This window comes from Drosophila navojoa, chromosome 3, assembly GCF_054131105.1.
Source record: "Drosophila navojoa isolate 15081-1374.11 chromosome 3, UAZ_NAV_1.0, whole genome shotgun sequence".
NCBI classification, from domain to species: Eukaryota; Metazoa; Arthropoda; class Insecta; order Diptera; family Drosophilidae; genus Drosophila; species Drosophila navojoa.
In genome coordinates this window covers 3920564-3992652 of record NC_142891.1, presented here as the reverse complement: position 1 = coordinate 3992652, position 72089 = coordinate 3920564, and the positions used below count along the sequence as shown (strand labels likewise).

Sequence of the window (72089 nt, the reverse complement as noted above, 5' to 3'; positions counted from 1 at the left end):
TTCTTTCAGCTCGCATCCTGTTCGTCACAGCGGAGTTGATGCATGTTGCTGCGGCTGCTGCGGCGGCTGCTGCTGACGATGACTGCATTTAGATTACAGAATTATTTAAAATATTTTATTAAACGCTGCAGCCAGCTGTGCCTGCGCCTAGCGGGGTATTAATTATATAAATTATTCAAGCTTAATGAATCAACACAAAATCTTCGTAATGCGCACAGCTATGCCTACACACTAAAGCGCCATCTGGCGTTTGGTATAGTCAACCTTTATGTACCATGGGGTTGGAAATGTTCTAAAAAAACAGCTATACCCTATTCCATTTTTTGGAATGCTTATGCAAAGTTCTTTCCATGGGCAGTGAAAGGGTTGCAACGGAGCTGTTTTTTAGAAGGGTTGTTAAAGGGGTAAAATGATTTTTACTGCAGCACTTCAGTGTGATACTGAGCCTTCAACTGAAGAGTGCTGCGAGGCAGGGAAATAAAATAGAAAATAAAACTAACAAATATTAATGAATATTTTGTTGAAATGCCAAGGGGTACAAAAAGACTGGAGATCAAACCAAAACTACAGTGCGACAAGTACATCTAAACAATAGATCAGGAAGAAAACAGAAGAAAATTCTAAATACTACTTCTACTAAAATATCACGAGGAGTATGATCAATATATTTATAACATTCGTATTAATTTTCATTATTTTCCTTTCATATAGGAACGAACTAAGAAGAGAATAGAAAAGATGATGTATAGCTTTGGAAAGCATCCTATTGAAGACACACGGCAGTATCGGGTATAAGAATGTTTTTTTTTTTTAAACTTTGCTTAAACAAGATTTCATTTGATGCAGATGAGGATTGAACCCAAAAATCTGTTTGAAGAGATGGAAAATGTCACAGAAGCGAAAATATACAGCCGATATGAACTCTAAGTCGTAAAGTATACTTTTACTAAATCTAATAAATATCATAATATTATATACATTTTTATTTTCGAAAAATAATCGATATTTTAATTTTCTATATTTAAATAGCGATTTTTCATTATATTTAATAAATATTCTGTACGTATTTTCTTATTTTTAATCAAATTATTATTAATTATACAATATTAAATATATATTTTATATTTTTAATTAGAAATCCTTTACTTATGCACAGCCACGAGTAGCAAAATAAAATCCTTATTTAATCTCCGCCCAATTCCAATCGAAAACGCTAATCAGATTTCCAATTAGAGTTGATAAGCTCGCTTTGTTTGAACACGCGCTCAAGTGAACTATTCAAATATTATGTTAACGACTTTGGTCGATCGAAAAACAAACTTTGGCCACGCTTCGGTCCGAAAGTATTTCAGCTGATTTGAAAGCTTTAGCTTATGCCTATATAGAAATCTGACTATTTTTTGTTTTTGGCATATCATTTCCGTTCGTCCAAAGTCGAAGTCGACCAACAACTGAAGGCAAACTGACAAATTAGACAAATAGAAAACATGTCAAAGAACTGAGCTGCATGCTCAATTAAGCCGCTTGACAGCCACACAACAGCCACAAAGCAACAGCAGCAGCAGCAGCAACAGCCGCAGACCACAGCTAAGATCAGTTGTAAGACTGGAGATCGAAGTGAATGATGCACTAAGTAATACCCTGTTTACGTGTTGAGTAATGATGATTCATATTATTGCAGTGTAGGCTTCTTATTTGTGTAGAGCTAATTATGTTAGTTAAATTTGATGCACTACAGCATACCCTGTATATATGTACATACGTATATTACGTACGTAGACTTAACCATGTATAGGAATTATGTAAGATTAAATAATTTCAATTAGAGAAAAATATTTTGAGAAAGTTCAATAATATGTGACTAAGTAATAAACTATGAAATACCCTGTATAAATATATATCTCAGAAATTCCTTAAAATGTGTTGCATTAATAAGATCTTACCAAGTTAGAATAGAAGATCAATAATAGAATTTCGTTCGAACTCCAAACAAACTCAAAGAATTTTAATAGATTTTTTTTCGAGCTTAGCATCTAGAATGCATTTCTTAGTATTTGTAGTAAGGTAATGCTTTATATATCATGTTCAAAAAGTGTAAATACCCTGTAAACTATCCTATACAGTACACATATGATAAGAATTACACATACTACATTCCAATGTGCGTGCATTTATATTATTTTTGCTATTTCTAGCAATTCATTTTATAGCCAAAACACTCCATCACTAACCTATGTAATCTATAGGGTATATGTTGTAGCTTAGCCACAAGACAAAATCACAACAATGCCGCGTCATGTTTTCCGACTGCGTAAGACCAGAGGTTCGTGCCCCAGGCACGACGCTAATTAGAATAAAGCCGACGCGCTGTACCCTGCACATAGTTAAGTTGGCGAGCTACGAAAACTGTTTGCTCATGGCTTAAACGCAATTAACAATTAACAGCCGACGGGCCTCGCCACAGTCAGACAGTAGCTGAAAAAAAAACATTTAAATTCGTTTAATTTCACAGCTCGCGCGATATTGATCGCTGGACAACAATGGAAATGGTCGAGTCATGGGATCGATCGAGTCGATCGGTCGATCGGTTGAACGTTCGCCTGTTGTGAAAGGTGCGTTACAGTTGCCCCCAATAGAATTCAAACACTGCAGACAGTTGTCTGTCTGTCGCCCAGTCTCTCAGCCTCCCTCCTTCTCTCTCTGTCTGTCTGTCTGTCTGCCCCTCTGTCCCGGTAATCAAAATCCTTTTATAGCATTTACATAGCAGCACATACAAACTAAGCAATGCCTCTGCCCATTGGTCAGCTGGCTAGCACTTTTTTCTCTCTAGTTGTTACTTGCTGTGCGTGTGTGTGTGTGTGTGTTTAGTCATTGAGACTAGCTCGGGTCCAGTTGACAGCCAACAAACACTGATCGTGGGAAAATGATCGATTTCATTGCTCTGCGATTTGGGAGCATTGAAGAGCATTGCGAGCTGCCGTTGGCTGCAGTTGGGATCTGATTGGAACGGTGCGTCTCGTATTGGATCGTATCGCAGCGGCTCTACATGACATCGAACAAGCCAACGAACAGCAGCAATAGACTAAAACGTGTTCATAAAGCAATTTTCGACTTTTTTTCTCTATTTGTTTTATAACATAAATTGTCTTTATTATTTAGTTTTTTTTTTTTTTATTTTTTTGCAATTTATTTTTCAGGTTTTTTATTTTTTTTTTTAATTTTTTGCACGTCGTCTCTGACAGATTGTTTGCAATTTGAGGCCATTTTTGAATATTGCTGCGTTTAGAGGTGTTTTATCGGCCATGAATGCATAATGACTAGTTTATTGAGATTTTATGTGGCCATTAGTATTAAGAGAGTGGAATAATTTAAGAGAGCGAAATAATATTTGGAATGTCAAATGATAAATGAAGTACATTTTTATGATTTGTTATATATTAATTATACATTATATGTATAAATATATATTTAACATTTAACACTTTTGAAAATTTTAGATAACTCAAGTATTTGATATTCACACTTCATTTTTACAGAAATTTAAAGGCCAAGTTTTAGAAATTACACACAGCGAAAAAGATGAAATATTTGCTATCACAATATATCACAATATATTCATAAATATTTATATGATTTTTTAAGAAAGATATTTTTTTCTATTCCTTTATTTAATTCTAAATTTATTTTTGTTCCTAGAATTGCAAGATTAAATTCCTTTCTTAATAAAAATTTTAATTGTTAGAATCTATTACTTAAGAATTTGTTTATGTATTTATAAATATTGCTTAAAATTTTACATACATATATTTTTGCTTTGCACCACACAAAGCCTTATAAAGCCTATTCGACTTTGCCTTGAATTGGAATTTTTTTCAATATTAATAAAATAGTTAATTGCCTTCGCTGCGTTTACATTTTGTAAACTGTTTTAATTTATTTTTTTATTGTTTTAATTAGGTTTTTTATGCAGTTTTATTTGAACCCGCTATCAACTCACTGTAATTCACACAGTTTGCAGTTTTGGTTAGAGCAATCAATTATGATATTCAATATCTGTTTTGCGATTTTATTTTGTTTTTTTTTTTTGTAGTCATCTAACTAGTGCCAAAAACGGATTAAATGGATTAACGTGCGACGCCTTGCAGGAGCACAAAGAGAGGCAGTAGAAAAACGAAAGACTCTGGCAAAAAACTTGAATTGACGTAGCGAGCAACGTTGTCGCCTTGTGTGCAGAAAAATTATTATGCAGCTGCAATTACTCGCCAATTGGAGGGGGAATAAAAACAGTGGAGAAGAAAAACTTGCCGCCCGGCCAGCATCCAAAAGGCGATAATCCCACCAGCAGATCTTTCTATCCCCCTGCATCTCCCGCCCCCTGGCGTGGCCTCTCGTCTGCTGCATGGTCCTGCATGGTTCTCTTTGACTCGATGTGGCTATGACCATATGCAGCTGACAACTAGCTGATTATTTTTATTATAATTGTGAGCAAATGCTGCTTCCCTATTCCTGTCTCTTGACCATACTCTTTGCCGTCATTTAAAATTATTGAAAAACATATTTTTATTGTATTATTTAATTGGTTTCGTTTAACATTGATTATACAGTTGTTCTTCTTTATATTTCCACGGGACGATCCTTTGAAAAGTGTTATATATACATACATATATGTGTGTATTTATATTATTTCCTTACAAGAAATATTAATTTTTAAAAAATATACATATATTTCTAAAAAAATACGTATATTTATAAAGTATATAAATGTACATTAATTATCTACATATATATTTATTTTTAATAATATTATATTATTTTTTTAAATATTTAATTTTTATATTTTTTATAATTTTTTAATTTCATTTTATAATATTTTATTTTTATTAAGGTTTTCACATACTCTTGATTATTTAATTATAGGTGTACATATATTATATGCGTACATATATAAATATTTATATTATTTCAATTAGTCTTAAGATATTTTAAAAAATATTTTTTTTATTAATTTTTTTAAATAATTTTTTTAACTTTTTTTTTTATTTTTACGATTTGTAAATTTTTTTTGTATATGTTAGGTTATACTTGATTGTTTTTGTATTATATATATTTATTTTTATCTGTTCCCATTTTATTTATTAAATTTTTTGTAGTTATTATGAATTTAAAAAAAAATTTTTTTTTTTAGCTTTATATCGTTTATTTTTAAAATTTTTATTTATATGTATATATTCTTGATATCATAGCTCTCCAGCGCTCTATCACCTACATCTGCATCATTTACTTCATTCTCTTAACCCTTCTTGCAATAGATCTGCTTCCATGCATCCTACTTAATTAATATTAAGTATTATTTTACTGCATTATATAGCATATAATTTGATTGCATCTTTTGCAGTGGACGGAAAATTGTTGTCACTTAATTGTCAGTCGAACTGAACATTGTGCTAATGACGACGACACCTTCGTTATGGCAACTGCGTTGCCCCTCCCTCCAGTCAATCTCTGGCTCCACTCATCCCTCTTCACTCTGCTCTCTCAGGTTGCTCTCCCTCTGTAACGTAACTCAAGCATCCCACTAATGTTGCCTTATATGTGCAAGTGGTGCGACTGCCGCAGCAACCACCAGCACAGCGAACCGCCTTTGATTTGTCGCAAACTTGGCGCTTGTTGTACAACATTTTTGCTGGCCGGGCAATGCCGCGGAATCAGCATTGTTTTGTTTTTCTTTTCAATTTTTTTTTCCTTTTTTTTACAAATTTGTGCTTGGCTATTTCTAAGCTCATTTGGCATTCAAAACCTTTTTGCCGACAAAATGCATAGATTTAAATTCTATTTCAGAGTCTCATGTATCAATCGAGAAATTTTCAGAGTTGCTTATACAAATCTCTATGAAGTTGGTTAGAAAGAGGAATTGGTGGCTTATTCTCGGTATTTATTGGAAGATTGTATGACAGAATTGTATAGGGTATAATCTAAAAGAAGATATGGGAAGCATTTGATCTGGAGGTAGCTTATATTATGAATTTTATTTAACGATATATTTAAATAAGAAGAGAATTTTGTTTGCTTAATATATATATTAATTTCTTATTATAAATAGAGTTCATATTATTTTTAATAATTTTGTTTAATATTGTAAAATATTATAGCATTATCAAAACTTCCTAAATTGGCATTTGATATGATGGTAGCTTAGCTAATAAATTTTATTCAACTATATTTTTAAATAAGAAAAGATCATTTTTTTTTTATATAATAATTTGTTTTTATATAAATATAGCTAATATGATTTTTAATAATTTTTTTTAATATAAATAGAGTTCATATTATTTTTAATCATTTTTTTTTTTATAATATTATAAAAATATTTCAGCTTCAAAACTCCTAAAATTGATATACATGTCTATCTAAAACCTGTAGTGTTCTATAAATAAGTATGTAGCCTAGAGACCTATCAGATTATCACATATGTACATATATAGATATTTCTCTCTCATGGCTCAATCATTTGTTTAACTAATTTTCCAGCTTTCATTTAACTGCTCAAAATGATCATTAAATTTGTATTTCCTAATTTCAATTGAGGTTCCTTGCCCTTTGACTAGCTGTTAGATAAGATTTGACATAATTGTTAAGCCATTTACAGTTCATTAAGTCAAATCATCACCTTGAAGTAATTACAAACTCTAAGATTTATAATTCACTTCAACGGCAATTGACTTAGTTGCGACTGCTTGAAATGCTTTAGCAATTAAATACATCAAGTGCACCACAATTACAATTACTGATAGAGAGTGCATCTATAATTTTCTCAACTCCATCTGATATGACAAAAAGCCGCTGGCGCCAGGCAGCCAAACAAATGAGAAAGACCGAAAAAAAAAACTTCTGAAAATAATTAGTTATTGAGATGGATACGCGGATAAGGCATGGAAGCTGTTTAAATGCTCGCAGATCGTTTAAGTAATTTGGCCGAGGGAACTATGTGGGGAAATCCAAGTGATATCTCAGCAATCCAATCGCAACTTTTCTCGTTTCATTTCCCTCAGCCAGTTGGGCAATAGCTGAAATGCAATTGGAAAAACGTTGAATCGTTCGAATCGTTCGGATTTTATGTTTGGCTAGTTGGGGCGGAGTTATGTTAATCAAGTCGAGTATTTCATTTCTTTTCGTTATTTTTTCGCTGTTTTTTGTTTTTGGCATGCTTAACGCGTATTCGCTGGTTTACACGACAAATCACATAGCAGCTGCAACTTGTTTTTATATGAAATTTCTGTGAATTGTTTTTGCCACTGGAAGGGGGGAGGTAGCTTGATTAACGACTACATGACTGTAAATGTTTGCTTAAAAAACAATTAAACTGGAGAATGCAGCGTTGCGAAATTAAATTGAAATACTCATAATAATCATAATGCATAAACATAATCGTAATAATCAAGTCTAGAGTTTTGCCAAGGCGCACGCCAACGCCTCATTTGTAATGCTCCACCAACAGCAGCCGCAACTACTTATCTCTCGCTCTCTCTCGCTCTCCCTCTCTCTCTTTTTGTTTGCAGGCAGCTCGATAAGTGCCGAGACAAAGGCTAATTACATGGCCTCGGTTTTGTTTTCTTTTTGTTTATTTGATACCCTTTGCAGCAGTTATGCCAGCTAGCTATGTCATGATATAGGCTAAGGAGTTACAGTTGAGATTAGATCTAACTAGGCGACAAATATAGGTATTTTTATATGTTTATAGATGCAATAGAATAGGATTGAAAGAGTGATTTATTGATTGATTGTACCCAATGGTGTTCTTCAATCAGTCAATCATTTGTCCTAAAAATATATTTAAGTCATATTCACTCAAACAAAATTTTACCCAAGTTGATAATTAATTGATAATTTTAATATATTTCCATCTCATTTTTAACACTTCTCTTCTATTCCTTTCCAGTCCACCATTACAGGGTATTAGGCGTTCGTCAATGCCATTTTGGTGCGTCTTGCATTGCGACAATTAAAATTATTTAGCTTACTTTTCAGCCGTATGTCTGGGCCTTTGCATAATCGCGCAATTTGACAAGCGTCGCCTTCGGGCCGTGCGCTCATTAAACGTGGCGGGTAATTGGTAACAGGTAACAGGTAACTAACAACAGGTAACAGCTAACTAGTAGCTTGTCCCGCTTCGCACAGCCTTTAATATGCGTTCATTTGAATTTCAATTCGAATTCAATTAAAATGCAAAATTCAGTCGGGCTTAGGCGCAGCAGCTCTTAACATGGCTTAGCCTCAGCATGGCCTAAAGTGCGTACAAGATTAATGCAGTCTGGCAACTCTGCCAAATGGCACTCCCTTATTGCGTGTGGCAAGTGTGAAAAGTGCAAAATTTGCTATCTGAGCGAAAAGCAATGGGAATGTTGCTGATATGAATAAACAGGTGTTTAAAGGAGTTGTTTCATTATTAATCATGAGAGTTGATAGAGCTGATAGGGCGGACATAAGTCTGATTGTTCTGTATCTGTAGAATGATATATAGAGACAGATAAAGACTTGTATATAGAGTTGGGTTAATATGTAGATGGAAAGTTAAAGATATTTTCATAATTTTGATTATAAAAGAATAGATAGGCGATTAGATAGAATTATTGAAGAGACAATTAACTAACTAGTTAATGTGGATGGCTGGATATTTGGCCGATCAATTTATGATTACTTGAAATATGTGATGAATTTACGAAGTCCATATATAAAGGACTGAATAAATATATATGTATAAATATTTGGAATATATAGGAGAAAAAATATATATATAAATATCTACTGAATAAATATATATAGAGATTTATTTAAATATTATATTATACTTAAGAATATTAATGATTGAGATTTAATATAGAATAAAATATAAAGAAAATTTAATATAGATAGAAATAAATTAAATATAAATCAAATATTTCATAGTTAGAAAGATAGATAAATTTATAAATATATATGTATTAGTTTATTTATGCATACTGATAGATAGATAGAGAGATAGATAGATAGATAAATTTATAAATATACATATGTGTAATAGTTTGTTTATATATACTGAATTGATGTATTGATCAGAACCTAAATCCATTAATAAATTGGGGCTAGTTACGAATTTACTTTCGAAAAAAGGTAAATACAAATATATATAAAATATAATTTGTGGATTACTTTTGTGGTTTGCTACACTCGGATATCTCTACCTCTGTCTCTCTCTCTCCCTCTCTCTATCTCTCTCGAATAAGTAAGTATTATCAGTGCAGATAAAATCTTGAGAAATAATCTTAATTTAAGCATCTTCTAATGCCAGGTTTGTTCACACATCAGATAGTTGGCTGACCGTTAAAGTCGAGAGCTTTTCTCTGTATTACTTTTTTGTTTTCTAATGGCTTTTGAATGTAAGTTTCCATTTGGGACTCGCAAGCAATAAAACTGCAGTGCGTATTGCTAATTAATAAACATGAATGAAGAGCTGCGTAATTCGAAATGAAATGAAATGAAATGCTTGGGATGAGCCGTGGCATGTAAATGGCCATCAACAAATCAGGCAGTTTATGTTAAACAAATCTTAGCTGCGGCATTAGCCATAAAGTAGATTTCTATATATGTATGTGTAACTGCAACAGAAATGTATCTGTGTCTTTGTGGTTGTCTTGTTCGCTTGGCTCTCTCTCTTTCTCTCTGTCTATCTCCCTCGTTCTGTCTCTTTTAAGCTTCTCTCTGCTGCTAACGTTCATGCTGCACTGGGCCTTGGCCAACCAGAACGGCCGCCTATGAAGAATTCTGCCATAAATCATGGCCATAAACCAAGAGCTAAGCCCACGACAAGCTAGCGGTACTCGATTCGAGACGCGTCGAGTCTTGTCTCGCGTCTTTCCACTTGCGGAAGCATTTTCCCCCTCTAGGCCAACGCACAGAGCCCAGAGCCACTGCGAGCACTTTGATTGATAATGATGTGTCAATAATGTGTTTGCAATTTTATGCTAGACGAGCGCCAACGAGTGTTGAAATGAAATGCTGAAAGGCCAAAGCTACTGCAAGCATTAGCCAGGGGCATCGCAGCAATGCAGGCAAATGAAAAATGATGTCAGTCCTAGCTATGACGTGGGGTTCCAACGATTCTTAACTTTTATAATGCATTATACTCTAGCAAAGAAAACTATAATTTATATAAAGTTCTCTGTTCCTCTACCTCACCCTCTCTCGTTCCCTCTTCACTTCACTTACAGCATAGCTATGCAAATATGTGAAAACAAATCGAAGCGAATAACTGAAATTTAACTTAATTATTAAAGAATCTCCAGCTGATCCGCTGCGAGCTGAGCCAAATGGAATGCGCCAGCGCAGAGGACGGCAGAGAAATGAAAAAAATGCTGACAACGAAGTCGCCAGCATTTGAATGGCCAAGTTTAAAATGTCTGGAATTTATTTGTATCTTTCTTATTTTATTTGTTTTTTTTTTTAGTTTTTTTCGGTAGCCGCATTCAAATTGAACTGGCGAACGTTGCGTCGTCGTCGGTGGCACAAAGTAAAAGAGCAAAACACAAAAAATACCGCAAAATGCAAACGACAGGCTAATAAGACCAATTGGACAGCTCGGTATGCAGCCGATCGCTGCATATGGTAAACAATTGTTGGCCACATTATTATTATGCACGCAGCGCGCGCTCCTGCTGCTGCTGCTGCTGCTGCTGCTGCTGCTGCTGCTACTTCAGCTGGTTGACAGCTTCCTTAAGCCTCCAAGCAGCCGAGTCAAAAGTTGAGGCATTCAGTTTATTGAGTTTATTTAATTGCTGGCGGAATTGTGTCAGCGGATAAAATCAAAGCGCCAAATCCAGCAGCAGATCGTGCGTACAGATACAGATACAGGCAGCCAGGCAGCCAGGCAGCCAAGTGGCCGAGCAGTCAAAGATACAAAGGCATTGTTTTGTGTGTGTGCCAAACAGAATCGACTGCTGATGTGGACAGCTATGCGAAGCTGAATTATTTGCTTGATTAATTGTTGATTAATTTGTGTGCAGCTGAAAGATACAAGATACAAGTGGATCAACAGCTTAAGAATGGCATTCGGCATTTGGCCAACAGTTGTTGAGCTTTAGATCAAGGTAGAAACCGAGCAAGGGCATTACCCAGCTGAGGGCTTGGCATGACTATAAATGCTATAAGATGAGTGCTTAATAATTTATTAGTAAGGCTAACGATGAATAATGTTTCTCATATATCAAAAAAGGTTTGAAGCTAATGTTCAGATAAAGTTGTAAAAATGTAGAAATTCATATAAATTTAGAATTTATATAATGCTAGACAATTGCTTTTTCCGATTATTATTTTTCTTCTGCTTTAAAAAAAAAGTTGAAAATAAAAGAATCATGAAATTCGGAAATTATAATAAATAAAATTTATTAAGCACACATAAAATTAAAAAAATAAAAAAAATGATAAAAACATCAATATAATATTAAATATAATATTAATGTAATAAAATATTTTATTTAGCTTATGTATTTATTTTATTACTTATCATTTATAATCATATAGATTTTATTAAAAAAAAAAATTAAATTTACACTTTGATAGTTTAATTTATATAAATTAACTGATAAGAATCTTAGTAAGGTTTATTCATACTAGAAGTAAATGGGAATCTTATTAGTTAAACTCTGCCCCTAGGCAAAAACCAGTTTACAGTTAACACAAATCCAATTGGATACCACATCCAAAATAATCACACGCTGTGACAGTTAACGTTTTTTGTCTGTGCAGGCGTAGATAAATACGAATCTATCTACAAGTAGCCGCACGTACGTAGAGGCCACCACAGAAGACAATAAGCGTACGTGGGCTAGAAGAGTGCCGCAGCATGCTAAGCGGCTGCTCCACCTCCAATTGGATTAAAGCAAACACACACACACACGCACACTCTGGCACACATGCGCACACACAAGCAACGCTAATCATAAATTTAAATAAAGCGAAACAAAAGCTGCGCGAGACCACGAGAGCAAGCGAGACATGCCTATAGCTGATTTGAATAATGCACTAGTGTATGTGAGAGAAGCTTGCGTAGTTGAAGAGCGCGGGCGGCGGCTAGCTGCCATCTCGCTCGCACGCGAACGAGCAACGCACACTTGTACAACTTTTGTGGAACCTAAGAGAGCGCGCTCGATCGTGTATGGCGTGCGCTAGTGTGAGTGAGCATGGTTTTTGGCGAAGAGAGCGCGAATGCTCTCGTTGTACGGGCGCTCTCTCTGCCTGGCGAACAGGTTGCAATTGCTCGCGTGTTGCATGCTCCAGCGACTGGCAATGTGTGTGTGTGTGTGTATATGCGTGTACGTGTGCAGATATAGATGCAGATACAGATACAGATACACATTCGCACTGCCGCTGCTGTTGTTGCTATTGTAGTTGTTGCTGTTCATGTTGTTGTTGCTGTGTCGCCCGCTGCATTTGCCGCCGTTTGTTTATTTGCTTTTGTATCGCGAAACTTGTTGCCGCACTTCGCCTCGCCTTTTGGCCCACACACTGGCCACAATCGAGCTGCGCTTTTTGATCTGCGCATCTTGAAGATACATTTTCGTTTCAGTTGGCTTTTCAGTGTTTGCAACTCAAGTGCGCGCGCGCGTTACGTTACGTTATATTTTTGTTTTAGCAACTTGACTCGCCAGCCCCGCCCCTCACACCGCCCGGCCCCTACACACAAGTCGCGTGTTTCTGTTGTTGTGTGCGTTGAGGTAGCTTCAGCTTCGCCCTGTTTCAGTTTCAATTTCAGTTTCAGTTTTGCGCTGCGCTGTGTTTGGCTTTGCACTTTTTGCCCATCAGCGACGGCTTTTGCGCGCCTTCGTGAACGCGTTTCAAATTCGACCCGATATATTTCGTTTCGATATTAATATACAAATATATGCATATATATGTATTTTAACTGTTTATGTGCTCAATATTTGAAGTACTTGAAGAATAACCAAATTTGCTAAAGTGAAAATATATGTTTTGTGCGTTTGTCTGTGAATGTAATATGATAAAGTTAATTTAATGCGCAGGATTTGAGAGCTTAAGGTAATTTCGAGTTGATTGAGCCGCTTTTAATAATATGTTAACATGATAATAATATAATAATACTGTTGGAAATTCTCATCTCTACCTGAAGCTCTAAAGCTCATAAGCTCATATTTGTTGTTAATTTGACTTAAGAGATAATGGAAGAATTTTCTTTAAACCAAGTATATAATAAAACTGAAATTGCCTGAAGGCCTTTGTCGCTCTAGCTTAAAACTTGTTATTAAGATTTAATTCTTTGTAATTGTAAATATATAAAATACAAAAATAAATAAAACGGAAAAACTAATTTTATAAATTAATTAATAATAATAAAAATAATACCTTTTCAAAAAATAATTTATATGAAACATTAATTAATAATAATAAAATAAAACCTTTTAAAAAAATAATAAAAATTAAACATTATCAATAACAATATTTAGATAAATAAATATATATTTTTAAAATATATATAATATTATAAAAAAATCTAAGATTTTACATTTTACATTATAATACAAAGATAGAAAATAAACAATAAATTCCAGTTCAGCTTAAAGTTGTTAATCTTCTTTAATTAATATATTATACTTGTTATATCTGTAATCTGATATATATTGAATATAATGAGATATCATATTTAACAAATCTCTAAGCACTTCAGCAAACTCGACTACATCTACACATAGAAGACGCCCGTAATATATCAATATTATAATCTGAAATGCTTGACTCATGCCCCCCAAATATCTAAATGTAATCAAATATAATAACAAAATCAAATCAATTGATACTTGAATCTGAGTTAAACATGTGTAGCTCGCCCTGATAAGCAATGTTTATGGCCGGCATATCGCATCGCAGCATCGCCAGCATAAACAAATTTTGAATGGAATTTAGCAAGAAATTTGCAATTGGTATTTATTACAGGGTATGCGTTACAGAGTGAAACATTAAAATGTCCATATGCCAAGTGCCAAATTGTTTATCAGGCCAATCTTGAACATAACTATCGAGTTGGTTTCAGATGCCAAACACTTGTCACTGTGGCCGGGGGAACAGAACCGAACAGAGTAGAACAGGGCATGCAATAAGTCTTATGTAAACAGGCAAAGTTTACACTAGTTGACGCAAATGTTGAAGTGGCTTTCGCAATGTGGCACCAATAAGCAAGCAGCACAGTGCACCACTGATAAATAATATTGAAATTGAAGTAAATACAATAAACAAAACTCACTCAAAAAAAAAAAAGAAGAAGGAAGAACGAAGAAGAAAAAATCGATCGATTTACACTTTAAATATTGTCGTCTGTAAATGTAAATATGGCATAAATATCTACATGCATACATATATATATATCAGTATATACATATATGTATATACTGATATATATTTGCTGATAAGCTCGCTTCGATTTGTTTTTATTAGCATAACACTTGTGCGGCTCGACACAGAAGATACAGATACGTTGAATGAGTGCAAGCCATAAGATACACGTATCTGTATCTATAGATTGTGGTAGCTGTATCTATGGACAGTTGTAGCCTGTTTGCGGTGACATTTCCTTACCTTATTCAAATGCCGTTAACCGCATTGCATATATAGATGCATACATATACACATTTGCTAGCTGCTCTGAGAGAGCGAGAGAGAGAGAGAGAGAGGTAGATATTGTGTTGCAGATACCACGTCCATTTGCTGTAACGATCGAGTGATTGATTATTTTACTGCGCTCGCTGTTTGTTTGCACAATAATAAATATTTGTCGCAGTCGCAACGCTTCTTTTTCTTTGCCTGCTGCTTAGCCTAATTAGATAAAAATGGTACCGCGTTTTATATGTATGCCACACGTTGCACGCACACATCTCATTCCCGTTCGCCCCCTCTCTTCGCCTTCCTATCTCTGCTTGCTTTCTTTCCTGCCCATTTACCATATTCGACATGAACTGATTAGCAACTGGCGACAAGAGAGCCAAACACAGCGACAAGTTGAGACTTATTGGAATATTTATGTATCTGTAGCTGATACAGCTAGAGCTGTAGCTGTAGCTGTAGCTGTAGCTCTTGCTGTAGCTGCTAGCTGTATCTATAGCTCGTTGCTGACAATTGCGTCGAAGCTGTTTAAAGAAAATGAGTTCAATTTGTTTGCCACGAGCTGATAAGACCAACACCGAGCTGTAGGTGTACCAGATAATACCTTACCTTACCGTACCCTACCATATAGAAAAAAAAAATCCCCAATCGAGTTAACACAAACACTTTGCATATCATCGCTGACGTTAAAAAAAAACCCAAAGAACCAACAAAAGAAAAACCAATTGACACTTGAAAAACAAAATAATCAATTGAAAGGCGACGCACAGCAATCAAATTGAGATAGGCAATGACGGCTTGGCTATGCCCTGCAAATATTCAAATTACTTTAGAGTGAGAATTTCGATTTATATCTCGTTATTTTCATAGATGTTTTATTTACAATTTATTAGATAGGCTTAAATTTTACTAAATGGAGCAAAAAGCTTCCCTTTGAATGGGCTTAAGGTGCTATAAAAATAAATATACGCAAAATTATAGCTAAATTTCAGAATAGCTCATATTCAAATTGATAATAAATATCAAAACAAAAAAAAAAAAAAAAATTATTGCATTATATACGTTCTGATAAGAATTAAAATATAATTGCTTAAAAAATTTAATAATATAAATTAAATATCATGCAAATTTTTAAAAATTTTTTTAAATTTAATGCCAAACAGAATTTTTTTTTTAATATTCTATTTTTTCAAGTCCCTATGAATTAGGATAAAACAGTAAAAATTGTAAACAAAATTAAAAAGGTATAAGTTTATTCCCAGAAAAAAATTTTTTTTTTAGATGCATATTGCAAAATAAAAAATTGTATGGCCAAAACATGCGATATTCTTCTAATTATACACAAAAAAAATGACTGTAACGATAAGCGCTTAAAAAAATATGAAAAATTCAAATTTTGATTGCGTATTATTATTAATATAAAATTATTAATATTATATTTCCTGCATTTGTTTCTAATACACATGTACGTGCAGTTTTACTAAATAGATAAAGTTAAATTCCTGTCGACATTTCGATACCGCGATACCATGATATTTATAAATATTTCGTTTAGGTAAATTTTAGTTGATTTGCCAACTGTTAACAGACATTGATATACATACATAGACTCGTCGCGACGTTCAATGCACAATCTTATCGCTCAGTGCACATTCAAAGTGTGTCTATTCCTTGTAATTTGAATAGGTTTTATTTATACAAATTTTTTTGACTTGTCAGCAGGCAATTTCGTCATCCATATTTATATGTACATAATGACAAATGCAGGCACACACACACGCATAGATTTACCGCTCAAGATAAAGCAAAATTTTAATGCTCGTGTCGGGTAATACACGCGTCTAATCAATTTTTGTATCATTTGCGCGGTCGGAAGCAACAAAACCTTTTCTTCTGCTCTAAGTCACGTCTCGCTCTCTTTTCTTATTGATTAGAATTTATTAAATTCACCTGATTTCTTGTTGTTCACAAAATCGATTTCTTGGAATTCTCAATAGGCGAGGTTGGTAAAAACTGATATACATATATAGGCACATGAGCTGATGCTGATATTGGCCTGATCAAAGTGCGAATGTCGTTGGACTCACATTGATTATTGACTATTACTAGAGCGCGCCAACTCGAAATTTGTTGAAGTTCATATGTATTGTGTGGGTTTTTTGGGCAAGGTTAGGATCAGGAAAAAGATGTTTACTGAAAATACGGATTACATATATGTATGTATATATACATACATGTATAATATTGAGTTGTTGTAATCGAACATTTTAGATCTTTTACGAAATAAAATCTCTGGTCAAAGAACGACGGCGTAAGGTATATAAAATTAGAGTATAAATCGAGGAGGTGGCCCAAAAAAAGTTTTAAGAGATAGAAGATATATGTATATATGTACTTACTACTTAACTTCGTTTTAGACTGAGTTGCTTAAAATGTATTAGAACCTGTAAACAAAAAAGAGTTTTTTTTTAACAAAATTAAAATTAAAACAAATAGATGAAAACATAAATATATGAAAAAAATATATATATATGTATTTATATATTTATATATTTAGAATAAACTCTTTATTTTAAAAAATGATCTCATGAATCAATAAACGCTTGAAAACCATTCATACTATGTTATCTGTAAAAAGTAAAAAATTCATAATATATATTTTCAAATTTATTAGAAAAACTACAACATAATATATTAGATTTCAAAGTCCAATTGAAAGCCCTTAGCCAAATTTTGTTTAAATATTGGCCAATAAGAACACCATAGAATTTCATAAGCAAGTTGAACTTTGCATTACTTATTTTGTATTTCGTGTGGTTTCCCTTTTTAGTGTCTATTCATTAAGACTCACGAGTATGGCTTACACCATGTTTATGTATATGTGCGAATATATGATAAGTGGCTGTGTGTACCACGTGATTATCATTTATTGCTTAAGGTGTTTTCTAAGAACGGCGAGTACCATAAATTTTTTTTTAGTTATAACAATTAGAAAACTGTCACAAATTGCCAATGGGCGAAGGAAAGAAAATAAACACACAATGAGTGCCATTCATTAGTCAATTAGCTGTACAGTCAAATCTGAACAGACTTGTGAGACCGTTTGAGTGGGTCTGTGTTATCATGAGACCAGGGCGCGATATCGCATGGAAATGAGTCAATCAATAATTATTATTGTGATGATGTTGTCGATGTCGCGGTTGATGTTGAGTCTGATGATAAAGATTATGATTGTAAAACGCAATGCAGGTGTTAGAAGAAACGAGTTGAAAGTTAAGGCAGCGACCAAAACAAATTATATAAATGAATGAAAATACAAGGAGAAAGAGATTGGGTGCGAGAGAAAGAAAGATAGTTCTACCATAGTTGAATGAAACATAATTCAATTGAATGAATTGAGGAAGAAAAGTATAAAGATTAAAAACATCTTTATCTTATTTGTTCTTTTGTTCTTAGTCCATATAAACGGATGTGCGTATAAAATAAAAATACACAATTTATAGGTATAGGTATAATTAAATAGAATTGAGTATTGAAATAAATGCATGTATAAAAGCTTTGCCGGCATTAATTTGAATAATGATTTATGCATATCGACAAATTGTTAATGAGACAATTTTAATATTTTTGCATTTGCTCAGGCAATCGTGAATTTGTCAATTAAGTAGCTCTTAAGCTGTGCGCACTGTAAATGGGTTAATTTGTCTTAGTGCATAAGTCACAATTGCTTCATGCCTCATTGTGTGGATGTTAAGTCGCCTTAAGCCAGCAAACTTAACGAATGAGGCGCCCAAAATATTGTAAGGGGGCGCTGTCCCATTATTCATAGCCCGAGCGAGATTTTCGTTATTGTGACATAAATCGATTGGGCGCTAGCGCTGTCAATGTCGCGAAAATTTCTTGTTTGACTATGCATTAAAAATAATTAATATTGAATATATGTGGAATTTTAAGCTAAAATTCAATTAGCATTTTAAGTCGCAATGCTAAAAATATAGAAATATCAAGAGGTTTATAGCATGCACGTATTTCTATTTATTGTCAATGGCGATAAAGTCTACCAACTAAATAGATTACCCTGGCCAAAAATAACAAGTAAAATTATATGAATATGTATGTATGTATATATATATATGTATACATATATCATATATATTTACTTGCCCTGAACTCTTTAAGACCCTCTCGATATTTGTTGAAGGCTGTCGTCATGCTGCTCAGTCTCGCTCCACTCGTTTCATTGCTCTTTACACTTTACCATTTGTATACCTGTCCATGCATCTTATCAATATTTACATACAACTATGGACACACGTGTTTGTACCTCTATGTCTGTGTGCGTGTGCGCCATACAATTTACGCTATAAATTTATGGTAAATTCTCAAGGCAAATGCAAGTCATAGATACAGTAGCCAACAGCTAAGGTGCGCCAATTATCATTAGTAATTGGTAATTGGCTTGGCTTCGTTTTAAAGACCATATTATACCTATAATCAAAATGGGCTCAATTCCTAAATTGCTGTGGCTTTCAAATATTTCAAATATCCATTTAAAATGAAGCAGCTTTACATAAATGAATAATCATAGGCTGTCAATGCAATCGCTTCATAATATTATTGAAAACTCACTTCAGTAAATACGTTCAAATTATTTTGGTTTTTCCTATAAATTTATGTATATACACTCATTACTCATTATTCATTACTCATTACTCATTACTCATTACTCATTACTCATTACTCATTACTCATTACTCATTACTCATTACTCATTACTCATTACTCATTACTCATTACTCATTACTCATTACTCATTACTCATTACTCATTACTCATTACTCATTACTCATTACTCATTACTCATTACTCATTACTCATTACTCATTACTCATTACTCATTACTTACTCATTACTCATTACTCATTACTCATTACTCATTACTCATTACTCATTACTCATTACTCATTACTCATTACTCATTACTCATTAATCATTACTCGTGCAAGAAGTCTGCCTGATAACGATTATTAGATCGTTTTTATATAATTGTTGATTACGGCTTATCTCCTTTATTAAAGAGGTTCTGTTTTGGTATTTTGGTGACTCTAAATTGTCCAAGAATATGTAATGCTTTTAGAAAATAACGTTGTACCCTTTCCTAATCAGGTTATCTCGAGATATTTTGCGTTAGACTGACAACAATCGACTTTTAGAGAACATGTAACATTAACTCGCTTCTTATGAAAGTATCGCATATAAATATCATTGTTATTTTAATGTGAATTTGGAAAACTAAAGAAACTCTGGCTAATTCAATCAAGCATAATGTTATTAACATACTGTAAAGTTGCTTGACTTTCAGATCTTTCATCAACTGTGTTTATGGAACGTCCCCTTACTTTTTCCTTTATAAAACGCTTTCATTCATAAACAGAATTCTATTGCAAGAGCTGAATCATGCTTCACATAAGTGCGACTACATTTTGTTAGCTTAACTTCATTAATATAATTTCTTTAAATATTTCCACTGATTAAACTGTAAACTCTATCAACAGTTCGTTCCCATTTCGCGTGGCCCGAAAAAAATTTAATAATACTCTTAGAGTTGGATCCAAACTAGTTAAATCAAGAAAGAGAATCTAAAATAGAAATGGGCCAAGTCATGTTCAGCACAAGGTAAAAAGAGGGCTATCTGTAGAGCTCTTCCTTCCTGCTAAAGTGTTGCCCGTTTGCAGTTCGAATCGTGGAACATGACTTGGGGCACAGAGTTTTACGCTTATTTAAATGGTATTAACAATTATGCGCGTTAATGTCGATACAAGAATGGAAATTTGTTGCCATCTGGGCTGGGGCAAGGCGTATTTATTGTGTGATTATTATTTATTTTTATATGATTACACTCTCCACCCCTTGCTGTCTCTCTCTCTCTCTCTTTCTTTCGGCTACTGTTTGACGGGTTTTTGTTCGTGTTTTGTAGCTTAAATGGTCAAAAACATCAGGTAGATGACTTGTAATTATAATGCCGGTCGCTCTATGTGCCGTGTCGCGGCGTCGAGTCGAGCCATTTAATGCCACGACCATTGTATGTAGCTGCCATATCAATTGAGACACTGCAAGAAATTTATGAGCAGGTTAGAGGAAATGTAAGATTGAATGGGAATTTTTAATAAAGCTAAAGCTAAACACTCCATTTTTGGTCAAACTTAAGAATTTTTTGGCACAGTGTGGCCATATCATGCGACTTTTTTTAGCGAGGGTGGCATATTGGTGGGGTAGAGTGAAAAAGAGGCGAATATAGAGAGATAGAGAGACAAAGAGAGAAAGAGGATAAGAGGATAAGGGAGATATATATATACATAGAAAGAGAGAGACGATATATGAAAGCTCTATAAATATAATGAAGTATATTTATAAAGCTAAGATAGGGCTATACCATATTTAAACTATATTAAATCATATTTCAGCAGCTTTATCAATACTTTCTCTCAGTGTATTTCCTCCTCAATTCTTCGCTTGCTATTGTTATTGTTCAGTGCTCGGTACATTTTTTTTTGACTCTTCTAGCGATTATGTATATTCAGTTCAATTGCCTTGCTTCGCGGCTACCTTCAAATCGCGCTGTCGACAGCCTCTGCCTATAGACCAGCCCATCCCAATGCTTCCTCTTCCCAACAGTGAGGAAGAGAGAGAGAGGTGGAGAAATGCGATGAGTGCGCATTTTCTGATTATAATTCGGCGCAAAGTCATGTAGCTCATCTGCTTCTTCTTCTTCGTCTGGTGAAAATATGAAATGAGTCGCGAGCTGCGACTTATGCTTAGACCGAAAATACGCCGAAATTGAACTAATTAAAATGACAAAAACTTTGCCGAGATGATTAACTGGAAAATGCTTGACCAAAGCACCAAAGCCGCGGCTGGTTCACATGTCCATCAAAACTTGGTGTGTTACAATGAGTTTGCATGAAATTTTTGACATTACGATTATTTGTAATTTATTTTGGAATAACTCATAGGTATGTCGAACGGGTATATTGACAAAATTTTTGAACTATACAATAAAAAGTTAAATTAATGTGATAAAATAATGAATGAGTATTACAAATATTTCCATAAAGCTATAATTTAGACCATAAATAAAAAACAATTAGGTATATTCAATAGGGTAAAGTCTAGTTCTAATCTGCAGATAGGGTATATTTTGGTCAATCAGTTCCGCCCTCAACCATTTCATGTTTACTTCTCGCTTCAGAACCCGAAATTCGCTTAAGCTGCAAATGAGCTTAAGAAAACTTGAAAGTATTTGAATTTTGTAAATGCCTCGCTCGAGTCGAGGCTAAGACTATCCACAAACTATGACAAACCAAACAAAAAAATGAAGCCTAATTAAATTTTTGTTTGACTAATTGCAGACGCTGACGAACTTTTGAATTCAAACCCTTAAGGCCTTAAGACCGAGTAAAACGTGCTGGTATCTATGTATATGTTGTCCATGCTGCTGCTGTCACAGTTAGCTGTAAACATTGATTATGCCATTGTTGCTAGCAAACTACTATCAACAGCAACAGCAACTTCGCCAGCAACAGCAGCAACATCGACAGCAGACAGTTGCTAGGGCTGCCAGCATTAACGGCATGTTACTAGAATACAAAAACGCTTGCAACACAAATCAAAGCAGCAGCAGCAGCAGCAGCGGCAGCGGCAGCAGCGATCACAATAGCAGCGGCAGCAGCAGCAGCATTCGACAGCTGGCCAAAGCGGAAGCACTAACAATGTCAACGCCAACAACAACAACCAAATATAAATTGAACAGCGATGCGAGCGATAGCATTGCAGCAGCCACGCTGCTTTACCACCATCACCATCATCATCATCATCAGCAGCAGCAACAGCAACAGCAGCAGCAGCAGCATCATCAGCATCAGCAGCAATTGCTGCTGCAGCAACAGCTGTTGAAGCAACATGTTGCCAACAGCTCACCGCTGCAGCATCTGAGCAATTTGTTTGGCCAGCATTTGCCTACGCACAGTCTGCAGCATTTGATAACCGCCGAGTATTGGCAGCAGCGTTGCCCCACAGCGACCAACACAGCAGCAGCAGCAATTAAAAGCGAGCCAACAACTCAATCGCCAACACCAACACCAACTGCAACAGCAACAGTAACTGGCAATGCAGATGCTGCATCGGTGTTCGACTTCACGCGGCAGCAACACGTCAATTTTGCCGCCTCATTAGCCGCATTACAACAAAGTGATGCTGTGCCCGAGGCGACAGCAACAGCAACAGCGCGCACAGCGACTGCTGCAGCAGCGGCAACATCGCTGCCTGCATCGGCAGCAACATCACCGGCGCCAGCAACAAGCGAAGCAAATGACGAAGATCTCGCCGACGACAACAACATGCAAAATGCAGGCGGTAAGTTTTGAAGTTGATTTACAACATGCAGACATACATAGTTATATGTAAATATGTATCTGCATATTCACTTATAAAGTTATTTTATGATATGACGTTTTGATATGCTTGCAAATGGCTACATTAAAATTTATTAATTGACAACAAATTGAACTGACATTTTTAAGAATTTGCAAAATGCCTAAAATGAATAAAATAAGCAATAAATATAATGATATAAATGAGGAAATATATATATTAATAAATACATAAAAGTTTTGCGAGCTATATATAAAAGTTTAAGAGATTTTTGGAGTACAGGATTTCACAGGATTTAATATAAATCCAAATATTATACATCAATAAATTTTCCTTTGCGATCTAAAAGCTCTAAAGATCTTTTTTTTTTTTAAATATTATTATATAGTAAAATATATTATTATTTTTAATATATATAATTGAGTTTAAAATTTATATAATTAACAAAAATATATTTTTGTGGAAATGGCCAAGAGCGGACCACAAAAAAAAAAAAAAAAAAATAATAATAAATAATAAATAATAATAATAAATAATAATAATAATAAAAAAATATTTTAGTTCTAATATTTGCTAAACCAAACATTAGATGAATTTTTAAACCTATTGAAAATTTTTCTAATATAGTTTACAATTAATGTTTAATCAAATAAATTAAAAAGGTTTTTGTTTTGAATTTGTTTGATTAAATATTTTACTATATTTTGAAAGCCAAGAATATTTAAATTTGAAATATTTTAACTTTTAAATTTATTCAATCTCTGATGCATTTTTAGTATGTGCATAATGTTGTTCAAATGAATGCATTTTGCTATAGCTCAAATCATTATACATAGAAATGGAATGGACTATGGGAATATTATGCAAACTTGAAGATGATGAAAAAAATTTTGTGATTTTAGATATGCAATTATAATGATGATGAAATACATTTAGATGATTTCTTTCTATATATAATGACATGTATAGACATTTGTAAGTTCTCTTAAATAATAGTCAGTCAGTCTCTGCCCTGGCTTATATCTCTGACTCTCTTTTTGGCGGCTTATTGTGCGCTCATTTCCATTTCCTGTCTGGTCACGCTCCTGTTTCAAGCGAACAGTGAGCCACGGCCAGACAACGACGTGTGTGTCTTTTGATTTATAATGCGCCCTTTAAGGTTCATTCATAAATGAAAGAGGGGCAGTGAGTAGAGAGATATGGAGGGAGAGAGACAGAGAGGGCTCCCTTCTCTCGCCTTAACTGTGTCGTGTCATCTGCGCCTTTAACTCATTTTCATACTTATCATTAGGTTCATCAGCGAGCAGGTTACTACTGCTTCTGCTGCCGCTGCTCCTCCTGCTGCTGTTGCTGTTGCACTTCCGTCTACTCCTCCCCCATTATCGTCTGACTGACTGAATGAAACATCATTATTATCATTTCATGATTTGAGTGTTGGTCGCCAACGCTTCCAATCGTCTGCTCGACTTCTGTTTCCTCATCTTCCATTCACTCACAGCGTTTGCCCCTGAATTTCTTCATGAAAATTATTAGCCGATGTCTGCACGCAATATTTTCTGCTTTTATTTCTATATTTTTGTTGGTTTAGGCCAAGCTCACAGAAGCAACGAGAGCAGCTCCATGCTGACATGGCATGGCATGGCATGCATAATGCCCATGTTTTGAATATTTGGCTCTGCCTTTGATAAATGACTTGATTGTTGACGGACAACACACACACACTCACACACACACTCACACACACACTCGCACACACACACACCTAAATTTACATAGCACAACATGCCGCGAGGTGTTTCGGAAACGAGCTCAGGAAATGATATCATTTAAATAAATATCGCATGTATAACGATATATAGCTGTATATATAGATACACATATATTTAGATATAGAGCGATAAAATTCGTATCGTTATGTAAATTTAATTGTATCCCAAGGGCTAAAAACTATTTGCAATGCTCGCTGACTTTTGTGAGCATCAATTAAAACTCACTCAGTAATTAAGTTAGTTGGAGCTATTTCTAGAAAAAGATTTCTTATTTTATAATAATTTAATTTGGATTTGGCATTGGCATTGAGATACATTTAATTATATTATTTTATTCGTTTCATAAATATATATATATATAGGTTTTCTCAACTCTATTTACTATCCTTCTTCTTTTTTTTTTTAGTCTCTCACTCTCTCTCTCTCTGTTTCTGTCTGTCTCTCTCTCCTATGTATATATGTATTCTTCGCTTTTCGCATTCTCTTTCCCTCTTTCTCTATCCATAGTTTGCATTTTCTATCCGTCTACGTTTATCTCTCTTTCACGCTCTCTGTCTCTGTTTGTTCCAACTTGCCTCTCTTGCCTTTTTTCAAGACTCTATCAATTTGTCGCTTACATTTCATTATCTTTCTTCCTCTCTCTTAAGTATATGACTCTCAAACTCTTCTTTTCTCTCCCCCTCTCCATGTCGCTCTTTCTAGTCACATCACTTGCTGTTTTATTATAAGTTATCTTACTCTTCCTGTTCCCTTAGCATTTTTTATTTACCAATATCTTTCTGTCTATGTCTTACTACCATACGACTACTACATATCTATACTCCATCCCATTTTCGTCTTCATCTGATTCGCCATCTTCTGTAACGATCTCAAAAAGAAAATCTACATTAATTTCATGGATTATTATACTCCAACAATTAATTGAAGCTTTTGCACTTTCTCCATAAAGAATCTGAGATAATTCAGTCGAAATTTCCTCATACCAATCATTTCAGTTGGATAGAGTAATTGTGAGGCGCATGCTAATTATCATGTTTGCCGCCGAGTCAAAGAGTTTGAGGGAATTGCTTCATTGTGTCTATTGAATAGCGAATCATTAATAACTAACCGTAAAACTGTTATAATCACGTCAAGAGGTGTTGGCTGTGGCCCAGCCTCTGTAAAGCCCCTGACTGTGGCATGCAAAAGGTGTCAAAAGTGCGCACCTCCTCGCTCACTCCCTCCCCCCCTCCCTCTCTCTCTCTCTCTCTCTCTGTCTCTCTCACTCTCTCAAAAGCCAAAGCCATAGACAACATCTAACAAATTGCTGGAGCTGTAAGCACGTGGATAATTGATGAGCGCCGCTGTGGCAGCCACTGCACCCAGCCTCAAAGACGAAGCAGAGAGCTCAAAATCTCTGAGACTTCTCTGAGGCATCGTCTACATCTACATCTGTGGCTGGCAGCACACCTCATCCATTTGGCATTTAGCATAATCTCAAGTGCTCTCGAGTGTGCTTTGTGTTTGTCATAATTATGGGACGGCAAAACTTCAAACTAATTTGAATATAATTTCATAGGAACTGGCTTCACACTCTCTCTCTCTCTCTTTCTCTCTCTATCTCTTGGCCGACCGCCCAGTTATTTATGGCTTAATCCTTGTGGTGAAGAAAATGAGAGCTCGTGCCTTTTATGCAAATTCTTTTTTAATAACCCAACCCAAAGTTCGTTTCATTCAGCACTGATTGCAGTCCGCGCGTTCGAAACTTCTTTCTTCAGCTCAGATAGCTCCCCTTTCTTGGCCATCTATTGTCTGATTGTCTGTTCGCCTGACAGCCTGAATGACTGCAGCTGACGCCTTTACCTTAGCCGTCGTCGTCGCCGTTGCCGTCGCCTTTGACGCGTTGGCTCATTCGTCGCTTTTATGATTTGATTATTATTCAAAATGATAAATGAAGATGAGTTTCACGTCATTTTTACGTAGTAGCTGCAGTAGCAATTTGAGCGGCTCGACTGATACGCATAATATGCTTGCTACCTGAAATCCATTGTGAATTCCTCAGATGAATGTAACGGATATTACAGTCAAGGCAAAAAGCTACACACAGTTCAATTGTTCAATCAAACTCAATTTGTGTAGAGGAATGTATGCATATGAAGTAATTGGAATGATATTCTACAGAAAACTGTTGCAAGATTATATGAAGATATTATATATAATATGGATATTGACGAAATTTTTATGACAATCATAATTAAAGATTGTTTCAACTAAATATTACAAATTTAATAAAAAAGGTTCAGCTTTGAAGACCATATATGCGTTAAATTAAGAAAATATATAATTTGTAGTTAATGTTAGAAATAAATTTTTTTTTTTTTTAATTACTATTATGTATATTATTTTTATTTATATATGTATTATTTTTGTATTTATTTTTTTATTTTATTTTTTTAAAGTACCAATAAAGTACAAATATTGTAATTAAATATTATATGAAAAAATAAGTATTCAAACTTATTTTTTTTTTTAATTTTTTTTTTCAAATTATCATATTATCAAATATTATTTTTATTAATGTATGTACCATTTTTCTAAATATATTTTTTATTGAGTATATTACCTTTGAATTTAACAAATTAAAAAAAAAAAAAAAAAACAGACAATATTAAAAAATAGGTAATTTTTAGTTTAAGTTAATTTAGTTAAGTTATGAACTTAAATTGTGTATATAAATTTTATTAACATAAATAAACTGTTTATAAATTACAATAATTATTATGTTATTTTTAATTTTTTATATTTTATATTATTTTTTTAATATAATGTTATTGGTATAATTATAAAATATTATTTTTCTCTCCTAAACAAAGTTCGTTTTGACAAATTTGTTTATGCCTTCAACTCTTATGCAATGCATTAACCTACAGTTATATGTATATATATGTATGTATGTATTTATTAACAGCTAGTTATTATTGAAGTCAACTAAACTGAAGTACTTCGCATTTTACAGCCTGTTTAGCTGCAACACCCACACATAAAAATAAACCGAACTTAAATTTATTTATTTGAAGGCGACTTTCCCATGAGACCAAAGCTAAACAGAGAGAGAGAGAAAAAAAAGCCGTTCCCATGCCTAAGCATGCATAATTTTAATTTATTTGTAGCAACAACAACAACAACAACAGCAAATGGCTAATAAAAGTAAAAAGCTAAAAAGCCAAAAACAAAATACGTTGCCCAAGAATATTTATGGAAAATACCTTCGGGGCGGAGCTCCCGAATTGCGAAAACGTTGATCAAATTTTGTGAGATAAGACGAGAGGACGAGAGCTGCAAGAAACAAAAAAAAAAAAAAAAGATGATGGAGCCAAGCGCTGAGAGTCTGGCATGCATATGAGCTGGAGTTGGAGTTTGGAGGCTGTGGCATCATCAGCAACTGCTGCTACGACTTCAACTCTTACAACGTCATCAGCTTTTGAAGGCGTTGCCAAAGAGCAACCGCAGCAGCCGCAGCAGCCGCAGCAGCGAAACTGTGGGAACTCTTGTTGCATGCTGCACACAGACAAACCGTTTGCTCTGCCGCCCAACCCTCTGCCCCTCGCCATATCGTGCCTTTCAAATCTGCATTTTGACCAGCGTTTTGCGACTCGTTTGCATTTTCAAGTCTTGCCCAAGAGAGATTGGCTGCACATAATCTCTTTGCCTCAAACTTGAACTTGACTCTGATGAATGCCTGCTCGCTGCTGCCTCTGTTGCTGCTGTTGCAAGTTGCTGTTGACGGTAGTCGTGCTTTGGTTATAAAAATTGAAGCCGCCATTAAATTCTGACAGTTGTCAGCCTCGCTCGCCACTCCCGACCTCTCTCCCCATCGCCCTCCAGTCTCTCTCCAGCAGATGAGATCTGCTCTGCTGCTTAATGGCTGCTGTGGCTTGGATTTGTGCATTGAACTCGCCCCCGTCGCCTGGCAATTTGCAACTTTGGCAAATGCTCCCCAACTGCGCCATTTAGCCGGGGTAATAGCTCAACTTAATGACAGCCAGACTCTAACTAGATAGAAGTTCGTTTGCTGCTACATAGAGGCTTGTGTTTTTCACATAGTTTAAAGAGCCGGTAAAGCGAGTTAGGGCTTGGAATTACATGGCTCTTTAATGACGTTTTGGTAAACTGCTAATCGAATTTAATATGTTTTAGGAATACATCTGAAATATACTGTTTTATTTATATATTATTAATAACCAAACTCTAAGCTCTCTTAAAGTAAATTCGTATACTCGTATCTGTCTATATATCAAGTCTGATTCCATTCAAGAGGAATGTCCCTTATACTGTGTCTAATAAAGACAGAAGTGTGAGTGAAAAATGTGTTCTTTGAGGCATCTCTCCGCTTTCGATATTTATCGATAAATCAATTAAAACCAACAAGTTTTGTAAGCGAAATATCTCAGTTATATAGCAAAGTATTATAATGATACATATCTTCATATTTATTTCATTCAGTATTATATTGAACTTATTATATATTTACAACTTCAAGCTTTACACTCCCTATAACAATGACCCCTAGTTCAACATAAAACTTATCACCTGTTTTATATGTCTACAAAAACTGAATGATCGATCATATATTTCGTTCTTTGCTGTTCAAAATTAGCCACGCAGCAGGCAATAAACTTCATAAGCTGGCGCCCAACAACAGCAACAGCAATCTAGATGCGAAGAAGACGCAGAGACAAAAGGCAACAAGTGCTCAAGAGCCAAAGTGTTGAAAAGTCATAAAAATGTTGGCACAATTTTTATAACCGCAAAAGCATTGAGGGAGGAAGTCAACCAAAAAGCGCTAAGGGTGAGGATAAGGACAGACAAAAGAGACTTGCGTTGTTATGGTTGTTGTTGTTGTTGTTGTTGCTGGTCATAAATGTCGAGAGACGGCGTCATGTGGCTCACTAGCTGTGAGCAGTTAGCAAGTTCCCTCAAAGGGTTTCAAGCGAGGCGCCTTCCAAACTCCAGCTGAAGGTCAATGGGGCGCAACTAAATGCTCGAGTTTTGTATTCAAAAAGATGTGAAAATACAGAAAGCACAAAAGTTAAGAGCTGTTGCCGCCAGCGTGGATAGCTGCGGCGGCTCCCGAAATGAAATTCGTCTTATGAATTTGAAATTAATACCAGGAACTGTCCAAGCAATCGCCACTGAATTTAGACTCTAAGGCAGTGTGAGTGTGTGTGTGTGTGTGTGTGGTTGTGTGGTTGTGTGGTAACTAAAAAAAAAAGATAAAGGACTGCCGCAGAATCCAGAATCCATTAATCTTTGTAGTCCAGGCAAATTGTTTTGTGTTGTGCCTGCAAGCTACACTGAGCGAAAAGGCTCCCAAGTCTCAGATTTTGTATAAGCGAGAGTTAATAGCGCAAAGGCCAAGCCAAGCAAATTTATTTCCAGCCAACTTTTCGGCAAGTGCAACAAAAGACTTAGGAACCAAACTCAATTTGTGAGCTAACTGTAAAAGCGAACAGCCGCACCTAACGCCCCGATGCGAACGAATGTTTTGCTGCTTGTTTCTTGTTCCTTTCACCTCCTGCTCTCCTCTCTCGCTTTCGCCGTCTCTCTTTCTTCCCCTGTTTGTCTCTCTCTCTCTCTCTCTAATTGTATTCCCAGGAAACTGAATGGGAATAGTGTTTGGGCAAGCTAATTTGCCTACGCGCCAACCTTTTGGGCCAAAAGTCAATTAATTTTTGGGTTATTCGCTGATAATTTTAGCCAACAATTTTCAGACAACATATCCGCTCGCCGATGGTGATGAAGAAGAAGAAGAAGGCGAGTTGCCGCACGTCCAGCACAGAACTTGAGCTTGGACTTTAATGGCGCTGCAATTTTCATATGACAAGCAACAACAACAGCAACAACAACAACAGCAGCAGCAATTTGACTCGAGCGCAGCTTAAATTATGATTAAGTATGATCATCTGGCACTCGTATCATCTTATAGGTCATATACACACACACACACACACACACCAACACAGGCATAATAATAATAAAAAGCGGAAATGCTAATGATAGGGTATGCAACGGGCGTTTTTGGGGGAGCTGCGAAACCCAAAAACAATTCAAACTCAAATATCAAGCAAAAGGATATATCTGGATATATGTATGTATGTATGTATGTGTGTGCAAGGATGTGCGTCACGTTCCTTGCCACACAACTTATAGTTCGTATTTCCTTTCATCTGTTTCTGTGTTTCGGTTTCTGTTTCTGCTTCAAATTATTATTTATGCATATAATTTGGCCAACAGCTGCCTTTCTGTGGAAACAGCGCTACGTTTTGGGTTCGGCTCTGTTTTGTTTTGTTTTATGGGACGTAGGCAAATTTTCGCCAAATGAAATATCACGTCTCAACTTTATTATTGCTAATTGGCTGCTCGCACTCTCTGCACCCTTGCCTCTTCTCTCTCCTCCCGCTCTCTATCGCTCTCTCAGAACCCCCGGCGTATGAGTTATGCTTGCAGTTAACTGGAAATACGCGCCGTTCCGCCGACTGTTCTTAAGCGCCACGAACTTCCAAGACGCAGAGCAACGTAGCACAGATTTGCCATTTTTTATGGTAAACATTGAAGAACTGCCCCATGACCAATCTGCCATCTCCAATGGCCACAAATTTAACTGCCCAAACGTGACGATGCGCCGCGGCCAATGGCCAAATCCAATGCAGTGCAGCTTAACGCATCAGCTGCACCTTTACCTCTCTACCTTTTCTTTATCTTTCCGATTTTTTTTTTTTTTTTTTTTTTTCAATTTCATTAGCCAACTCTGGGCGGCTTTCATGGCCCTAGCCAGCTGCAGCTAATGGGCCTAAATGCCATGCCGAATGCTCAGCTACCAGTAGCCCGATTGCCATTGCCCAGAGATCAACTCGACAAATTTATTATGAATTGTTATATGAAAATATATCTATTCCCTTATGCGATTTTGACAAGCCTAAAGTTTTATATGAGAGAAAGCCTTAAGCTCATAACAATAAGAAAAGTAAAATATTTTTAAAACCCATATATACATATTTCTTAACATAGTTGATAAAAAATAAATGAAAATTATATATTTTAAGCAATGTCTAGAAATATTAAAGAAGGCAAAAAAAAAAAAAAAAAAAAAAAAATATCACAAAAAAATACATATATATAAAAAAATATGTATAATAGCTAAACTTAAGATTTTATTCGACTTAAAAAAAAAAAAAATAGATTATTATTTTTTTTTATATATTTATATAATTATTTGCTAACGCTAAAAAATAAAATAAATAAATAAATAAATATATAAATAAACAAATAAATAAAAATTAAACATAATTTCTAAAATTATAAAAAAAAAAATAGTAAAAAACCTAAAAAATCTTTTTTATATGTTAGTATGGCATATGTATATGATAATAAATAAAATATAATAAATTGAAGCTTAAAAAAAAATATTTCTTTATATATATAGATATGTATCTAAATATATTCCATTAAATGTTTATCAATTAATGCCCTATACGCCATATTTTTGGCTTAAAACATCAAAAGCAATCTGTAAATATGTTTTTTTTTTAAAGCCACAATTGCAACGCATTAAAATCAACAGCAACGGCAACAATTGCAGCGAACAAACATAATTGAGGTTCACATCTGGAAGCAGGCAAAACAAAAAGTCGAAAAAACTCTCCAAGTTCCGAGTTCGAAGTCGTAGCTGGAGCTGGAGCTGAAGCTGAAGCTGGAGACCAGGCAGCAAGGTGCATATTATTAAGCCAAAGGATTTATGACACTTGGACGCGGGCAGCAACAACAGCAACAACAGCAACAGCCGAACAGAAATTGAATGCATGAATGGGAAAATGAGGCGCAGCTAAAAGCAAGCAACATACACAAAAGAGACTCGACCGCACGTTGGACCTGTGCCACACCCCCTTGCAGCACACACAGCGCGCGCCCCTCCAACTGATCTGCTCTTGCTCCAGCTGCTGCTGCTGTTGCTGCTGCTGCTGCTTCTCCTGCTGCTGCCTTGCTGCAACTCTTAAGTCATGGGAACTTTTTTTGCGCATCGTACGTTTCATTTAATTTGCATGGATCGTGCGGACGACGACGACGACGACGACGACTTTGCTTGAATTGCTTGTAGAAAACCCCATCCAAGCTCCCCTAGCCCCTTTACGCTTCGGCTGTAGCTGTTGCTGTTGTATGCGGCTACTTTGTGGGGCAACAGCGAGGACTCGAGTCATCATCATAATCAACTGGCATGGCGGCTGCTGTTGCTGTTGCTGCTACGGCTGCGGCTGCGGCAGTTGTTGTTTTTGTTATTGTTGTTGCCGTTGCTTTACGCTTTGAAAGCCTATCATTATGATTATGACGAATATTACTTTTGTATATAACTTTTACGCTGCCAAAGAAAAATCGGTGTAGCACCAAGCAGCAGCAGCAGCATCAGCACAACAGCAACATGTTGCTGTTGCCGTTGCTGCTGCTGCTGGTGCTGCAGATTCTTTTGCATGTTGCTGTGATTGGTTTTGAGTTGAAGTCGATCTACCTAACAGAAGCCTGGACCGCATTACTCGACCTCTTGGCCACAATGGAGGGCGTGCTGCTGCAGCAACAGCAACAGCAACAACAACTACAGCAGCAGCAGCAGCAACAGATGCATATCTGAAATTAGTTTTGGAAACCCTTGTCTGAGCTCTTCTGCCTGCACTAATTAGCCAAAAGACTTTACTCTCTCTCTCTATCTGTATCTGCATCTCTCGGTCTCCCTCTCTTTCGCTGCCTCATTTGCTCTGCTTTGCAGTTGTTGTAAAGCATTTTTATGCAATGCAATAAATACAACAACAACAACAACCCAAATAACTTCATAAAGCTGTAATTGTTATTTAACACTCCATTTGCCGCCGCTAGATGTCGCTGTTGCTGTTGCTGTTGCCGCCAATTGCTTTTGCTTTTGCTGCTGCAATTTCTGTCACGAGATCTCTCGGCACATTTGTTGTTGCTGCTGCTGTTGCCGTTGTCTGCGTGATGAATCATGTTGCTGCTGCTGCTGCTGTCGCTGCCGCTGCCGCTGCGACCAGTTGCCAGTTCCCAGTTTGCCGGCATTATTGGCTGGTGTTATAAAGAGTTATTAACTGATTTTTGCACCTGAATGGCAATTGCAGACAACTGCCAGACAATCAACCATTGCTGACGACGATTGTTGCTGCCGTCTGCCGACCGCCGACTGTTGCTGCTGTAACTACTCTTTTGTGCTGAGTTTTGTCTTAAATGGTCAGATGCTAATAACAATTTGAAGATAGTTAAAAACGATTTCTATATAATAGCTGAGCATTTAGCCATAATTCAAAAAAAAAAAACTTTGCACATATTATGTGAATCGCCAAATATTAAATATTTTAATGAGAAAAAATAAAAAAAAAATATATATATATAAAAAAAAGTAATAACAAAAAAGTAATAAAAATAATTTTTAAAAAGGCAATATAATATAATAAAATAAAAATTATTATTAAAAGGTAAAATAATAAAATATATTAAGATATAAAATCCATTTTTAAATATAAAAAATATTATAATTTTAAATAAATATTTTCACAAATATAATATATTTATGTTATAAATATTATAGATAACGCAAAATAAATATTTTAAAATTTAAATATATTTTTTCAATAATTAATTTCCATCAATAATTCCTTTTTCTTCTATTGGAATTCGGATTATCTTCTTCAGTTTCTAGGGGATGCACAGAATCCTTGAGACTATCTAATAAGAGGGCATCTCATAAATCTGTATGTATTCTTATAAGACAACTAGCGCTGCCTGCCTCCACTTTTTGCCTACAGATGGCGTGATAGCTGCCGCTAGTGAATCACTAGTAGAATCTCTTAATTAAATTGAAATGGATAATATGATTAAAACTTATATGAAAATTAAATATTAAGAAAAATACCTAATATTTTTAAATATCCAGTTTTTATGACGAAAGACAACTGGAAATAAAAATCAATTACTTTAGAATCGAAAATAATTATATGCTGATCTTAAATAGCCCTTTAAATAGTGCAAATTGAATTTAATAATTGAGAGCTTGCCCTATCGGACTCATTGACAACTGATGCAACTACAACAGACAGTTAACTCTACAGCTCCAAGTATATAAAAAAAAAGCTTCGGCCCTTTTGAATAACGGCACTTTAGTAGAAGGCGTTTTCTGCCGTTCCCGCTGCAATGCTCAAAAAGCACAACTAATTACAATTGACAGGCAATTGTGTCAGCCAGAAACAGCAACAGCAACAGCAACAGCAATAATAGCACTCATTCACTCTTGGCTCAGTCCGTGGCTCAATTAGTTAAGCCAAACGTGGCAAAGAACCCAAAAAGAAGGCGGCACAGAGTAGACTGCATGGCAAGTGGAATAGAAGGCGAACTGTTGCCACTATAATTAAACAATTGCTAATTACTTGCATAAGCTGCAACTGCCACATAAATTGCCACCTCCAACTGCGCTCGCCTTGGCAATGACAACAACAACAACAACGTTGAGAACTTCATTTCGATAGCGCAGCGGGATAGATTTGGTGTAATTTAGTTCGATTTAGCTGATTTATGGCTAGATTTGCATATGCAGTAAAACGAGCCTCGACTCGACTCCACTCGCTTGCATATCGATTACAGCGCATGCCACAGTAGTTGTTGTTGTTGCAGTCGCAGCAATTGGCAGCAAGTTCGTTGCCTCAGTCTTTCGTTTTGCAGACGTTCTGGCCTGTTTGAGCGCTTAAGTGGCTTAGAGGCAAACGCCGACAGCGCAGCTCGCAAAATGCGTTAATTGAACTTTCGAGACAAACTGCAAAAGCTGCGTGCCGCAGACAAACAGACAGACAGACAGACAGTGCAGTTGCAGTTGGCGTCGCTGCGCTGCTCGCTTGCAATTGCTGTTATGAAAGCAGCGAGTGCGGCGCAAAATATTTGCGTATCTTTTGTTGTTTTTTCGGTCCGTTGTGCAACTAATTAGTGCACACGGCTCTGTGCACCTGTTTCTTTTATGCCAATACACTAACCATTGAAAGGTGTTAAGACAATGAAAAAAAAAAGACCGATAAAATTCAAATGATGAGAATATATACAAGTTTAATTAAAATACAGTTATGTAGTTGATAAAAAAGTGATAGATCAATATATTAATATTTAAAATAATTTAAGCAAAATTATTTTATTTTTTTTACAGTTTTAATGTTGTTTGCCTACATATTATAAATATTTTTTTTTACTATTTAAAACTATTGAAAAAAAAAAAAATATATATATATATATATATATATATATATATATTTTTTTTAGACAATATTATTTTACAGTCCGCATATTTTCGTCTTATTTTTCTTTTTTAATCCGATTTTGCTTTTCATTTTTCTGATATTTTTAGGGGACTTACTTTAATTTTTTTTTCAAAATTAAATCGGATATTTTATATGATTTTAATATAAAATATTTTTCTGTCAATATTTCATTTAATACTCTATTACGTTCCATCAACGTATAACACCTTCATAGCGCATTTACTATTCGATGTCATTTACTTCCCTTTGGACCTGAGCTGTTGCGTTATTTTTGCTGGGGAATGTATTTTGCATGCGATGCCGATGCCAAATGCTGATAAATTTTTTTATGTACAATTTTTTCTAGCATTTTTTTTTAACCTTTTTTTTGTAGTAATTTTCATTTTTTTTTTTTGCATTTTGCTGGAATTTTTTTATTATTTCAACAATTAATTATATGTTAATCGCAGTGCATGCTAATTACCCCCGTCGCCCTGCTGCTACTGTTGTTGTTTTTATTGTTGTTGTTGTTGCTGCTGTTGTTTCTTTAACCCTGACTGCGAATATGCGTGCAACAGCAACAGTTGCTACTGCAACGCCAACAGTTGCTGTGTGCATTCAATTGAAAAATTACAACTTTTGCTTTGCCTTTGGCTGATTTGCGTACATATCGTGTTTGATTGTTGTTTTTGTTGTTGTTGTTGTTACTCCTTGTTTGTATTTAAACATCACCAGAGAGTGCTCAGCTTATTGCAATTGAAAGGCGTTTAATTACTAAGATCAGCTCGTTTATTATTGATTGGATATATGTTTAATCAAATCCATTAAAACATCAATTGCAAATAAGACAAGAAAATTATAGACAAATATTGAAAAAATGAAAAACAAAATTTAAAAAAATATAAAAATAAAAAATTTAAAATATATAATAAATAAATCAATAAAAATAAACATTAAATTTTTATTAGGTAACAAATAATTAAAAGAGAAAAGTAAAGAAATTATTATGTGAAATTTTACATGCCAAATGAATAGAGAAATATTTTAATTAATATGGAATATTTTATAACAATAAAATATAATTAAAAATTGAAGCCTATTTAATTTATATATCTGCTTACTTTCCATAAATGTATATTAAGCTATATTCTCAATCTCAATATAATATTTCCTTGAATTTTTTTAAATTAATACGGAATATTTTATTACAAGAAAAGATAATTAAAAATTGAAGCCTAATTAATTTCTATATCTGCTTACTTTCCATAAATGTATATTAAGCTATATTCTCAACCTCAATATAATATTTCCTTGAATATTTGCAAAGTAAAGCTGCCAATAACTGCTGCCTGTTTACAAATGAAGACATTTCCATAACAGTTGCAAATGCCCCAAGGTTTCTGTGCAGCTATAAAAAGCCTGCGCAATGTCAGCTGCAAAAGGCAAGGCACAATGTATATATATATATATATCCAACAAAAATGCATTGAAGAATTCATGAAAAAAAAAAGATGCAACTGCTTTGAATAAAAGTGCAATTTGCATGTGGCTGTTGCTGCTGCTGTTGTTGCAGCAACTGTTGTTGTTGCTGCTGCTGGCAATAGCGTGACGATAACGATGACGATTACGATAACGATAACAATTGAGTGCGCTTGACATTTCTATTCGAATACGAGCTGAAAAACTCAAAGCCAACTAAAGTGGGAAATAAAAGCGAGCTTAAACAATGCGTTGGCACTGAAAGCCACAAAGTCAGGGCTTATAGAGAGCAGCGCTTCCCTCCGCCACGCTTCCCTCTGCCTCTGCTCTCTCTCTCTCTCTCCTTCTCTGTCTTTGGCTGGTAGTTGAAGTTGTTGAGCGGCTTTTTGGCCTTTTGGGCTTTTGCGTTTTGACATTTTGTGTCTTGTTTGCCGCATTGATTTCTGCCACATTTTCAGCCTGATTGAAAGACAGACCAGAGAAGAGAGAAAGAGAGAGAGCAAGAGGGAGAGGAGGTGAGAGAGATGGAGACAGTTTATCATAACAAGCTTCGGACAATGGTTGTGACGGCTCTGCGTATTGTTTTGATCCTTGACTTTGATCTTTAGCTGCCACACGATGCGGCAAAGTTGAAAGCATTGTTCGGCAGCAGCAACAGCAACAGCAGCAGCAACAGAAACAGCAGCTGCTGCAGCACGCAGCAAACAGTAAAAAGCTAATTAGAGCTGCGTCTGCAAAGGCTGCTCCAATTGGAATCCAGTTGGCGTCTACTCTACGCTCTACACTCTACACTCTCCACCCTCCACCCTTCACTCTCCGCAAAGTCTAGTAAAAATTTATGAAGTGCAACGAATTTGCGCGCGCGCTTTGCATTTGTAAATATGCAAAAAGTCAGCGGGTGGGCGGCACCAAGGGGGAGTGGACGGTCGGAGGGAGGCGTAGCGGGGTGTGGCAAGCAATAAATTTATAAGCTGCGCTCCGCAAAAGTTGCGTGTTGCCACACAGCAGAGTGCGAAAAATGTAGCCAGTTTACAAGAAAAATTGAAACAAATAAGTGAGAGGAGGAGGGAGAGGGGATGAGGGCAAATAGAGAGAGTAGAGTATGCAATAATGTATAGAGAGACTAGGGATAGAGTATCATGGGGCATTGAGATGATTAGGAGAGACTACAGAGATGACATAGAGGAGGTAGAGATACAGGGTATTAAGAATGGGTATATAGTATATATGAAATAAAAGAAGAAACTATAGATGAAGATAAGGGTAAGGTATATTGAATTTGTAGAAAATGTATATGAAGATATAGGAGAGGCGTATATATATTATTAGAAGAGCGACTATAGAAAGCCTACAGAAAAGAATATAAAAAAAAACAATATAAATAAGCTTATGTACATATATGTAGATACATAGATTAGGCATAAATATAGAAAGAAAGAAGGGTGTGTAGAGAAAAGATTCTGTGTATAGAGTTGGTACCGAGAATCAACAACGTATTGAGAAAAGGAAAATATATACAAGGACTATAAAGAAGAATATATCCGAGATGTTCAAGGAGATCTGAATAGATTGTGCATAAGTAGGGAATACATGTACAGTATAAAAAGTGATCAATCCTAACTATGGAAAGGGGTATAACGACACAGGGCATAGGTTCAGTATAAAGTGAGGTATATTGACTGTATAAAGGATATACATGCCTCTTAATACCCTGTATATCATAAAGTGGGGTATGTATACGCTCTCCATACTCTGTATACATTCTACAGCGCATCTTTATACCTTATATAACATATTATGGAGGTATATATTCATTTCTATACCCTGTATACATAGTACAATATGAGCTATCATGATCTTTTTTTACCCTGTATAAATGAAGGTATAGAGATTCTGTTTATTGTAAAAAGATTAAAGCTAAAAGAACACCCTAGTAAATAATTCAAGCCTAAATAATTCAATACCTAAAAAAAAAACAAAGTCATGTTAACTTTACTATTTTGCATGCATTTTTACTAAGTTTCCCTTCATTTTCGTTTCTTATTCGCCATGCGAATGCAAAGTGTAAAACAAAAACAAATAATGAGCGGCGCATTTGCAAATTGAAATTCGAAACAAACGTAAATTGCAATAATTGTGCTAATTGTTATTGCAATTATATTGCGGATAATTACCATGACTAATGCCGAGAGGGGGCGCCGATTGAACAATGTTATGAATAATAGCAAAACAAAGCAGCAGCAAAACGAAGTAGAAGAAGCAGACGCAGACGCAACAGACGCAACTATGTTAATTCAGTGAAAGATTTATGGGAACACAAGAAGCAGAACTTTGTAAGGGCCTAAAAGGTGAGATTGTGATTAGAGAGGTGAGCAGATTAAATGAAATATTACCTTTACGGTAAAGTGGGTAATGCAAATGGACTTTGTGGGAAGAGAATGCAGAACTGTTATAAGGAAAAAGCGCAATTAGTTGATAAATTAGACAGATCTTTTGTAGCTTCGAATTAGATTTAATAAATAAAAAGACTATACATAAGCTATGCTTCGATTGAGAAGACCGTTATGTAGGGTAGATATAGAAGATCGTAACCTAATCAATTTTTAAGTGCTTTGGGGACGGAAAATAACGTTGCATTTACTACAAATTATGTTATGAGGCTTGCATTAAAGATGTAAAAATGATAATAATATATGTAATAAGTAAAATTTTCAAAAATCGTCAAATTTTTCAACAGCTCAAAATCTAAGAATTTTTTTGGTTCTAAAAATGTTTTATCTCTTAATTTATACATGTATTTAAATTGCTTAGATTTTTCGAATACTTACTTTCATTTATACATAATATTTATAATTCAATCAATAACAATTCAATATCGAAACAATCTAAATATTATATATTTATTAAACGGAAAATATATCACTTGTCTGGAATATTCTATATTTCATATAAATTTATATGATATTTTATCTACAGCAATTTTTACATCAATTTTCTAGAATATTCAAAGAGAATTTCTAGTTTAGTTTCATATATACATATATATCGATATATATTTATTATATATAGCATATATTATTTATTCTAATTGGCTCACGCTTTTCATATTAGTTTTTCAATTTTTGACAAACAATTAATCTGCATTGTGATGTTTCAGAATCTTCAAGGAAATATTTCAGCAACCTGTCAGCATGAAAATGCATTTTCCCTTTTGATAAGGCACTTTCCTTTTCAGCTATTCAGTCTACCTGCCCCGCCTCTAGATTTCCCTTCCACTTCAATGCATTTCCAAACACTTTCCCATGCAAATTATTCAAGGATTTTGCATAAGATTGGCCTAAAGACGGCTAAGAACTCTGGGAATGTTGAGCAGAACTAGGGTCGAGCGGATGAACAAAGCATCACCTGCCAAGCAGAGACAACATGAGAGGGAGACAGAAAGTGAGACAGAGTGAGAACGAGAGCAGGTAGTTTTCGGGCCAACTCGAACGACTTCTACTGTCGCCTGACATTAGTTGCACTCGACTGAGGCCCAAAGGAATCTTCGAACTCATTTCGCATTTTGCTATTGAGAAACGCTCATTATTATATATTATTATTATATGCAGCAAGGTGCTGGCTGCGACAAGGGACGTGGGAATGTAAACAGCACAGCAGCCAACTGTTCCAATTCTGCATTATTTTTTGGCAAATAGACGTTGCCTCCTCCCACAGCAGCCTTGGGCAGCCAAGTGTAGCTGCATTTAAACGAAATTTAATTGTGTTTTGGCCAAAGGCAAGCGGCAAAGCCGACGCAGGAAGCTACCCTTCCCACAGACCCAGATCCAACAAAATAAAAACTGCGTGGGTCCATTGCTCGTCTCCAGCAACCGAGCGGATATTGAGCCAATAATTTGATTGTCTGATGTTTTGTAATTGAAAAAAAAAAAAAAAAACCATATAGGGAAAAACAGAAATAGAGATAGGAAGGTAGAAGGAAGTGCATGGCATAAATCGACTTTTGTTTTCCTTTTTATAAAGGCAATTCGTAGAGCAGGACGAGACAGAGTTACCTTTGGCAAGATTCGAACATTAATTAATGGGATTTGATTGTGCATATGGATAAAGTTAAAATAAAACAATCTAGGAAAGTGCGAAAGAAAATGCTCAATATTGAAATACTCGGAACTGTGTTTAGGATTGATTTGAGTTTCACAATTTGTTTACTTAATTGTGAATATCTTTTGTTTCGCCCCTCAAATTACATATTTTGCACTTGTGCTAATATTAGATATCAAAGTATTTTAAATTATTCATTATTGTATTGCATTACATTTTATTATATATATTATACAATCTTCTTAAGCGTTCCCAGTCATTATTATTTGTATTCCCGCTCTTTCAAATTTACCCCCCACCTAATACAGTCTGAGAGCCAAGCAACATATAATTATGCACTTAGCACATATCTCAACTAAACATCTAAATTAAATTTATGTACTTACTAAGAGTAACAAAATCAACAACAACGACAACAAGAAGAAGCAATAACGTAATTTAATCTAATTAATAACTTTCATGTTTTAAGGCTCATTAATTTTGCTTGTTAACATTTTTAGTTAACAAATTTTGAAGTTTTCTTGCTGCCATAGATTTTTCACATTTTCCAGACAGGAAAATTACGAAGCAAAACGAAAAAGAAATTGCAAAGAAATAGCGAAATAAATATATATCAAAGCAGCTGAAAGACATTTGCATGGCTTTCACTTTTGGCGAAATGGAAATGTAGAAATGTCGGAATGGGGGAAAAGTGTTGTTCGGAATATGAAAAATTTGTCACAAATTACTTTCACTCGACTCGAATTACGAAGGAAACAAAAGCGGATGTCCGCTGAATGTTGACAGAATCCTTTCACTGCCATGCCCCTCATCTACATCTCCTGCTTGCTGCTCCTGCACTTTCCCCTCTGCTGCATCCAGCATCCATGTTTGCATGTCAAATTAAATTTCTATACAAATAGAAATAGGCGAAAGGCAGCTGCTCGAAACCCGCAGCCACAAGCCTTTACAGCGGCCGAAAAAGTGAAAGGATGCACAGGACATGGGAGGAGGAGAGAGTGAGATGGAAGCACAGTAGAGCGGGTGAGGTTGCGGGCGTAGTAGCTGAAAAATGCAGTGACTGTGTAACGCCTTTAATGATGATAAATGCGCAGACAAAGTTCCGCCACATTTAGCGACAAAAATCACTCTAAAATTAGAGAGGGAGAGCATGAAAAAAGGGAGAGTGAGAGAGAGATAGGTGCAGGGTAACCCTAACACGCGTATTGGGTTACACAACAAACAAAAATTTAGGGCGCATGCGTCGCACGCTCTCAAAACTGCGACTGCCAGACTCCGGGAACTCTTTGAAACATATGTCAAAAGGTGCGTTGAGCACGCGCTAAATTCCTTTTTCGATTTTCAAAAATGTATTTTTTATCGCCTGCATATCCCATCGCTGCGTGATGCGCACAATGCTATCTCTGCCCATACGATGTATTATATACGACGTATTATATACGTTTTAAATATTTCTATTGCTATTCCATGGCGTTAACCGCACCCCTTTTCACCTTGTCTAGCAGCCATTTTTTACGATCCTTTGATTGGGACTCTGATTCTGATATTTATTGCTTATCATATTTAAAGCGACAATGCAAAACAGGGTTGGAAATTTTTAGAGGCTCTCATTTTATAACGTCCTCCACTTCCACCCCTTTTGCTACCCTACCAAATTGACAGCTGCAAACGAAAAATTGCATGAGATTTCGAATTTTTTCCATTTTTGCGCGCAATTTTTGCTTTAAAAATCTGTAAAAAGCGGGTAAAAACTAATTGATTGAAAAATAAAATGTAAGGAAAATTTGGGAAAAAAATTCCTATGAAATCCGCTTAAGTGACATTTTAACCTCTTGCCGAGATTTTCTTTGTCACCCAAAAAATGAAAATAAAATCGTAACGTATTTTTGGGTAATGGTATAAATTATTGATGCCTGCATGAAAACGAGTAAGTTTTTGCGAAAAAATCTATTGTAAATTTCAAGAAAAAACAGGACATTAAAAAACTTGCGGGTTGTAAAGTTTCTATTGATTGACCAACAAACATCGTGGGTTATAGAAGCAAAGTGTGGATCGTTTTTATTAGTCAGTAACATTAGTATTTAAATGAGTTTGAGAAATATATACCAAATTATTAATTTAATGGTTGTCATAGTTCCTCAGTGGTTGTTTAAACCATAGTACTTTTTGAGTTTCATGAGATGTTTCCTTATTATTTTAAATTTTTTCATCATATTTAATAAAAATATTAATTAAAATAGTTGAACAGCGTACATACCAATTTTGGTTAAGCTACATTCAGTAACTCTCGAGTTCCATGAGGTATACCTATCATGAATCGCTTTTGATGGTAAATAACCTGCAAGTCGTTTCAATTCAAACGTTAATTATATAAATACGTTTAAAATGCAATTGAGATAATGATACACCATCTAAATTCAATTTATTCGCATATTTCTTTGAAGATAAACAAAGTCTGCAGCAGGGTTAACGCCTTCTTGTTTAGCTTAGATGCCAAAGTACCCTAAACTGCCCCGCCTTACTTTGCTTTGCACGCAGCAGCAGCAGTCCATAATTATCGCACATTTTGCACTCAATTGCCAGCATTTCGTATTTAAATACAAATATAACGAAAAATTAAAACTTAAATATATGTATTAAATAAAAATTTACGCAATTCTCTTTTTGCTGTTGTTTTTTTTTTTTTCTTTTCAATTGCCTTTTGCTTGGGCTAAATAACTGCAATTACAAAACGCACGAAGCGCGCACAAAGCAAATGCTCAGAATATAAAACAAAAACAGAAACAACAACAAAAAGCAACGGCAAACGTCACGAGCCGCTGCACCTGCGCATGCAAAACGTGTGTGAGCAGCAAGTGGAAGAGAGACGGAAAGAGAGCAAAAGAAGTGCCTGGCACGAAATTTATGCAAACGAGCAGCGAAGTGTAGAAAGGCGTGTAATGCGCGCGAGCTGAAAAGAGCAAAGGAGCAGAACACTTAGCAAAGACGACGCCGACGTCGATGCTGACGCCAACGCCAACGCAAGTTAAAAGCGCTAATTGCGTAGAGAACGGCAATCGGTTGAGGTGGAGGAGGAAGAGGGATGGCCTATTGCGTGCGCTTAGCACATTAAACAGAGCACGAGAGCAACTGCCGCTATTTAAATGAGCAAAGCTCTTGGAGCTTTTTACATTTCTACACAAGTATGCATGTGCGCTGGTGTGTGTGTGTTTGTGTATTCGTATGTTATGCTTGGCCTGACGATTGGGACATGCATTGGGCGGGCATTTGTATAGCTGCATGTGAATATATACATGTGTGTGTGTGTGTGTGTTTGTGTGTGTACGTTGAGCCAAGTTGATCTATGTGAGTGCAATAAATTGCGCTGTTTGCACAAAGGAGACAAGTGTCAATGGGGCAAACAAATCACCTAATCACAATGCCAAGCGATCATCATTTTTGATGCGCAATGCAACTGTTACAGTTACTTTATATCTACTGTTTCTTCTTCTTCTTTTTGTGTGTGATCGTTACGCAGCGGGCAGCGTTTGACGGGCTGGCAAATAACAATGGTGCAACGGCACTTGGTGTTTGCCTGTTGCCGGTTTTTGCATTGTCCTTGCGCAAGCTGCGCTTCCCACGCTGCAGCTACTGCAATTGCAGTGCGTGTGCGCGTGTGTGTGTGCACCTTTACACCTGGCCAAAGGACATAGATTTCTGTTTCTTTTTGATGCTGCAGGTTGGCCTTTTGATGTGGATTGAGCTCTTTTGATACTTAATTAAAACCCAAAACTGACATCAGATTTATGACTCTTACTCTCTCGCTCACTCGCTCGCTCTCTTCTTCTGGGTCTCTTTTACTGTTTACCTTTTTGGGTGGCACTTCCTCGTAATTCTTTAATATTCCCCCAGTTTTTTGTCAAACGGTAAAAAATTCAATAATTCCATTGCTTTTGTCTCTTTCTCTCACTTGGTACATTCTTATCTCTGCTTCGGTTTTACGGCAATTCGTTTGCAGTTTTTTTTTTTTTACTTTATTTTTTGTCTTGCAGCCTGTTGCATTATCCTTGGCGGCGCATCCTTTAGAAGCACTCGCTGTTCGGATTGCGCAACAGGCTCGAAGAGATTTTTCTTTTTGGTTCAGCGAAGCAAGAAAATTGGTCAGAGATTTTGCGACTATAAAAAACAAAACAAAAACTGAAAGGGAAAGGAACCTATGGATTATCTTTGTGGTAGAAATGAGACAGTAGATTGGAGATATTTTCTATCTAGAAGGCATAAATTTTCTATCTAGATTTTCAATCTAAAAGTATTTAAAGGTGAATTTTAAAGCTGACTTCTGATACTTTCAGTTTTTTAAATATTTTTGATATATAATGTTTTATATAAATATATATATTTGTATGCTATATCTAATTAACCTTGCAAATTTATTTCTTAGTTATATTTGTATTTATATATCTATATTATTTACAATTATTTCATTAATTTGGTTTCCCAAATTGATTAACACTTTAATTTATATATTCTCCGACATATTACTTCAATTTACAAATAATTCATTCTTCTCTTTATTCGATTTCTATAAGAAATATCCTACTCAGAAAACCCCCTCAAGATTCATTCATTACCTAATATCAAGCTGTCAGCTTTCGCACTTCAAGTCTGCACGAAATCGAAAATTATTTCCATATGAGCTGCTGCTTAAGGACCCTTGGACAGTGTCAGCAGCATGTCCTATCGGGGCCCTAAAAATCGTTTACACATTTTCACACTTTCTTAGCTTCCCTCAGCTTTAGTCCTTGCGTCCTTTGCTTCCGCCAGGAGTTTGCGCATTTCCATTTCCCTCGAGGCAAATATTAAAATGAAATCCACAGCTCGTTTCGTTTCCACACATTTTCATTTTTATTATGTAAATCAACCCCCTTTTTTATGGGCGTACGTTTTTTACGTGCGAGTGGCTTATTCAAATGTCGTAAAAAAGGGTTGCTGAGATTTTCGTAGTGTTTTTATATGGGGGGTTTATTCATAATGTTGGCTTATGTAAATTCCAACCCTTTCGCTGCTGATAAGCAATGCGTTTTGATTGGCTCTTATGTAAGCCATGCAAATCACCATAAAAAACAGCTAAACTAACAAAATGGTTTCCATCTCTCTCCCTCTCTCTCTCTCACTCTCTCTTACAGTGGGCTTTAAATTTGAGAAGGATGAAACGCTTGTGGACACAATTATGCGTGATGTTAGCAGGACTATGGAACACAACGAAACGAGCAATGGCCAGGATAATGGTCAACTAAAGCTGCACGATAGCGACGATGTGCGTGAAGAAGAGGAAGAGGAGGAGGAGGAGGATCAGCGGGCAACAACGCTTGGCAACAACAGTGACACTTTGTTGTCTTCCTTTCGGCTGAAGAGCGAAGCACAGGACGAACAGGAACAGGAGCCTCGTGAGCTCTGCGAGCAAAGCTCAAAGGATGCTCAGCAATTGGAGCAGTGCGTCAAGCAGGAGCAACATAACGGTGAGTAGATGGACGAAGTTCAAGATTAAAGATGATATGGGAACTTGGGAAACAGAGATATAGGAGAGAGAAATGTGATAATGGCAGAAAAAATACTGCTTTTAAATTATCTATGCTTATTTCCAAGTGAGACCTTAAGAAGATTTTTGGAATATAATGATATAGTATGTGGGATGTAAAGCTGAGCTCCTATCTAAACTATTCCCTTGTTCAGTCGCACCACCAAATTTTAGAACTGTAGCTGTATATGTTTGTCAATCATAAACCCATTTAGCATTAGCATCAACTCGCTCTAAGCCTCTCTCAACCCCCTCGCTGAAAACTCGTAAATGCTGTCAAAAATAATTTTTGCGATAAAAATCACATTTTTGTCAGCATTTGGCAAATATCTGCGATTTAGGGTAGGAAATTGGACTCCCCTATACATACGTATATATACATATACGTGTATATAAACAATATATGTATATATGAGACATCTGTGCCTTATTCTATCAGCTTTAAAGCATCTCAAATCTAAGAAGAAGTTTATGTTTTATGTACACATACAAGAGATATATAAAGAATTCGAATAAAATTTCAATTAGTCAACAGTCCATTTCTCTCACATTCAGGCCTCTACTCTAAGATCTGATTTTTGGCGCGAGTCCTGGCAACAATTTTGCATGCATCTTGGCTTCCACTTTTTACATACCCAATCTATATAGCTCGAATAACAACGCATTTGATTCGTGCTTTGTCTCTGTAACATGATGATGCATCGAGCACGATGACATTCAACGACGTCTAGCATTTTATTGATGTCCTTACAAATACCAAAATAGATGGAAAAAAACGGCCTCTATTCCATGCCTTATTTTGGGTCGAAAAAATAGAAGAAAACGTTGCAAATCAATTGCGTTGTCTGCGCGCTAAGGAAATATCCTTAAAAAAGTAGAGAAAAAAATAAAAAGAAAGCAGCTCGTTACGGTAGTTGACGTGCATTTGACACCCCTCGAGCAGGGGACACTTCGAGACCCACTCAGGTAGTCCTTGACGCATATGCATATCATTTTGCTGCGGTGCCAACTTTTCCGCTTCTCCCTATCAACCCCCAATTGCAGTAGGTTTTTTAATGCAATTTTTTGCATGAAAATTTGTGTTTTTCTTTTCCTCTCTTTTTTGTTGGTGGACCGAGGGTTGATTTTTCTTTTCCTTTTTTGGGAAAGTTTTTACATTTTTTTGTTTTTAATTGCAAAAGGTTTTTTGATTTATTTTCGCTGATCTTGAGAGTTGCATTTAAGATTTTTCTTTCCTTTTTCGTTGGGTGGGTTTTCCCACGAGTTTTAGGCCTAAGCAAATCTTGTCTGTGGGCTAGCTAATGAAGGCCAAGTAATTAATGTGAAAAATTGATCATTGTATTGCTTAGAAGTGTCTGAAAAGAATTTCGTAGTTTATTTAGGTAAAAAAAAATGTATGGAAATAAAATGTGGCTAAATATTAAATCCTATATGATAAAGAGTAAATCAAATGAAAGAGAAAATTAAATTCGGTCATTAAAAATGAAATTTAAAAAAAAATAGTATTTTTTAGTAAATTTGTTGCTTCTGTTGAAAACTTTCATTCATTAATTTAGATTTTTATCAGCAACAGTTTTCTTTTCACCGATAAGAAATCGCTTTACTGTTTCCCTTCTGCCACATTTATGGGGCACTAAAAATCAGAAAACTGAAAATCAAAAGCCGCAAGAACAAGCCCACCAGATAGGCTCTGTGGAAAAGCCATTCGAAAAGACGGATCCGGCGAGAGAGGTGGAGAGGTGTAGAGAAAAGGAAAAAGGAAATACCTGCATGTACGCAGAGCCAACTACCTTTATGACTTCATTAGACAATTCACTTTTCTTCACTTTTATTCACTTTTTTGACCAACAAGAACAAATTCTCAACTACACGAATTTCCCTTTTCTTGACCTTTTCATTTTATATATTTTTTAGTATTTTAGTTTTTTTTTTAAATATATTTTTCGGTTGCCTTCAATAAAATTCAAGTACAAGTAATCTAGCGCAGGGTGCTTGACTAGAAGATACCCTTAATGCAGTTGCAACGGATATCTGCTGAGAGATTATATATAAATCTGATAATTATAGCTCTTTAAAGTGTAGATGTATACTCTGAAATAAAATTCGACATAATTTGATTAAAGCTCGTTAAGTAATCGATTATCCAAATGTGCCCCTAGAAAAACCTACGCTTAATATATGGTCTCTCTCACCTATTAGATCCACGATCTCCCCTCTTCACTTTCCCTTCCGCCTGTTACATACTCACTCCCATAACCAACATACTCCGCTTACTCACTCTCACTGGGCTCAGGCTATAAAAAACGCTTCAACTTTTATGATCTTTGCCTTTTGCATTGACTTAACTAATTCTCAGCAATGAGCGAGGTTTACGTTAGCCAAATAGTTAGCATATTTTGTTCTTTCGATTTATATGCGCAGTACACTTGGAAAATAAAAACAGTCAAAAGTCAAAGGTACGAAAGCCGTTTACCTATTTAACGTGTCCTTGCGAACGTGAGAGCGGCCGCTAGAGATTCAGAACCAGTAGCCCAATGCTCAAACAGTCAAGTCAGTCAAACGGTTAAGGTTCGAGTCTAATTAACATGTAGCAGCATCCTGCGTGCAGCATCCTTTGTGCAGGGTATCGGGGCATATGAGATGTATCTAGTTTTCGTTTTTTATGATTTACGTGGAAATCGCCGCAATTTACAACGCATCGTAAAAGACGCAAGCAGCGCAAAAACTACACGTGGAAAAAAAATGAAATGAAAAAAATGGTTTACAGATACGCTGTAAAAAATTAAACATTTTTTTTTTTCAATTTTTAAAAATGAAGTTTTATATTTTTATAATATATTTTTTTAACTTATGTTAAGACAAAATATAGAAAATATTTTTAGATTCTAGTTAGTTTACTTATCTAGTCTACTACTATATATAATTATTATATTTACTTATACCCCACATAAACTTAGTCTCACTTCACTCATACCCACTTAGTCCAACTCTGCACTTACAGGGTATCTAAACAGTTCAAGTACCCGTAGCCTACTTGAGCTCGCTTTAGGTGGTTATCAGAGTGTCGGAAGCGTTGCGCATTTCGGGCGTTAAATGCTTCTTGGCAGGACAAATGAATTTCGTACGATTTTCATTTACCTGACTTCTGACTTTTTATGACTTTGTAACAATTTTTTATGATATCTGTTTTTTTTTTTTTTTTTTTCGTTTTGGCCATAAAAAATTGTGCATCTTTTACCTGCTGCAAGTTGTTTTTTATATATGTATATACATATGTAGTACATGTATCTCACAGATATTTTTCACCTTGAAATTTGACTTTTCGTTATAATTTGTTTGTCTGTCTCTATTATTTTTCTTTGCGGAAGTTTCCCGGAAAATCGTGTGATAAATAAAATTGTGCGTTTTCACAGGGAAAACCTGACTTAAAAAAAAAATATTTCCAGAGTAAAAAATACTTTATGCGACAGTAAATAAAAATGCTACATAAATAAGATTAAATTTTTATAGTATTATTATTTTTAAATAAATGCTTAACTAAATATTCGAGCAATTAGTAAAATTCAATTTAAACATCTACGTCAATGAAACTCACATGAATATAATAATAAATAAGAAATAAAATAAATATAAATTGAATAAAATACAAAAAAAAAAAAGAAAAGAAGTACGAAAGAAAGAAGAGAAATAACTGCTTGCAAAGTGGGTGGCAGAGCAGCAGAGGGAAATAGCTAGGAGCTGGCTGGCAGGGAGGCAGGACGATGTCTGCATTGCGAGCATGTGTGCATAAATGAATGGCAAATAAATGTGAGAGCAGGAGGAACAAAGAGCCAAAAGCAGACGACAATGGGCGCTACGCGCAGCTGCAGTCGGCGTCAACGCAGCGACGCAGCTTTAAAATATTTTTACATAGAACATATACACGTACATACACACACATACGTTCACTCAGATTTTGAGGCGTGTGCGCCAATCATAAAATAATATGCATACACACACAGACTCATACACACGCATGCATACGCACACACCGTCGCAGTCGACGCCAACGCCATTTGAAAGCTAAATTTAAATTTTAAGCCACACCCCAAACAAGCGCACGCATACTGCACACTAACGCACACACAGACACAATGGAGCCCAGCGAACGACAGCCGAGCCGAACAAAACGAACGCCGCCCGCCACCCGACAACCCACACACACACACTCACACGAGACATTGTAGTAAAATTTTAAAACGTATAAAATGTTGGAGCAGTCAGACGACACACACAATCACACTCACATTCGCTCACACTCGCTCACACAGTTACACTCCCTCTCTCGTGCACGCTCAAATGCAAACACAGTCTCACTCACTCGCCGACCAATACACTCAAGCGCGCGAGCGCACGCTCATTTCTCCAAGCAGCGAATGGGAATGTATGTGGAACGCGTTTCTAACAGGCATTCAAACCTAGAACGGTAAATAATGAGTGAGCAAAGGCAAACGCTCTCTATGTAAGCAGCACGAAACAGGCGAGCGAGCGAGAGAGAGAGAGAGAGAGAGAGAGCGTGCTTTTCGTTCGTTAAGCTCACACAGACAAGCACACACATAGGCACACACACGAACGCTCGTTGGCGGCTTTTTTTTTGCTGTGGAGCCAAATGCAGTTGGCGCGCCGACGTGAAAACCAGTTAAGCGCGTTGACTCCGCTAAAGCACATCGTGCAGCTCGTCGTTCGTGTGTAATTTTTAACATAGCAAAAAAGCACCAAAAAAAAAAGAAAGACAAGACGTAGAAGGAGCTGTTTTTTAAGTAACGGCAAAAACCACCCCTAACTTAAACAGATTTTTATTTGGGCGCAAAAACACAAAATTTCAACTCAAATCTTGCACTCAAACAAAGTCAATGCCGGCTGTGGAAGGCATTCAGAACAGACAGAGTAAAGAGGCGAGAGACAGACACGCAGAGAGCGAGTGAAAGAGAAAGAATTATAGACAGCAGCAGTTATACCGGCTAATACTATCAACAGCAGCAGCAGTAGCAACAACAACAGCAGCTGAACATCATCGTCATCATCAACATCATTAGCTCAATCATCATCATCCTCATCGTCGTAGTCGTCGTCGCCGTCGTCGTCTACAGGCCTAGCTAGATTATCCATCAGATACAAACGTGGAGAGTCGTCCTTTTGCATCGCAACGGTTGCTCGACTGTCAGTTTCAAGCGAAACACGAACGCGTTTGCACGCAGGCCGGCGCAACACACCGAGCCAGTTCACAAAATAATCACAAGAGAAAAAGCGAAAATAACTATAATACCAAATAACAAAAAAAAAAAAAACTATATTTAGAGTAAACAAACTTTGAAGCCAGTGTTATGCAGTGTCGTCAGTGTTGCAAAACAACCAAAAACTATTCAGTGACAAATTAGTTGCGAGAACTTTGACATATCTTAAAACAAAAAAATCAAATAAAAACTAAGGAAAAGAAGATTATTATTATTATATATAAAACATTATATATACCATATACCCATACACCGATCCATTGAAAATTGAAAATGGTTATGTCGGAGCTACACTGGCGCACAGCTAGTCCCGAGGATAATAACAATTCCTTAAAGCATGATCTATTAAAGGCGAACAACAATAACGCCCGAGACGTTGCTGCCGTTCATATGATGCAAAATCGATGTAAGTTGATGATTAGATAACATAAGAGATATGATGAAAGCTGTATGTAACATATAAGTTTGTAGATCAAGACATAGCTGCATAGGATCTAAAAAATATTATATCAATTATTTTAGAAAGTTTAATATTTAATTAATTCTCCGTTAATGTTTTGTGGGCTCAGTTATGAATGAAACTCTTTACAACTCTATTATCAAAATTATGCTTACAATCTTTTCTATCATATTTTTCGTAACGAGAGAATATCTTCAGAGTCAAGTTTGAGATTTAGTTACTGTATTTTAATAAAAAAATTTTATAATAACAATAATCAAACTCTAAACTCTATACTATATTGCAAAATATCAATAGACTAAAGAAACAGAGTTTAGAGCATAAATAAATATATATTTATTTGCTACAGCTAAATATGTCATACCCAAAATTTATATAAATGATATCAGCGCTTAATATATGTACATATGTATATATTTTTTTTATATTTTCATTCAAGTTTATATCAATCATTATTGATACATAATTAACATTGGAGTCGTAGAAATATATATTACTATAATATTTGCCTAGAATTCAGCAGAAACCAATTTCAAACTTTTTAGTTTTGCCGCACATTTATCTGCATTTCTTTCGATGTCGAATTAGTAATCACTCGATTATATTTGCTCATAATGCCCGACTGTGAGTCATCTCTGCTTCCCCAGCAAGTGGTCAAAAACAGAACTTCCCATACTTATTTGTTAGAAGTGGAGCGTAGTTTAGCAATTGCATTTGGTTTGAGTACAGGTGTATCTGTCATAAATATTAAATTCCCCAACACCTGCCGCACCACTCCACCCACTCCACTTTCCACCCAGCCAGCGCCTCTGTTTCGACCCACTTTGTGGAGCACTTGTTGTCGTGCCTAGCACTGAGCCACAACTCAACTATAGTTAACTCTACTAATTGCAAAGCCATCACAAATGCTACCAATAAAACAAAAGCAACAACAATTTTTTTTATTAAAGACGCATTTCTTACACAATGTAGAGCAACAACAACAACATAACAACAATATGAATGACCATGTAAAAACTGAAACCTCTTATAAACAAAATGATTTTCATATTGCTTATCGCTAAATAAGACCAGAACGTAAATACGTTGTAATATTATTGACAGCACTAGTTAATTAAGTGCTCCAGACAGAGTATAAAACATGGAAAAGTTTTTAAAAATTATACTAGATATCCCAGATACCCCCTGCTGTGATAGTAAAAATTTTAATTCTTCATCAGAATGAACGAGAGATTCTGATGAGGAATTAAAATTTTTTATTTACCTAATACCTCTTAAAATTGTATATTTCTAGCTCTCCTTATCAAATCACTTTTAATATAGAATAAGAGAAAATCAATTCCTGAAATTGGTGTTCAAAATTTCAGCCAGATCTTAAGTAATTCAGATTAATCTCATTTCAACTGAGACTTAGAGCAGCAAATTAAAAATCATATAACAAAATACTTCACAATCAATTATCTAATTTTTCAAGCTTCTCGATAATACAAATATAATTAAAGATAATCAATATACAAATGTAATGAGTCATAGTCTAAATAAATTATTTAGAAAATGGCGCACTGCGGTCATATTTTGTTCTATAAACAGAGCACTCAAAAAATCCCATATATAATGTATAATATAAATCTATTATATATACGTATATATTATAAATATATATATCTGTATGTTTTTTTTTTTTCACCCAAAGCCCACACGTGTTTCTACCCGAAAACCATAATTTATTCTTAGCACAAAGTTAGCGTCTTATCTGGTGAACCGATTAAATATGTCCAAGTCCCATGATTTCCATACAGTTAGTTAGAGCCCAATTTGTTTATCTCGCTATTGTGATATTTTCAACTTACGCTTATCTCCCGGCACACCTGCACTGGAAAACTACACGTAATGCCCTGCTTCACAAAAAAAGAACAAAAAAGTCAAGTCAAGAGTTCTTGGTAAACAAATTTCGTCATAGGCAAACCACTTACAATAAATTAATCGATTCGACAATAAGTTTTAAATTAATATGCTACGATTTATTTCGTTCGATTGACGACAATGTGCACGATTTTCTCTTCCTCTACCTATCCTCTCTCGATGTGAGGGATTATTTTTAACCATGGTCGGTATATGAGCTCATAACCCACGATAAGAGCTTGTCGAAGAGGAAGAATTAGTACAAGGCTAACAATTCTTATCAGCGCACAGAAGTGAACTGGTCAAGAAAGAGGGCGTGTATTAACCACTTATGACCAGTTCGGAGAACAAAATGGCCATAAAATTAAAATTAAAAAAGAAAGATAAAGCTCATTAATGCAGATGATAAAGTTTAATATAAAATAGGAGTGGAAAAATATATTTAGGAAATTCAAAATTCAAAAATTTGAAATGAATAAAAAGTTCGAATGATATACATAGAAAAAGGTATTAAAATAAATTCTCATTAAATATATTTACATAGATCTATTGAAATGAAGAGTTATTATAGATAGTCAGATATAAAGCTGAATATCAAAATATTGAAAATTGTATATTTAGTGTATCTTCTTAGATCTTCCATCTCGCATGTCATATAATAATCTCAAAAACTCCATCATAACTAATTCTAATGGGTAGTCAGAAAAAAAACCCCAAACTGCACTATCGATTAATTTGTTTATCGTTGCGGAAATCGACTTCCGTTGCAGATAACTTCAACTCTGTCTACCTCTCTCTCTCTCTCTCCCTCTCTTTCTCCGACGCATTCTCCTTGTTGCTTTGTTTTGGCTGCGTACACACAAGAGCAAAAGGCACAACAAAACCATTTTTGCCACACACACACACATAAACACGCAGAGCTTCAGCGGGGTCAAGAGTTCAAGACACGCAGCTTCCGACGACTACGACGACGACGATGTCGACAACTCAATCGATAGTCAGTCTGTGCACGTGATGTGTGTGCCGCACATATATACATATATACCTATATATATATTTATATATATATATTTACACACCCACACACACACACACACAAGCACACCGTCTCTCTCACAGCTGTCGAGGTCATTGACTAATTGTGCAAAAGTATCTGCTTTAGCGATTCGCCAGGCTGGCCAGCCTCACAGCTCCCATTACACCCGCTATCCTTCTCTCTCTCTCCACTCCCTCTCTCTTGTTCTTCTCCTTTCGCCCACTCTCTGCTCACCCGCTGTGTGCGTCTGCGGTTTTTGCATTTGTTTCGAATTTTTGGCTTCGAAATTTTTAATTTTCATTTGCCGAAAAATTTCATTGTTGCGCTTTTGCCGTTTGACCCGCTGCTTGGCATGCGCCGTGCTAATGCTTCTTCTCCTTCTACCTCCTGCCCTCCTCCCTCAGTGGCAACAGCGGGGGTGGCTTTTCAAATCGGTTGCATAATTTATTGTGGCACTTTTAACGCGCAGTTTTTGAAAATTAGTTTTGGCTCGCAAACGTTTTAAGTGCCAGCGCCTTGATTGGACCGGCCCGGGCAGTGAGCGAATGGTTGATGGAAAGGGAAACGAGGAACGGGGAACTGAAGGGCAACTGAACAGGGGGCAGGGGTAGGTCCACGTTTTCACGGCCCATATGCCACATACATAACACATATCGGCGCAGATCACAGATCTCGCCTCCTTCTCATTTTTGTTGCTCTCGAGTGGACGAGTTCTTGAATTGCTGCTGAAGTGTGGCATAAGCAGCAACAGCAACAACAACAACAACAGTTGTCGCTTAATTACCTAACGAAAGAGGCGAGAGAAAAGTGTGCCAGAAGTGCGTGTGTGCGTGTGTGTGACAACAGTTGGACAACAGACGAGTTTCAGATTAGGATTTGGGCAATCGAATTTATTTAGTCTAGGGCAACAGAAGAATGAATCGAATGAATGAACGAAAGGGAAACCTAAGTTGAAGATCTTTGAAATAATATATTAAAATGATGTACTACATAAATATTATATTATAGTAGGAGATCTAGTCAGAATTTAAGATATCTTGAAAAAAGTATATGAAAATGGAAATAGTAATTCCTTGGCTTAGAATATGGATTATTCCATAATATGCGCAAGCATCGTCCCTTATCTAAAAATCATTCAAAATAATATTTCTGCTCATAGATAGTCAAAGCTTTTAAAACTATCTCGAGTTCATCTCATTCACAGTCTAGTTCATTACGTAACTCAATCGTCATATGGATGATATAATAGTGTAAACAGCAAAAAGTTCATAATCTTTATGGATTGACTGAACACGCTATATGTGGGTATTCCCTCGCCCATTCAACAGCTAAATTTATGGCCGCACTTGTTTAGTGAGGATTAAGGCCACTTACTTTATGATCAATTGATAAACAAACTTTACGAAATGAACAAATCAACTTAACTTAATTTATATTTGCCCAAGGTATTAAAGCAGATTAATATTATAATAATGATTGTGATCATATGCGTATTTAATAGTATTCTATTAATATATTAATATTATAATATTATTATTAATATTGTATAAATATATATAATATAATATAATATGAAATTATATACATATATTATTTTATAATTAAATATTTTTTTTTTTTATTTTTTTTTTATTTAATAATATATGAAGACACTTTCATTTATTTTTTTTTTTTTACTATTTAGTATTCAGGGATTCAGTTTAAAAGTATTTTTTTATTCAATTATTTTATGAATTAAAATTAAAAAAAAAAATAATTCTACACGTATATACATATGTGATTTATGTAGGATAATTCTATATCCCTATGCTTTATTAGTATTAAATATTTTATTTAAATATTATTTAAATACATTTCCTATTTATAGAATAATCGCATTTATAGGCAAATTTATAGAAAAGTCGCTCCATTTCAGTTTCATACTCAAAGACATATATGTATATACGTTTGCCCCCCCTTTTAAGACTGCTCCACCCTACGCTCGCCGCTTCAGCAATCTATCGATTAGTCATTCGTCTAATCTGCAAATTGCATACTAAAAATGTTGCTAAATGTGGCCAACGAGCTGCACTTTGTGCGCGGCATGCAACATAGCGAAACGGCAAAAATGTTGCTTAGCCAACAGCTCAAGACTCATAAATTAGCCCACAGAGACGCGCCCCAAAATTCGTTTCGATATGTGGCCATAAAATGCAGTTGAGCTCACACAAAAAATTTCAAATTCAAATTGAGTGGAGCGGACAGGAGCGGGAGCTGTGCGACTGACCTGAGCAGAGCTGAGCTGCGCAGCGCTGAGCTCTCTACACCAGGTGTGCCATAAAAATATCCTTTTATGCAAGCAGCGTGTCCTGTCTGCAGCCATTTGGTCAGTTAGCTAAAATGTATCGAATATCGATTTGCAGCACGAAACTCAAACGAACTTAAATGCTAAATTTAGCTGCGCTAAGAAAAAACCTCTACTTATGTTTATGCCTGGAACGTGCTGTCGCTCCTTTAATAAGATATTTGGCCTGAGACTAACTTTTCTCCGTTACTCACTCTCTCTCTATCTCTCTTTGCAGACATCAGCCGACTGTCGCGCTCGCCTTCGCCACTGCAATCGAACGGTAAGTGCCGCCACTTTAAATGCAACTCTTTAAATTTGAAAAACCAAGCATCCATTAGAGAGTCTCAGCTGTTGTCCGAGTATTTACGATTTGTCCACTTGGATATATATGGAATGGAAAAACATCTGCCACAGTGCTGCAGCAGCTCGACTGGCATCAGTTACAATGAGCAGACAATAAATAGATGACGGGTAGTTCGAACAACCCTTGCAATCAGAAATACAGAGAATACAACAACCTCGCACTCGTTGGCCACGCGCTGTGCCTAGGGTTTCAGATTTTAGGGTTTTCACTGTTGTAGAGTTAGGGTTAGGGTTTAGGGTAGCATTGATAGGGACAAACAATCTCTAAACAATAGCTGTCAAAACTTTTTGTGTCTCTGATTTAGCTCTGGGGTGACAAAATTAAGAAACGAGGCGTTGCTCCGAGTCGATTTTAATGTCTTATTAACAACTCCTTAAGTAGCGCATTCGTTGAGCAATTGAGGTTAGGGCTGTCAACTGATAAGAAACTGATATATAAATGTCTTTTTATGTTTTATATTTATTGTCAGCCATGTAATATTTCTTTTAAATCATATTCATCTCGCCCTCATTATTATTCATAACTCGTTGATTTTGTGTCTGAACTGCGTAAAATTTGAAATTCACACTTTACAAATTTCATGGCAACAACAGCATCCTCATCATCATCATCAATATCAACTTCAGTCTTATCATCAGCCTCATAATCATCATCATCATCATCAAATATTACCCTATACATATGTATATTTGGCACGCCCACGTTTCGAACTTCGTTAGTCACGGCTCGGTCCGGGGTCCAAGCAACTGAACCTTTTTCTCGGACTCCCTTTTATATTATTGACAGCATTTCGCTTGATTTGAATTTTCATGTGTGTTTGCCTGAGTGTGTGTGTGCGTGTGTGTGGGACCCAGTTGCTGCTGAGATTTCTTTTGCTCCCTGCTTTTGGCTACCGAATGAACACATATTTACATATATTTTATGCAAAAATTATGCCGTTATGCACGAGTGTGGGAGCTGTTGGCCCTCTGTGTGTGCAAGTCAAACTGACCATTTGGCTTTTTTATTGGTTGGCTAAAAGCACAGCGGCGTTGTTTAGAGGGGTGTTCCCATATAACAAAGTCGAGTAACTCTGCTGCTGATGTAGTTATGTGATTCAAATGAATATATTTTGGAATCTCATGCACCTAAACCTAAATTGAGGTATAATCAAATCATGAAATATAACTTGACTATTGCAACACCTAAGCAGTTGCAAATTTTACCATTGAGTAGAAAATAGTCCAAAATATAGTACTTCAAAATAATGAACATTCCCTAGTTATAATAACCTATTGTAACTCGGTTGCTGTTTGAGCTAGGCTGCTCAGGTTTGTTCAGTATATTTCTGACACTGATTCAACTAAATTTCAATTAAGCCTTCCTTAAATATCATCCACATAAATAAAAGTGTCTATTGTAACTCGAGTAGGACAATATTATGTCATACACAGTTTTCACCATTCGATATGTAATACAAAATATCGTTATTTTCACTAGTAAAGTACTATCCCTAGCTCTACCCATCTCACTGTAACTCAGCTGTTAGTTGTCCAAACTAGCTCAACTTTCACTACAAAGTTCAGCTTCCATAAACGTGTTAGCCCCTCTTTGCCTCTTTGCTTTGCCTACGCCGCTGTGCACACTTCCTCACACAACACATACAAATCGAATTTGCACATCATCTGAATACCAAATGGCCGCACGTAGTCGCAGCATACATATACGTCGACGAAGAAGAAGAGGCAGATGATGAAAAAAATTTACTCTCTGCTGTGGTGCACCCACTCGTCCGAATAAGTCATCAAATTCACGTAGCATCCACCACCATCCGGTGCCACAAGTCATAAAGTAGCCAGCCTCAAGTGGTCCACCAAACATATGCAAAAATTTCTGGACCCAGCTGGCTGACCAGTTGAAGTTGAACGGGGGAAAATTTCGGGAAATGGAAATGGAAATGCCACAATTGAGATTTGAACAGAGAAACGTGTGTGTGGCTTATACTTCAAAGAAGCTGCTGCCATTGAAAAGGGTTTCAATTTTTGATTGCTAGTCGAGGGGTAAAAGTTTCTTCGACTAAACTTGAGCTGACGCATATTTAAATATTATTGCAAATCAATTGGGTGGCCTACCCCACCTACCACCACCACCACTGCCATCAGCTTGGCCACAGCCTTTGTGCAAATAAAAATGCATAGAAATAGCAAATTTATACAAATCGTTTGTCCGCAGCATTTGAAATGCTAAAATGGCACTTAAAAGCAGCCAAAATGAAAAGAAAACACGAGAAATCCATTTGATGTACGCAAAGGTAAACTAGCTATGTAAACTATGTGTATACACATATAACAAGAGGAGGGAGTCAGGGCACAGCCCAGCTTGGGTGGGCTTTCTTTTGCGAAAAGAAAGCCTTTCACCCACACAAACGAACTCAACGGACTATGAAATTGTATCGAAAATTATGCAAACACATTCAAGTTATGCAAAGGACAAAACTGAGCCGAATGGGGTGTATGAGATGCTTAATTTAGTCACGCTTTGAGTTAGTTTTGCTGTCTCTAATCGATTCCCAAATAGAGTTGGTCTTTGGGGTTTTGTTGTGAACGGTTTTTGATAGAGTTTCCAACTTTAAATAGAAATAAATTTTTATTAGTATAATAATGTTGTAGCCCATGAAAGGGTTCATGAACAGTTGTTAGTAAATAGTTCTTTACTTTATTTATAATAAATATATTGAAAGTCCAGATTAAAGTTTATTGCTGGAACTGTCTATGGAACTGCCCAGTTTTATCAATATTCCCTCACTCTCTCATCTTTATTCTCTCTGCTTCTCTCTCTTTCAACATTTACTTCAACAATATCGTTTTCCTTCTCTCTCCCCTCTCTTAGCTTCCGATTGTGATGACAACAACTCGAGTGTGGGCACCTCCAGCGATCGCTGTCGCTCGCCGCTGAGTCCAGCGCTGTTGCTCACCCAGCAGCAGGCCAAGCGACAGTTGCTCTCGATGCAGCCGCATCCGGCGCACCATCACAATCACAATCACAACCACAATCACAATCATAATCATCTGCAGCAGACGTACAAGCAGGAGCAGCAGGATGAGGACTATGATGATGCCAATGGCGGTGCACTCAATCTGACCAGCGATAATTCACGGCACAGCACTCAGAGTCCGGCGAATTCGGTCAAATCGACAGCGGGCACACCGCCGGCTCAGCTGGCGGCACCGCTCGTCTCGCCTGTACTGCCGCCCACCGTTGCCACGCCCACTTCTATGGCAGCCGCCGCCGCAGCTGCCGCTGCAATGGCTAACAGCATGCAGCCGGGTCTTGGCTTGGCCTTACCCGGCCTGTCCTCGCCTCAGCTGGCGGCTGCCGGCCTGGCTCTGAATCCTCTGCTGGCCGGCTCCATTTCGCAACAGGATTTCGCTCAGCTCCAGCAGGTGCTGCAGCAGCGACAGGTCGCACTGCAGCAGCAGTTCAATAGCTATATGGAACTGTTGCGCAGCGGCTCGCTGGGTCTCTCGCAGGACGATCCGGCGCTGGCTGGTCAGATCGCTACCGCTCAGTTCCTGATGCAGAGCCAGCTGCAGGCGCTGGCCCAGGCCACACAGCAGCTGCAGGCGCTGCAGAAGCAACAGGAGACGCTGAGCATGTGCAAATCGCCGCTGCAGCAGCCGCGCAGCTCGACGCCCCATTCACGGAGTCCGGCTGCCGTGCGCAGTCCGGCCAGCTCGCCGCATCAGCCGCTGCAGATAACGCCGCCCAATTCGGCGGCCAGTTTGAAGCTGAGCGGCATGCTAACGCCCAGCACGCCCACCAGCCACTCGCACCCGCATGGCCACGCCCACACGCACAGTCAGGTCACGCCGCAGCCCAAAACGGTGGCCAGTGCGGCAGCGGCGCGTGCAGCCGGCGAGCCCTCGCCCGAAGAGACAACAGATCTGGAGGAGCTGGAACAGTTTGCCAAGACCTTCAAGCAGCGACGCATCAAGCTGGGCTTCACCCAGGGCGATGTGGGCCTGGCCATGGGCAAGCTGTACGGCAATGATTTCTCGCAGACCACCATCTCGCGCTTCGAGGCGCTCAATCTGAGCTTCAAGAACATGTGCAAGCTGAAGCCCCTGCTCCAGAAGTGGCTGGATGATGCGGATCGCACGATTCAGGCCACCGGCGGCGTCTTCGATCCGGCTGCCCTGCAGGCCACGGTCAGCACGCCGGAAATAATTGGACGTAGACGCAAAAAGCGTACGTCGATCGAGACAACGATTCGCGGTGCTTTGGAGAAGGCCTTCATGGCCAATCAGAAGCCCACCTCCGAGGAGATCAGCCAGCTGGCCGATCGTCTGGGCATGGAGAAGGAAGTGGTGCGTGTTTGGTTCTGCAATCGCCGGCAGAAGGAGAAACGCATCAATCCCTCGCTCGACAGTCCCACGGGCGCCGATGACGACGAGTCGTCCTACATGCTCCACTAGAGACCCGGTGCGAACCCATCTCTACGAATGGAACACAAACACAGTGCAATGTGCGCAGACCATAGAGAACAAACGCGCACAGCTTAACTAATTTAAAGCAGGTGTGTAACACATTTCATTGCGATTTACTTTTATTATTATTTTAATTATATTAAATAAATATATAGCTAATATAACAAAACAAAATAATTTTAAACAAAAACTATATACAGATTTTTTTTTTTAGTTTTGAAATACGTTTTGAGTTTTTTTTTTTTTAATTATTTATTTTTTTGTTCTAATATTGTGAGAATATTAAGTATTTTATATTTTTTTATTTTTTTACAAATATTTTTCAGTATATCTGCTTTTAATTTCTATATTTTCATTTAAATATATTTTTGTGATTTTAGCTTGTTCTTTTATTGCTTTTAAAGTTTGTTTAGATATATATTTTATTTTTAATTTATACATATATATTTAACAAATAATACCACATACATTTTGTAAAGGGAAATATTTTTTTTATTTAATTTCGTGTATAAACTTGCATTAATAAATCCCATACTAAATATTTTCTTCTGCTCTTTATTTTTGCAGGTTCAAAGTCGCAAAACACATCAAATATTAGCATAATTCTTCACTATGATTCGGTTTCACGCACCAATCGCACACACATATATGAGCACACACACACATGTGTGTGTGTGTGTGAGTGGTTTGTTTTATGTTAACTATTATTCGTATTTATTGTAACAAATTATAATATAAATATATAAATATAAAATTGAGCAAATCGGCGGCAATATGTGGCTGATCAAATGAACCAGTATGAACTACTACTAGTTCATTTAAGCACCCACATTTACTAATAAAATATTAATGCAATTGCCTGTTGCGACCAACAGGAAACTGCATTAAATTTTTATTGAAATTGTCCTATATGTCGTATGATTAATATTTAAGTCATGTTTAGTCTAAGACTTTTCTTGCAGTGTAACATTTTCGAGTCACAAAAAAAAAAAATCACAACTTCTAGAAAATAAATTCTCTAAATACAATTTTTAACAAAACATTTAAATTTCCATCTAACAAACTTTTAAGCATATTTATTTTTTCGTGAATACTGTGATAATCAATTGAATGATTTTTAATTTTAATTAAAAATAAAAGCAAACAGAAAAATATGATTAAAAACAATAAATATTATTTATAAACTTTGTAGTAATGGGCAAGCGAAACTAACAATTTATAAAATTAAAAACATTTGTAATTTAAATATAAAAGAATACATATAAAAAAGAAATTAAAAATATAAAATTGTAACAGTAAACCAATTGAATTTATCAGCAACACAACAATTTATATCTGTAAATTATAAAAAAAGATATTAAAAAAATACAGAAAAAAATATGTACTAATAGATTTTAAAATGTATAAAAAAAAAAAACAACAAATATATTTAAAAATTTATTAATAAAAATTAAAAATAGTTATCAAAGAAATTTTGAAAACGTTTTTTTATTGGGAAGAAAGAACATAGGGGAAAATGGTAAAAAAAAATATATATATAAAAAAAAAAAACAAGTTTTAAAAAATGTCGGTATGTATTCTATGAATATTTTACATTCTTTGTTTTGTAACTCTGGTTTTTGTATTATATTTTATCTAATGATACCAAATTTTGTATTTATTCCAAAATCTTTGATTATTTATTTATTTTTTTTTTTTAACCAAATAAAAAAATAATAATATTTAAAAAAACTAACAATAACAAAAAAACTAAAAGAAAAAATTTGTTATCCTTTGTAAATCAAACAATTTTCAAATTAATTGTTAATTAATAAATATTGAATAATTTAACAATAAATTCTGTTTCTTTGTCCGTTCTTCAAAATATATATATACTTATTTTTTTTTTTAATACTTCGCTTCACATCTATTGTGTGTAATGAGAGTAGACAAATGTATGAAGTTAATATTTTGAGTGAAATATATTATTTTTGTATATACATATATACATATGTGAGGTTTCTTGTTCTTTCAGTCGGTTAAGCTCATTCATTCATACAGAAGCAACCCACAGCTCACACTGACAGCGCGCAATGATAAGAATCACAAAAAAATTATGGAAAATAACTAGCTCACAATACACACACACACATACACTCGAGCACACATGCCCATAGTGTAGGGCATGAAAAGCGGCAGCTATAAAAGAGAATCGCGCGCGGCTTTGAGTAAAACGCAAAATAAAATTTTAATAAATAACAACATGCAAAACTGAAATTAATTCATGGAATTTTTGCCTACTGATTGCCCAGTGCTTGTACCCCAACTCTTATCCCCCCATATCAGCCGAGTGAGAGAGAGAGTGAGAAGCCCTCACTCTCTTGAAGCTAATAAGAAACAGACACCCGGCAGAAGGGGACACAATTGAAGCAACTGAGGCCGAAGATGACGAAGATATGAGCATGCAGATGAGCTGCGCGCATGACATGCACAGAGGCGTAGTTCGAGAGGTATGGAGTGGCCGCCTTAGGGACGGGGTGATGACCCACAGACACACACACTCCGACACCAGCTATCAATGAAATGCCGAGCAATGTCTTTGTCTCACTTGCCAAATGAAAGCACTGCGATTTGGACTCTCGACAGCGCAACAGCTGAGAATGCCACTGAAAATGTTACTTTGACTGACTTTGAAACTGGATAGGGGCGCAGTGAGTGAGAGGGGCGCCGGAGCGTGGGGCGGGGAGAACTTTGTCGCTTGCGCTTTGAGCAATTAAGAGTTGCCAGCTGTACGCAAATGATGTTTCAGATGCAGACACTTGAGTGAACTTGCTTGAAAAGCGCATTATCATCGCGTGTCATGTGGAAATTTATACTATTTATGGTCTGTTTGTTTAAAGAGGGGCAGGGGGGCGATGGGAGGGGCGAAGAAGATATGTTGGAGCCGTACGGTAGGGAGGGCATCAGCTGTTTTGCCAGAGACGGGGCGCATTTCGGCTGCTGCTGTTAATAAATTCATGGAAAATTGCCCGTAATTACGACAGCGACGACGATTTCACATGAAATTCGCTGTTTATTTTATTTTTGCTGCTTTTCATCTTCTTCCTTGACTTTTTTAATGTTCGCGAATTTGCATTTGGGAATGCGTTCATGGCTTTTCTAAGCAGGCCCTTGGCAGTTACTTTGTAGTATGGCATAAATCTGTTTGGCTTTCACATGACGACCCCCAATGGTCCATTCCCAAGAGTGTTAACTTTCTAGAACTGTGAATATTCATTGAGTTATCAAATAGGCGCATCTAATTATTGCCACGACTCGAGAATTATAGCTTTCAGTTGACGGATCGTGGGCCAACTGCATGCCTGACTGTATGCCCTCACCAAGGGGGAGTAGTTGGCATTGCATGGAAAGAGTGTAACATATGGATAGAGGTTTTTTGAAATGTTGGGGAGTATTTGTTTTCATGCCTGAAGCTCTAAAATATCTATCCACCTATATTAAAGTGTCCATGGGAACTCTTGATACTTCTTGATACTTGAAATGTGGAAATATTGGGTATTTGATTCAATTTCTTAGGCTCTAAAATATCTCTCCATCTGTACTAAACTATACTATGTGAACTCGGTTAGTTATGTAGGTAGCTTCTTGAAACTAGACTCAGCTGATTCTTGTTGCTTCTGTTAATAATATATAATGGAGGTATTCAGTAAAATAGATTCATTTGCCTTAAAAAGAAATTCATGAAATACTTTATTTAATTGGATTGGAAAAAAAATTCAAAAATTTGTCAAACAATCTACAAATGCTTGGATTAATCTATTTAATCTGTCCTATTCAAATCTATCTAATTCTATCCACCTAATCAGTTCTATAAGTCTCAAAGTCTTAGCATATCACAATATTTTTCTATGCATATACTCCTAGTATTAATAAATTTCCCTCATTTCTAATTTATATAAATTCCTTACAAGTTATTAAGGGTATTAAGTGCTGCAGCGCGTGCAGCTTGAATTATTTCGTAGCTGTCACATTTAAATCTTGAGCGAACAAGTGCTTAATCCCCAGCCCATTTTCACAGTCGCCTCTCTTGCGGTTGCATCTCGTCGGCCTGTCGTCTGTCAGGTGGCATCAAAGACATCAAAACTAACGAGTACAGCGCATAAATTTCATTTCCATTGCCATTTTTCCATTTCCACATTTCTACATTTACCATTTCGCCAATTCGCATTGCGCATTTGCGACTTTCTAGTCGCGTTTTTTTTTGCTTTGCAGCCAGAGCCACAAAAATTTGCAATGCAATTGCATTTAAAGTTAGGATTGTTTAATTTATCAGTTCAGCACACAGTTGGCATCTCGACTGTGGACATGAATATGCAACATGCATTTACTTGCATATTTATTTCGTTTCATGGATTGCATTTCTACACTAAATCTGAATGGACCCCAAACTGGTTTGCACTCTGCACAGAGACCAGAGAGAGAGAGAGAGAAGAGAGAGAGAGAGAGAGAGAGAGGGGGTCTATGCTATTCATACATAAATTGCATTATCGAAACGAGCTACATACTTGGCGCAAAATATTTATTTCTACAAGCTACTGTTTTAATTTATGTTGCACTTGCCTCAAACTAAGTATGTGAAATAGCCTATCAAACCAGTTGTATAATTAAAAGAAACTCTTATCATATCTATAGTAATTGCGCTAAGAGCTTTTAAAAGTCCCATTATAAGTGAGACTTTAGAGTTAAAGCATATGTAATACAAAAAATTTTAAAAAACTAATTTAAAGAACAACAAATATTTATTTTTATTAATATAAAAACTTTAACAAATAATATTAATATAAACATATCTAATAAATATGTATTATAAATTATGTTATATTTTATATAAAGGATTTTTAAAGATAAATCATTTGTATAGATAATAGATTAAAATAAAAATATATATATAATAAAATATTTATGACGATTAATTTTTTTATTTTTTTATTTTCAAGTAACAATTTACTTGTAATCATAAATTGCTTATTAAAAAAATTATGGAAAAATATTTGTTTAATTTTTAAATCAATTATTTGATCATCCAATCAATATAATATTATATATTTAAAGAATTAAATTACTTTTAATTAATTAAAAAAAATACTTCATTTTAACTTTATCTAAATTTAATCTATATATTTTTTATATAAAATTGATTCAAATACTTATAATTAATTTATCATAAAATGTATATATTTTTATATAAAATAAATTAAAATACTTGAAAATAATTTGTTAAAATAATTCCGCTTGCAGACAACCTATGATTCATCAGCAGCAACCACCAATTCGCAGTAAATATCAATATTTACCATAGATATATGTATATATATAATTGCCCAATGCTCGATATGACCAATAGACTTATTGACCTTGTGAACAATATGAATTGCTGGTTCGATTTTGAATGCATTTGCGTGCGCCTAATGAATGCAATTGCATATAAAATGCAATGCAACGAAAATAAATACATTTAATGAGATATTCGACCAAAAGTTAATAGCTGCAGGTGTTTTTTATTTCTTTTTGTTGATGTTGTTGTATTTTTTAGAAGGTTCTCTTCGAGTCGATATATTAAATTATGCAATGGTAAAATACCCTGAAAAAAACAAAAACCAACTAAACAGACAAATGCAATTAGCATGCATTATTGCATTGCATTCAGGGTAAGCGGTTAGGGTTCTCTGGATGTGGCTAGAGCCAATTTGTAAATTATACCAAAAAAGGTCGCGCATGCAAACCCACCAGCACTTTCCACTTCCCGCTTCCTGCGAACGAACGGGCGGCCGGCACAAAGGGGGAGTGGCAGCTAGTTTGCCTCCACCGGCCACACACTAATTATAAATTTGTTTTGTAAATATTTTGCTCGCCTCTTTGCATTGCGCAGCATATTTTGTAATTGGCAGCAAATTTTTTTTTCTTTGTCTTAGCTCTTTTTAGCCGTTTTTGTTGGCCTTTTTTACATTCTTTGTGTTCTTTGGCAGTTAAAAAGAATTTAATTGTTTTATAACGAAGTGTCTGTGTCTGGCGAAGCGCAAAAGTGGCGCCCAGTCAGTCACTTTGCATGTGCCACACTCGAAAGGCAGTCGCTGCAACCTGCAACCTGCAACTTGCAACTTGCAACGTGCAACGTGCAACATGCAATCTCTCTAGCTTGGCCTTTGGGGGTGGGGTGTGGGCGTCGGCTTGGGCCGCCTCTTGATGCATATTATTTGTGCATTAAATTTACGACCAGGTTCTGGGCCCCCTCATTATGCTGAGCACCAATGTCTCTGACGCTCGACCAAGTGATGCCGAGGCAGCCAAAAGCAACACCTACTTCATTACGACTGCACTGAGGCTAAGGCTAATGCCTCACAATATGCCATGCCTTCTTTGTTTTCATATTTAGTTATATGCAATTCCTGCACAGTGGAACCAAATGATGCAAGATATAGACAATAAAAGATATGTGATTTAAATTTGTATTAAAAGTATTCCATATTACTTAATCATCAATATTATTAACATTATCTCATTATATAATCCAACACCATCATAATAATATGATTATAATTAATATAATTGTATCTTTGCAATCAAATCTTAGTTTTGTCCCACTGTGCCGCACACAACTCTTAAACTGACAGTAAAATTCTATAGGAAGATGGGGCGTAATGCATTATGCCAGAAACGATCAGATCTTGTTGAAAACATTGTTGAAGCCAAGATAAAGAAAAAAGGGAATAACGAAAAATTGCAGAAAGAAATAAAATAATGTTAGCTACTTCATATCTATGGGGATCTTCAGGCAGCCAAATCGTGTTAATAGAAAACTTCATCAAAGCGAACAAATATACATTTTATGATTGCAATAATCAAGAAAGACACTAACACAGACATACCTACAAGAACCTGGTGCGAAATGGGCGTAGTTACGATTATTGTTTTGGTTAGGGGCCATGGTTATGGTCAGTGGATACTACGATTTAGCACATTGAGAAGCGGGTAGAAGGGCTTGATTCCGCTTGCATTATAAAACACATATATCTCGAGCATATTGTGCTAATTAGTGAATAACATTTCGGATTAGAAACGAACGCGAAGACAACAAAATGGGGCTTAGGTTTGGTTTGGGATGAGTGTAGTGTGCCTGAGGAGCTAGCACTGGAACTAGTAACCAAAAAACATGCAAGCTCTGAAGAATAATATATGATAATGATTATATTAGACATACATAAGTATAATATCATTAAGAATATTCAATATTATTTGCAGTTCACTTAGTCAAAATCTCTGAATGAATGAGTAAATGCTTCCCACACTTGAGAATCGAGCATCGAGAACTGAGAACTTTTGCTGGCGGTGCACATGAAGCCAATTAAAGGCTCTAGAGCCAGCACATCGAACTGCAACTGCAGCAAAGTGTCATAAAATTTAATTTATTTAAATTAAGACAATGGCAAAATTTGCGTTTTTAATTGCCAAGTGGCGTCGCTTAGTTTAAGAGCTGCAGCAAATGTCGGTCTGATTGTGAATCGTGCATTTAGTATTCACAATTGTAGCACTGAAGTTGAACTATAATATATATAATTGCCTGACAAAATGATCTTAAGCGAGATACTTGAACTGATTTTCTACTTTTAAGAGTAAAAGTAGTATGAGTAAAACATTTTTAAAATATTCAAAATATGTTGATAAAAATTAAATAAATTTAAATTAAAATATTTTACATATAAAGAAGTTGTTTTAAAAATAAAATCCCTTTATATTTAGCAATAAATCTAAGGCAACTTGGCCCACATAAATTGATTAATTGAAGTCGCGCAATGCCTGCCAAAGCCGAATGGCTAGTAAATAAAATTCCATTGTTATAAAAATTGATCAGCATTCGGCGTGGACTAGAATGTTCCTGTTGTTGGGTCTCGTTGCAGTCGCCATCAATCGAGCTACAGTAGTCAACCGAAATGTGCGCTTCCGGCAGAAATTGCAGGCGTTGCATTCAGTTTTTGGCAAACAGTTTTTTTTTTTTTTCTTTTTCGATGAGCAGAGGCCAAGGGGCCGCAGCGGACAAAACTGTGTTTAACTATATTCGGTTGCCGGACAATGGCAAAGAAAATTGCATGGAGTGTGCCAAATGGCGAACAATGAAGAGGAAAACGCAGCGCTTTGCCGCCTTTTGTCGAGTGCTATAAAAATTAAATAAAGTCATCAAATTGTCTATTTTCAAATTTCTCGAGTTTTTGCTTTTGTCAAATGGAGCGTGCAAGCAACAACAACAACAACAACAGCAGCAAATGCAGCAGCAACTGTTGAGTAATTTTTGTTAGCCATGCGAGAGCGACGAACCCATTGAACTACGCTCAGCGCCCACAAACGTTCCAGGTGCAAAAATTTTCAGATCTCTCTCTCTCTCTCTTTCTCTCTGTCTAGCTCTCTCTCTCTGCTGCAGCTCTATCTCTTTCGTGATTTATGATGTTGGTCCTTTTCATGGGAAAAATGCCATGACAACTGCATTCAATAGGCAGCAGTTGGTTTTTGCCATAGACAATTATGTGTGTGTAGGCGTCAATGCACTTGGACTAAATGCCAATCGAGGTCAGCCCACACCTTTCCAAGTATTCGAGTAGCAGCAGCATCATCATCATGATCATCAGAATGACCACAGCGACTCTGATAATCAACAACCCTCATACGTGCCTGGCACGCTTACTGCCCCTATCTGTCTAGGTATATATATATATATATATATATATTATAGACCCTATCGATGGCCATAACCATAACCCTACCCACTCAATTGTTCTTTTGTTTCTTGGGCCTCTAAAAACTCCAATCGACTCTCCCCCACTCTAGTCTACTCTACTTTCCAACCCCGCTAAACGCAGCGTTTAAGGCGTCTCTTTTTAATTTCTTCCGTGGCGTGTCCTTTTGTATAGCCTCGGCCGATCCTTATCGCGACGATCGCCTTTAT

The 72089-nt window shown here is 36.0% G+C and overlaps 1 protein-coding gene across 2 annotated transcripts; it reads left to right on the top strand.

Moving 5' to 3' along the window:
- The first annotated feature begins 22066 nt into the window (after positions 1 to 22066).
- On the top strand, positions 22067 to 64490 carry nub (nubbin). 2 transcript variants are annotated; one of them, XM_089257078.1, is made up of 5 exons: positions 22067 to 23055; positions 46897 to 47229; positions 58521 to 58565; positions 61518 to 63204; positions 63683 to 64490. In XM_089257078.1, the coding sequence occupies exons 1-4, from the start codon at positions 22170 to 22172 to the stop codon at positions 63101 to 63103; spliced, it is 2850 nt and encodes a 949-aa protein (XP_089113204.1). In that variant the 5' UTR covers positions 22067 to 22169; the 3' UTR covers positions 63104 to 63204; positions 63683 to 64490. The 2 variants fall into 2 exon arrangements, with proteins under 2 accessions (XP_089113204.1, XP_030238782.1); XM_030382922.2 differs by lacking the exons at positions 22067 to 23055; positions 46897 to 47229 and adding an exon at positions 51912 to 52967 and having other exon boundaries at positions 63683 to 64470.
- Positions 64491 to 72089: the final 7599 nt, after the last annotated feature.

Bases quoted from the DNA above. Each gene is read 5' to 3' on its own strand.
- nub (XM_089257078.1), top strand. From the start codon at position 22,170: ATGCCATTGTTGCTAGCAAACTACTATCAACAGCAACAGCAACTTCGC. The intron at 47,230-58,520 runs GTGAGTAGATGG...CTCTCTTTGCAG, and splicing joins CAAGCAGGAGCAACATAACG to ACATCAGCCGACTGTCGCGC. The intron at 58,566-61,517 runs GTAAGTGCCGCC...CCCCTCTCTTAG, and splicing joins TTCGCCACTGCAATCGAACG to CTTCCGATTGTGATGACAAC.